This window comes from Pelodiscus sinensis, chromosome 24, assembly GCF_052426305.1.
Source record: "Pelodiscus sinensis isolate ZL-2025 chromosome 24, ASM5242630v1, whole genome shotgun sequence".
NCBI classification, from domain to species: Eukaryota; Metazoa; Chordata; order Testudines; family Trionychidae; genus Pelodiscus; species Pelodiscus sinensis.
In genome coordinates this window covers 15,725,108-15,796,392 of record NC_143075.1, presented here as the reverse complement: position 1 = coordinate 15,796,392, position 71,285 = coordinate 15,725,108, and the positions used below count along the sequence as shown (strand labels likewise).

The window sequence follows — 71,285 nt, the reverse complement described above, 5'->3', positions numbered from 1 at the left end:
ATACTTCACTTCTTGGAGATCCAAAACTGGTATTAACTTTCAAAGATAATTTTAGATGCATAAAAGTACACAGGTGCCAGGGAACTTTACCTTTGAAATAATGCTTATCCACGCAGGGATTCTGCTAGGAGTTAAACATTAGCCACTAAAATAATGCTGAAAACATTAAATGCAGCTTAGAGAACAGTTGGTGCTATGCCTGTTTGCTGCACATGAAAAAAATGAGCCGTGCGCAGTTCTTAAGAACGCTGTGTTTCACTGCACTCCCACAGAAAATACATTATTAGCATTCTACAGTAGCAGTCCTACATGCTGCATGTCTGAATCTTGAGTAGACTTCTGCAGATAGGTAGGGTCTAAATGCAATGGAAATGTTGCTTTGTTGCATGTTGAACTCTGAATCCTTCCTGCACCTCTGCAGTCCACATCTCCTCAACCAGAGAGGGGGATGGATGCTTTGGTGGCTAATAGATTTCCATAGAGTACCAGCCCCTGTGCCGGAGGGGAGCAGCAGTCCTTATCTGATACTTTCCCTAATATCTGCAAGATGACTACTCTGCTTGAAAAACCCTTACCTAGACTATATGCTGGGGCCAATGATTCCTTGTCTCAGAGCTCTGTGAAGCTGCAGTGGTTTTTTCCCAGACCAGAGCCCTTGCACTCAAGCTTGATTCTTTTCATACTTTGATCCTGTTATAATATTATTGTGAACTGTTGAGTCAAATCTGGCTCTAGCATAAACTGAATTAAAACTGGAGCTGAACTTTCCTTCTGTTTCTGCCTTTGAAAATACTCGGAAGCCCTTGCTTATTGAAATGAACATTTCCTTCGCCTTTTGTCATTCTCTGCGTTCAAAACCTTCCCAGGCTGGTGCTGTGGGATGCAGGAAGTGGGACACCCACCATCTTGCACATCTTAAAAGGCTTTTTTACTTCGCAAACTTTGGCACTGTCTCTCTGACATTTCGGAGTCAGCATTGAGGGGTCTGAGGCTACGTCTACACTATAGCCTTTTGTCCGCAGAGAGAATGCAAATGAAGCACTCATTAGCATTTGTTGCGCTGTCATTTGCATATCTCTGCCAGTGCTTTTTGCGGAAGAGGTTTTTGTGCAAAAACAAGCGGTGTCCACAGGGCCATTTTGGGCAAATCTCTCTTTTTTTTGTAAGATCCCTTATGCCTCAAAAAAGGAGGCATACAGGATCTTGCACAAAAGGGTTTTTTTGCACAAAATAGTCCCATCTCCACTGTTTGTTTTTGCGCAAAAACCTCTTCTGCAAAAAGAATAGGCAGATATGCAAATGACAGCGCGACAAATGCTAATGAGCACTTTATTTGCATTGTCTCTGCCAACAAAAGGCTGTAGTGTAGACATAGCCTGAAAGACACAAATGTTCTCAGCTCGGCAGATGGGCTGGAATTAAAGCAGTTTAGTTTCAGCTGTTGAAAAAGAAAGCAAAAGCTGTTTACCTCTCTCATTACTTGTCTGCAGGCCCCACAGGGCACGATAAAGTCCTCTTCAGAGTTGCTATTGAAGGAGAATAGGATGCAAAAGTCAGGTTTAGCCCATTAACAGGCCGTCTTAATGTATCAGATAAATAATAACAAACAGTTCTTCCTAAGTAGCACTTTGATTGCACTTTCCATCCATAAATCCCAACGGCTACGTCTACGCTGGCCCCTTTTCCGGAAGGGGCATGTAAATTTCATGAGTCGTAGTAGGGAAATGCGCGGGGGATTTAAATATCCCCCGTGGCATTTAAATAAAAATGTCCGCCGCTTTTTTCCAGCTTTTAAAAAAGCCGGAAAAGAGCGTCTACACTGGCCCCGATCCTCCGGAAAAAGCGCCCTTTTCCGGAGGCTCTTATTCCTACATCTTATTCAAAGTAGGAATAAGAGCCTCCGGAAAAGGGCGCTTTTTCCGGAGGATCGGGGCCAGTGTAGACGCTCTTTTCCGGCTTTTTTAAAAGCCGGAAAAAAGCGGCGGACATTTTTATTTAAATGCCGCGGGGGATATTTAAATCCCCCGCGCATTTCCCTACTACGACTCATGAAATTTACATGCCCCTTCCGGAAAAGGGGCCAGTGTAGACGTAGCCAACATGTTTTGCAAAGGAGGCTCAAGATCATTGTCCCCATTTAATAGATGAGGAAACTGAGAAAAGGAGAGGTGATGTGACTTGCCCATGGTCTCCCAGCAAGGTAGCTGTGACTGATATTGCAGCCCCGTACAATATATTTGGGAATCCAGGTTGTATTAAATCTATGAATGGTTTATGTATGATTGTCTTCTATTCTATGGGGAAGGGCCATCACAGCACCTACAGGAACTATGGGGGTGATGAAGGTGAATCACTCTCTAGATAGAGATTCTTTCACATCAGTGAGGTAGCACCTCCTGGAGTGGTTTGCACAAGCTGGGTTTTCCAGAGACAAGAAAAGGGTTTTTAGTATCAAGGGATGAGCTTGAACTAACACGTCTGATGGTGCTTGCTTTCTGATCTGATCCAATAAGTATACAGGACCAAAGGGGGCCCCACCCAGGTGGAAGGGTTGGAAATACATGGGCCTACTAGGTTCAAATGGGATTTAGGTGTAACTCCTGTTATATTTGATGCACGTTTAAATCTGTTTTTTTTTATTATGATTTCTCTGTGGTTCTTTTACCCTAAGAAAGAGAGGGCTCACACTAAGCCATTCTCTCTAGCACTCAAATCCTTCCTTCCACTCAGACTGCACTGGTCCCTTTTGCATTGCACTGGGAGCTCATACTGAGTTGCTTGTCTATCATCACACCTTTCCAAGAGGCAATCCCCCATTCTGTCACTATGGCCTGCATTCCTTGCTCCTAGATGTAAAAACTGGCATCTGGTTGTATTAAAATGCAGTTTTCACACTACAGTTTTCACACCACTTTGCGTAAGGTGTCCTCCAGGGGCTAATCATTTGCTCTCACTTACAATCCTGGTGTTGGTGTAACACACACCCCTTCTGGGTGTAGGGTAGTGTCCCATCTAGTGGCACTTAGACCACTTACAGAGAGAATAATGACACTGAGGCTGTAGAGCAGATAAAGATCAGCTGGCGTTTAGCTCAAGCACTAAGCTCCAGAGATCCTAGGTTTGATTCCACCTGTTGCGGTACATTGGGTTCTGGAGAATTGCTTTGTTTTGGGATCACCCTGCAAATAGATACTATTACAGTCTAGAATCCCTGTGCCTTTCTCTCCAGTATGGGAAAAGGACCATAGAATCCCTGTTGTGGTGAGTGTTCTAACCTTTCCCACCTCCCCAGGTGCCCCATCTAATCTCCACTACACACCACCACACAGGAGCTGAACCCTACACTGCACAGAGTTCAGATCCAGGGGACAGTACAAGCCTGGGAAAATCCATTCCAGGCCTTTACTTACTAGGCCTACAGTAAAGCCCGACAGATTTATGAGTTTGGAAGGGTAAGGGCAGGAATATTGATGCCACATGCAGCAACTCTGTCCCTGGCCACAATCCTGTCATGTCTTCCAAAAGCCCATAGAGGGGACAGTTGTGTTTCTTTTCTTCTCATCCTCTTCTGCATACATTGAGGCTGTGTCTACACTGGCAAGTTTTTCTGGAAAATCAGCCACTTTTCCGGAAAAACTTGCCAGCTGTCTACACTGGCCACTTGAATTTCCGGAAAAGCACTGACGATCTAATGTAAAATCATCAGTGCTTTTCCAGAAAAACTATGCTGCTCCCGTTCGGGCAAAAGTCTTTTTCCAAAAGACTTTTGCCTGAAAGGGCCAGTGTAGACAGCATAGTTCTGTTTTCCGCAAAAAAGCCCCAATCGCGAAAATGGCGATCGGGGCTTTTTTGCAGAAAAGCGCGTCTACATTGGCAAGGACGCTTTTCCGCAAAAAGTGCTTTTCCGGAAAAGCGTCCTGCCAATCTAGACGCGCTTTTCCGAAAATGCTTTTAACGTAAAACTTTTCCGTTAAAAGCATTTTCGGAAATTCATGCCAGTGTAGACGTAGCCTGACTGTTCTGTGCTGTTTTCATCCCTTACTGGGAGAGCCCCATAGGGACAGAACTGACCTATTAATTTGGACTTTACTAGGATTCTGGCACCTGGGTGTCTATTCCAACTACTTGAAAAGAATAAAGATCAAGGAAGACATGAGAATCATTTTGATGGCAGGGGACATAAGACGGTATTACTAGGAGTAATGGGATGAAGTAAAATAATGGTGCATTTCAAATGAATATCAGGATTAGCTTTCAAACCATGAAGTCTGTTAGGATGTGGAATACCCTCCTGAGGAAGGTGTTGGAAAACATTTAAAAACTCACCTGCACAACGCACTTAGGAATAACCTTGTAGCTAACAGCTCTGTATGGGATTAACTACATAACCATATAGGTTTTGCTCATTTGTAGTGTTGATAAGAGTGTATGTAGACAAGGGATCTGCTCTTAGCAAGCATCAGGTTAATACTAATATAGAAACCTTCTCATTATCCCTGAGAAATATTCATGAACATTTGAAAGAAGAGAAGAAAACAAAGAGGATGCCTGGTAGTTGTTAAAATTCAAGGCTACAATTTCTCTCTTCATTGTTCCTTTTCATGGATCTGGCCCCTTTGTTCTGAATAAAATTAATTCCTTGGCTCTGGTTATTGACATGGATTATTCCTAAATAGTGTAATTTGCTATCTCTTCTGCTTTTAGTCCATTAAGACAAAAGTGTTCTCAACAACTCTTCACTCGCTCTGTGTCAAACAAATAATTAAGAGCTTGTAGACACATCACAGAACAGAAGCTTACAATACGGACCAACTAAGTAGCAGCTTTCAGTTTTAGGTGACGGAGTTAGAAGTTTCTACAAGATTTCCAGCATGGTTCCATTCAATCGTTAGTTAAAGGCCCACAGCTGATTTTTGCATCTCCCTTGGTTGCTAATTTAGGCCCTGGATTTGTGCAATGGGGACCCCTATACTCTGCTGAGTTCTGTGAGGTCCTTTACAGATCCATTTGCAGGATCAGGGTCCCTCAAACAGTCCTACTCATTTCTGTGAGACTGACAGATTGTGACTTTCTCACAGCACCTCCAGCAGCTCTCCCTGGGAATCAGCTCTCCAGCCCGAGGGCACCTTTTGCTGACCCTCAGTTACTTTTGTTCCAGACCCGCTCCCTTTCCTCCCAGCACTACCCTACAGCAGTGCCTCTGCACTCTGGGGTCCTCTCCCCCCAGGGAACCCCAAATCCCATCTTGCCTCAGTGACCCACTGCCAGTCGTCATGTAGACCAGGGTTTCCCAGCCTATGGGTTGGGACCCAAATATGGGTCGCCATTACATTTCAAAAGGGTCGCCAAGTGTCTCCTCAAGTGGCTCTGTCCCCCCCCCCCTCCGTTTTTTAATTGCCTTGGGTCACCAAGTCTTCCTGAATTGTCAAAATGGGTCCCCATCTGGAAAAGTTTGGGAACCGCTGCTCTAGTCCTTATCTCAGGGGCAAACAGCCATCTGAATGGCCACTCATCTTTGGCAAGGGAGTAGACCTGCTGCCTTCTGCTACCCTAGCACCCTCAGACCTTGAGAGGTAGGCCTCAGCCTGGGAGTTCACCTGGCCGGAGCTCCCCAGCTTTGCCTGCCTTTCCCCAGCCCTGCTCTGCCTCAGGAAGAGTGTGCTTTTCCCCCCACATCTACAGGAGCCCTATTTATACAGTCCCAGCTGGGTCCTAATTATCTACAGCTCCACTTGTGGCTGCCTACCACTTAGCCTCCCTACACTGGCCAGTATGGGACAGAGGTACTATTTGCGTGAGTAAAGTCTGGTAGGCTCTGAGCTCATTATTAAAAGCATTTGTAATGTAGTTGAATGATAACCTCACAAAGCAAAACCCTCTAATCACTTTTTAAACCCAGTCTTCAAAATCCATGCTGCAAAAATGAGGTGAAAGGGAGAGCTCCTTTGGAAAGGATGGCAATCACTTCTTGCCACCACTCAGAGCTGTACATACGTGCCTGTCTGTGTGTTTAAAGTGCAGGAAGTAGAGAATTAGAGGAACAAAAACGTTGCACAGTTTTCCTGTCCAAGCCGGTTTTGAAATGATTCGAAGGGCTATGATTCAGAGCTGTTACTTACCTGGCAATGGCCATGGCTCTGAAATTCACATACCCCTCTGATACGGCTTTCTGAATGGCGGTGCGTTCAGCACATATCCCCAAGGGGTAGCAGGCATTCTCTACATTGCAGCCTAAAGGAAATACAATGCGCATTGTTACTTTTCAAACTTCTCTGGCAATAAACACAGCCTCGCCTACTGTGATAATGCCCTTCACCCAGGAGTGCTAAACCAAGACATGTTCAGGATTCACTGCACCCAGGCCTGGGGTGGAGCATGCACAGCACCACTACAGAGCAATGTGAGAGGAAGGGGAGAATACGGTGTTCATTTAAAACCAGAGGTGGGATTTAGGGAGGCAGAATGTAATTATTCACACTGGAAAATTGCTAGACCCCTCTGGGCTGAACCACCTAGTCATGCCCTTTGTGCACAGCTAGGAGAGCAGGATATATCTGTATATCCATGCAAACACAGAGTTAAGGAATATGGTGCTGTGACAAAGCGGGGGTTTTATTCACCTTGTTATGTTGTATGTGAGTTCTACTGCCCTATAGAACCCCATGTGTGTGCCTCAGTTTCCTGGGCACTGCACCAATACTTAACTGGTGATGGGAATTTCGGGTCTGATAGCCTCCCACCCATACACAATGGCTAGCACCCTAGTTACCTTTTGTAACCTGAGCCTGGAAGGGGATGAGACCAGGTGACACTTTTTGCATAGGGTGGGGGAGGGGGAAACAAAGGTGGGAGGAGGAGCCTGGCTGGGGGACTGTGACCAGGCTGTTGGGAGTGGGGCAGTCGGGGCTGGCTTGGGGTGCAGGAAGGGAGCCAGGGTCCTAGCTCTGGAGGCCCACTTCCCAATATGGATACTACAGACTGTTTCTGGTTATTGTGCTGACAAGTCTTCTATGCTGTGTCCCTGCCACCTAGTAAAACCTTTTGTTCTACCTGCCGGCTGAAAGTCACGTCTGGCTGCAGATGGTGGGTGCAGGGCCTGGTGACTCTCCCATACTTTGGTGCCAGGTGCCACTGAAGGGCCCTCAAGAATATTTAGCAGAACTTTTGGGTTTTGTAGGACCAGTAATTCTCTTTGTAGCACACTGCAAACGGCTTCTTTTGTGCAGCTTTCTACATTAGCTCTTAACATGTGTGTGTGTGACATACATGAATATTAAAAATAAGTAATAATTGATGACATGGGACCTTTTAAAGCTATTGGCTAAATACAGCATGGGTGTTAGCTGGCACAATTCCACTGAAGTCAGTGGAGTCATGCTCTTTAAGTCAGCAGAGAATTTTGACCTTTTAAGTGGACATTTTACATTTCATTCAGAAGACAGGCCTTCCAGTATTGGGTTTACTGCTACCACCACAATAGGGGGCTGGTATAGGATGGACCCAACAGGAAGAATTCCACCCACTGAATCCCTAGCACCACTTTTAATAGCGCCTAGGATTGTGGAGGCTGCAGAGGTAACCCGTGGGAAAGATTTGATAAACCAATTAAGTACAGAGAACAGCTCCCTCCCTCTCTTCGTGCAATCAGCAGAATCCTCCATTCTGTGGCATCCAATGTGTTTAGATTACCAGAATATCAACATTAAAGTGCACTTCAGTAGCTTTGGCCAGCCTTTGTCTTTCTTCAGCATTTAATTGCCTCCTTCGATAAGTAGTTGTTATGGGGTTACAGGGCCATGGTATTTTATACAGGCTTTGTTATTTTTAATACTGTGTGGCCCTGAGGCAGCAAAGCACTTAAGCGCATGCTTCATTTTAAGAAAGCAAAAGGAGTTTAGTATGTGCATAAATGTTTGCATGATCTTGAGCGTTTGATTTTCATAAGTGATGGGCAACCATTACTTTTGCAAATCTATCGATATCCGCAGGCATCTGCATCTGGGTATCCACAGCTCATTTTTGTAGATGTGGATACCAATTTTGTATCGAGAACCCTGCAAATGTGTGGACAACTGCTTTATATCCTCGGGTATCTGCATCCGTGGATGTGGCTGCAAATATCCGCAGATCATTTCTGCAGATACGGATACTGATTTTGTGTCTGCACAGGGCTCTACCCACAGCCCAGCAGATACTCTGCATCTTTGAAATGTAGGCTGTAAATGAATAATGGAGGTTTGCAGATGAAATGCTGGAAAGGATACTAAAGGCACAATATCCGGACTCCAAGGCCAGCATATTTTTCCAATGGATAATTCTTTGCAAACATGTATTTTTCATTAGTCACCTGACTCTAACCACAAACCTTTAGACAAGGAGTTTGGGGTTGGTCTGTCGCACAGTCCTGCCAGCCCCTGTCAGAAAAGCAGAGTGAGATCTCAGTCTTTTCTCCCCTCTCTTTCATTCCCAGGGGAGTGATGTGAAGATGTGGGAGGTCTCTAATGTCTTCTCTTTATCATCCCTTTCCTTCAATAGGCCCCAGTTTCTGATTGCACAGGGACCTCGGAAGAACACCTAAGGGCCAGCCCCATCCAAGGCAAGACCTGGCATGTCTCTCAGCCCCATAGAGCACTGTCTCTTTTATCATTCTGAGAAAGAGATGCTCCCAAGTTAATTATTCTAAGAGGAAATCCCCATCCTGCCAGGATGTTGCTAGACTCTCCTCTGGCACAGAGGAAACCTAGCCCAGGCTTAGTCAGCATCAGAGAAGAGCTGCGACTCCAGCAGACTCTCCCAGCCTTGCTTGTTTTGCAGCAAAGATTTGAACGCGGTCCAGGAGATCAGACAGCAGCCTCTTGTTGCTCGGCAAGGGGGAGTAATATGCCATGGGCAGGCAGAGCAGAATGGCAGAGTCAGTGCATTCTCTCCTGATGTCACAGATAGGCAGGACTGCCAACCCCAACCTTTCAAGACTCACTGTGTGGAGAAAGTGAAGAAAGAAGAGTTGGTTCTTCCTTCCCAAAACAGTAGTACTAGGGGTCACCAACTGAAATTAATAGGTAGCAGGTTCAAAAAAAGGAAATATTTTTTCACACGCTGCACAGCCAACCTGTGGAACTCCTCGCCAGAGGATGCTCTGAAGGCCAAGACCGTAACATGGTTTATAAAAGAGCTAGATAAATTCATGGAGAATAGGTCTATCAATGGCTATTGGCCAGGATGGGCAGGGATGGGGTCCCAGCCTTTTTTTGTCAGAGGGTGGGAATGGACAACAGGGGATAGATCACTTAGAATCATAGAATCACAGGGCTGGAAGAGACCTCAGGAAGTCATTGAGTCCAGTCCCTTGCCCAAAGCAGGACCAATCCTAACTAACTCATCCCAGCCAGGGCTTTGTCAAGTCTATACTTAAAAACCTCTAGGGATGGAGATTCCACCACCTCCCTAAGGAACCCATTCCACTGCTCCACTACCCTCCCAGTGAAATAGTTTTTCCTATTATCCAACCTAGACCTCCCCCCCTGTAGCTTGAGACCATTGCTCCTTGTTCTGTCATCCATCTATTGAGAACAGCCTCTCTCCATCCTCTTTGGAACCTCCCTTCAGGTAGTTGAAGGCTGCTAACAAATCCCCCCTCACTCTTCTCTTCTGCAGACTAAATAAGCCCAAATCCCTCAGCCTCTCCTCATAGGTCACGTGCTCCAGCCCCCTAATCATTTTGGTTGCCCTCCGCTGGACCCTCTCCAATGCATCCACATCCTTTCTGTACTGGGGGGCCCAGAACTGGACACAATACTCCAGATGTGGCCTCACCAATGCCGAATAAAGGGGAATAATCACTTCTCTAGATCTGCTGGCAATGCTCCTCCTAATGCACCCTAATATTCCATTCACCTTCTTGTCTACAAGGGCACACTGTTGACTCATAGCTAGTTTCTCATCCACTGTAATCCCCAGCTCTTTTTCCGCCAAACTGCTACTTAGCCAGTTGGTCCCCAGCCTGTAACAATGCTTAGGATTCTTCTGTCCCAAGTTCAGGACTCTGCACTTGTTCTTGTTGAACCTCATCAGATTTCTTTTGGCCCAATCCTCTAATCTGTCTAGGTCACTCTGGACTCTACCCCTGCCCTCCTACATATCTACCTTTCCCCCTAAATTGGTGTCATCTGCAAACTTGCTGAGGGTGCAATCCATCCCCTCGTTCAGGCCATTAATAAAGATGTTGAACAAAACCGGCCCTAGAAGCGATCCTTGGGGCGCTCCACTTGAAACCGACCGCCAACCTGACATCAAGCCGTTGGGCCAGACAATCTAGCCAGCTTTCTATCCACCTGACAGTCCATTTATCCAATCCATACTTCCCTCACTTGCTGGCAAGAACATTGTGGGAGACCATCTCAAGAACTTTGCTGAAGTCAAGGTACATCACATCCACTGACTTCCCCGTGTCGACAGAGCCAGTTACCTCATCATGGAAGCTATTCAGATTGGCCAGGCATGACTTGCCCTTGGTGAATCCATGTGGACTATTCCTGATCACTTTCCCCTCTTCCAAGTGCCTGATGATTCCCTGTTTCTGTTCATTCTCTCTGGGGCATGTGGCATTGGCCATTGGCAGAGGACAGGATATTGGGCTCGATGGGCCTTTCATCTGACCCAGCCTGGCCGTTCTTATTATCACCGAGGTTGTGAGGAATCACCAGGCCCTGCACTCGCATCCACAGTCAGAGGAGACTCAGAAAGCAGGTAGAACAGAATGTTCCTTAGTTGACAGGGACGCAGCGCAGAACAGACTTGTCAGCATAGTAACCAGAAGCCGTCAGTACATTCCATCTTGGGGAGAGGGGACCCAGAGCCAAAAGCCCTGACCCTCCCCCTGCACCCCACACCAGCTGAGACTAACTCACATACTCAGCAACCAGCCCTACCTCTGGCCATTGTTCTACTTCCCAGGCAAAAGGTGTCACTTGGTCACACCCCCATCCCACGCTGAGATTACAGAAAGCATCAGCCCGTGTGTGTGGGGGGAAGACTATCACACTGATATTCCCATCACTATCTAGGTATTGGCGCAGTGCCCAGGGAAACTGAGGCACACGCACATCAGGTTACTTCAGAACAACAGAAATCACATGCAACATAACAAGGGGGCTAAAATCCCCACAATCTCCATTTTGTCACACTTAAGTTCTTATTATTTGCACTGCAGTAGCACTTTGGAACCCTGGTGACAGGCTAGGATCCTACCGTGCTAAGTGCTGTACAAACACTGGATGAAAAGATGGTTCTTTCCTGAAAGCTTATTCTCCATAGGACATCAAGCAGGCAGATACAGGTAGATGGTGGAGTACCAGGAAACACAGACAAAAACCATGAGTCCGGGGCCCCCCATCTGGCTTGAAAACCATGAGATTCTAGCGCTAGCAGATGTGGGGGGTTGGGGAGGGGGTATTCTTTGCTTTCTGTGGTTTTGAGCCTTTTTCAATAACGTTTGTCTGCAGCCATGAAGGCCAGAAACGTAACTTTTAAAAAACAAAATCCGAGGTGCTCACATCTCGAGGATTTGGGGCTGTTGGAAACATCCTGAGACTTGTGATAGAATCCCCAGGACTGGCTACAGTAATGTGCTATCATTTTCATCGCTCATGGCCCCAGGCAGGGGCACAAACAAGATGGGAGCAAGGAGTTTCCTGGTTTAGTTTCTTTTGCCAGTCCAGGGCTGGCAGAGGACGGGGAGGCAGGCAGCCATCGACAGAAACCGGAACCAGAGGCACATTCCGCATTGTGATCCACCTTGGAAAGGATGGTTCAAATCCGAGCCCCTTATAGCCCAGCAAGGCCGATGCCACATCTCAAGGAGGCAAAGGATGACGACACGAAGAATACAGGGCAAAGTTTGCTCCACAGCATTTGTTTATGGCACAAACTCTAAAAGTTGCTATCAAGCAGTCTCCTTCTTCTCAAGGAACCCTGACTCCAAAGCCTCTGCTTCTTCAAGGACACTCCCCTGGGTGGGTGTGACATGCCTCTGCCTGTACAGAAATGGCTGAATCCCTTTGAGGGCACAGCCAGGGCACAGCTCTTCAGGAGCTGAGGTATGGGGCGCACGCTCCTTACTTACCCGAGAAGATCTTCCCATCACAAGTCAGTAGCGCTGCTCCCACGGGGAAGTGACTATACGGACAGTAGGCAGATTTCTTAGCTTCCTTGCAGATGTGCATGAGGAGTTCAATTTGCTCAGGTCCCACGGGGGAGGCTGAAGAATTGGTATCATTTGGATGATTCTCCTGTAAACAGTCGTATTGCACCTGGGCCATGGTTACACTCATGGGTCTCTGCGGGACGTCTCCTCTTTGCAACTGCAGCCAGGAGAAAAACAGCGGTGAGCAAGAGGAAGCACCAATCTCCACTCCTAAAGAGAGAGAGAGAGAGAGAGAGTGCGTATGTGTGACAGACTGACTCACGGTGTATGGGTGGATGTGTCTGTACGTGTGACGGACAGGACTCTGAGTAGCAATGTGTGGAGGGTTTTGTGTTTGTCTTCCTCCTGACTGGGTGTTGCAATTTTGTTCTCTTACTCTCATCCTCCGTCAGTGATTTTCCTGTGTTACGTATCCCTCTAGCTCGGAAGTCTAACAGTCAGTTCAGCTCCCACTTAGTGCTAATGTGTATAGCCAGATCCAGCTGCATTCTCCCTCTCAGTGTCTCTAGGCCAGGGTGGATTCATGGGCGGCCTGTGAGGAGCGCCCTTACGTTTTCACGAGTATCTCTGCACTCGTGCGCACGGTTTCCATGAGAAGTGTGCAGAGCAGTTTGGTGCACCTGATTTCCCTCAGTGCTCAGCAATGGAGCTGTCCTTCTCCACCCCGGGACTGTCTCCCGCTGTGGGAGCAAGGGGACTAAGGAGGAGCATGTACCTTTGGTAGCACTCTCTGTTTCAGCTGCTTGGAAAGGAGCGTTCAGGGAAGGAGCCGTCCCATGACAGTGCAGCAACAAAGAAGCAACGGGCTCTAGCTTGGAGGGCTCTGTAATCATCCTCACAGCGACAGGCTTCCCTCACGATTGGCTAAAGCCCGCACTGCCCTGACCGCCTGGCTCTGATTGGCTCTGCATTAGCAAAAGCAGCTTCCACCCTCTGTGGTCTGAGTGCTGCTCTGTTCCTGCTGATCCTCCAAGTGCCTTTCGGCTAGTGGAACCGCTGGAGAGCTGTCAGCGAGCACCACCCACTTTCTGCCCCGCACTGCAGCCCTCCCTGGCCTCTCACTATGCCGGGCTGGGGCATTCTGCCAGCAGGTGAATTGGCACGGGGAAGATATGGGAGGGGGAAGAGGGAGGAAAGTCCACCAGGAAATAGGCGGTCAGTGATAAACCCGACCTGATGGTAAGAGATAGGTAGGCCAGGGATGCTGGAGCAGTTTTTATAGAGGGGGTGCAAAGAGCGATTGAACCAAACTGTAAATCCTGTATATAATAGAAACCTCTTCAAGCCTGAGGGTGTGGCAGCTCCCTTTGCTCCAGCACCGATGCAGGCTTGGAAGGGTTATATTTTTTTATCAGCAAATATAAGTAAGCATCAATTTCACTAGTAAAAGAGATGTAGCCGTGTTAGTCTGGTCTTGCTGAAACAAAAGACAGGACTATCCCTTTAGTATATATGGTCATGCCAATTTTCTTCCACAATTTGATCTGAGGAAGTGGGTCTGGCCCACGAAAACTCATTACCTAATAAACCATCTTGTTAGTCTTTAAAGTGCTGCATAGTCCTGTCTTTTGTTTAATCAATTTCATTGTAATCACACAAACCAATGAAATAACATTTCTGCCAATTATCATCTAAAATGCCCATTCCAATTCATCTGATGAAGTGGGTTTTGCCCATGAAAGCTCATGAGTCTTTACAATTTGGTTAGTCTCTTCGGTGCCCCCCGGCCACTTGTTTTTAAAGTTACAGACTAACACTGTGGCCCCGCTGAGATTTTTCTAAAATGTATAGAAATGTAAAATGTATAGAAAAAAACGCTGCTTGAGAACTCATTAGAGTTTCATTTCAGATTATTTACTTCATATATTTTGACATAGGAAATTGTCAGATTACATCCAACAGTTATTAAAGCTTTCACTTTTTGAATCTCCGTGTCTACTGTCATGAAATAATTGCCTGATGCCCCTAACATCTGATGCCCCCCATAATTTCCCACAACTGTGAAAATTTAAATGGAAAAAGTGTTTAAAATAATCAATATTATCCATCCAAATGAGCTTCTAGGAATGATCAACTGTGTATTCGCAACTAGTAATTCATCCTCCCTGCCAAAAATAGTCCTTAGGAGAGAAAGATTCTTAGGAGTTGCTAGCCAGACTTGGGGGGGCCAAGTACCAGTTGGAATTTAGTGGAGCTCCAGCCAATAAAAGTAGCTGGTTTTGCCAAAAAACTATGCCCATAAGCTGGTAGTTACTTTGACTCCAGTGCTCAGCCAGGCATGTCCTGCAAGACACTATGGGTTAAATATTTCTGTCACCTTAAATGACTCCTTCCTACGAACCATATTTTGCAACAAGCCTGACCTTGGGTTCTTCTCCCTCCACCGAAAAACTCTGAAAATTCAGTGAGTGTATGGAGCAAGCACAGGGGACTCATGGCAGCACTCGGGAGGTGCACTGCCCTTCTATGCCCCCACCAACATTTTAATGGCTAAATAGGGTGCCCCCACATGCCCCTCTGGGTGGCCCTCCCTGCACCTCCCTCTTCCACAAGCATCAGTCGCCTATGGGGGCAAGAGCACTCCCCGGACCCAGGGGAGCCAACAGCCACGCTGGGCTCCTGGGTGAGGTGTGTTTGGGGGGGGATTCCATGCTGCTGGAAGGGGCGGGAGCTCAGCCAGAAGGGGCAGAGCCAGGAGCAGCAAACATGCCATAGTAGCTCCCATCCCAGCCCTTAGAGCCGCCTGGAGAACAGCACACCCTCCGCTCCAGCCCTTAGAGCCACCTGGAGACAGCACACCCTCCGCTCCAGCCCTTAGAGCCACCTGGAGACAGCACACCCTCCGCTCCAGCCCTTAGAGCCACCTGGAGCATGAGGCATTTAAAGGGCCTAGGCACTGGGTACCACTGCTGCTGTCACAGTAGCACCGGCAGAAGCCAGGAGCCTTGGGCCCTTTAGAATTGCTGGGTCCCAGGTCAGATGCTGCCTTTAGCCCCCTGCCTTCCCCTCCATCAGTGGGCCTGCCCAGGCCACTGTGAACAAGCATGGTGGCATTCGCCATCCCAGTGTGCACTCTACTCTGATGTAAGTGTCTAGACAAGGTGCATAGAGGGGCAGGGGCTGAGCAGGAGTTTGGATGTTTGGGAGGCAGCATGGGAAGGTCAGGCTATAGGCCTGGGTTGAGCCTGAGGCTGGGGAATGTTGTTTACTATGTGGAAGATACCTTGCTGACTGCCACTGTTTTCTTGCTGACTCATTCTGCCAGCTTCCCCTGTGCAGGCAACGAAAACTCTCTCATTAGACTATCTCTGAGGTAGGCCCTCCTGGTGGCTTGTGGGCAAAGTTAAATAGCTAAATAACTAACAAAGGGGCTACGGTACTGACCATGCCATTCCAGCGGCTATTTATTCAGTTACACATTCCTGCCTTCCTCCCCATTAAAGCTACGGACCGTGCGGTTTCATGATTAGAAGAAGTGCCTTGGTTTTCTCTGAAAGGTTACGTAGAAAGCAGTCACCCTGCTCTGTTCCGGCTTGGCAGTGAGTTGGATGGTGACTTTTAACAAAAGCATTCTGCACAGCTCAACACAGGAAAGGCAAGTGAGCTTCACAATGCAGCTTTACTGCAACAGTTACTGCTGCTATTATTATCCCTCCATTTCATGAAGGCAAGGGAAGGCGTTGTCTTCCCAAAACTGCCTGCACTGCCCGGCTTCCCAGGTGGGCTGGGGCTGTAGTGCAGCAGCCTGGCTCTGGCCACCGGGAAGGGCTGGAATCGCCATGCGATAGCTCCGGCCTCTGAGTGGCCAGACAGGAGCGGGGTTCAAGGCTGGGGTTGGGCAGGGCTTGGCTAGGGGAGGAGATTGTTGAAGGGATGGGGTCTGAATTTTCAACCAGCCCTATAAGAGACATTCTTAGAAATGTGCCATTTAAACAGACAGGCGAGAGAAAAGATGGGGTGGGAGGGGAAAACCCCAGAGATCAGAAAGTGGACCTGACTTACTCAGGATCACGCAGGAAAACAGAAGCAGCATGAGAATTAGCAGCCTGACTCCCAGTTCAGTGTTGTACCCAGGGGAAAACATTGCCTCTTTGGAGGCAGAGAGGCAAGAATGAAAAGAAATGTTCAGTGAAAGTATCGGTTTTCCTAGGGTTTTTTAAAAAAATGTCATGAGAAATTGAAAATTTCCTAGCCAAACACTGAACAATTTCTGTGTGTTTTCTTAAATTAAAAGTCAACATTTGCCATGGAAAACTTTAATTAAAGCATTTTTTTCTGGTTGGATGGGCTGCTTTGTAATTAAAGCGTCCCTTTTGGGTTTAAAAGCTATTTTAGAAGCCAATGGCTCAGGATCGTGGTACATGGAGAGCGCATAAAAATAGACATGCAGGCACATACGAGCCTCAGAGATGCTGTATGGGGGAGAATGTAGGGGGCACCATCTGTTTCCGCTGGTGCCTGGCACATACATGTCAGAGCCATCATTGGGAAGGAGAGAAACTGAACACCAGGCTCTAAAGCAAGGGCGTTTGCACATGTATGTTCACATTGTCAGCTCAGATGCTTGTCTCTCACCCACAGCAGCTGGTCCAATGGAAGATATTAGTTCACCCACTTTGTCTCTACAGCTCAGTCCTGCAGCCAATCTCCCATTGAATCAGATCATACAGGACCGGACCCTGACAGAAACTCACTCTCACCTGATCCCTCCAGCATTCTTTCAGATCCGCTCAGGCCAGGGGGAGTTGATTCCTTTGTCACATGCTCTTCTACGGCAGTGGAGCCCTGTGCGTGACATCTTGGTCCTTTACCATGAAAAAGTATGCACTTGGACTCTGGAGAAAGCTCTTACTGAGGCCCAGTTCCTGTAATAATTCACCAGCAGGATCAAGAGCATTATGGGTAATCCAGGTGACAGGTAAAATGAACAGGTATGTCAGATGAGACTCGAGCCGACAATTTCCCTCTCCCCCACAAGAGAGCCCCTCCTGGACTGCCCTTGGAATGTTCTAATAAACCCAAGCCAACTTCAGCCCTCCTCTGCCTTGGCCCTTCATGCCTCTTAAAAGCCCTTTTGCTGTTCTTCCACTGAACAGCAAAAACCCAGGGCTCTATTCGAAGTCCAGATTGTGCCCTTTTATCAGGGCTTGCCATTGGAGCCTGCTTCACACCCAGCAACAGCTTGACATCTCCCATGGTTGCTTGCCAACCTTCTCTACTCAGGCTGAGATCCCAGGGTTGGTCTCTTGACTTTCTCTCATCCCTGCAGCCTATTTCTGCTTACAACATCCTCAGTTTATAATCCTTTGCCAACCCCTCCTCTTCTGAACTTCACTCTCAGGCTACGGCTACACTGCAGAGGTTTTGCGCAAAAATGGCTGGTTTTTTTCGCAAAAACTCGCAGAGCGTCCACCCCTCAAGTGCGTTTTTGCACAAGAAAATTGACAGTGAATCGACAGAACGGCGGGGGTTTTGCGGTGTAGGTATTCCTCTTTCTACGAGGAATAAGTCTCTTTGCACAAGAGCTTTTGTGCAAAAAGGTGTGTGTGGATGGGAAACTGGGGGCTTTTGTGCAGAAACAGCCTACTGAAAGAAGCATAGGTGCTCTGGTGGCCATTCTATTAATGGCAATCAGAGCTTTCTTGCGGGAGAGCGTCCATGCAATCTGGACACTCTCTTGTGCAAAGAGATCTGTTCCGCAAAAACGGTTCTTGCACAAGAAGCCTGCAGAGTAGATGTAGCCTCAATTAAGCCTGCCTCTCTCAGCATATCAACTGGCTTCTCAGGCCCCACATTAACCATTCTGGAGCCCGTGTGGGGCACATGCCCATCACAGTGTGGTATGATTGCTGTTGCCATACTCAGCAGGGAGCTGTGTCCCCTCTTGCCTTGACTAGCACACATCTCTTGCATCTGACGAAGTGGGTCTTTGCCCACGAAAGCTTATGCTCCTACACTTCAGTTAGTCTATAGGGTGCCACAGGACTCCTCGTCGCTTTTGCAGATTCAGACTAACACGGCTACCCCTCTGATACTTGACATCTCTTGCAAGCATTCAGTTAACCTGCAATTGCCCATGGCTGGAGAACATAGCTGTCACCCATTGCTGGTTACAAATGTAAGCAAGATCGGAAGGCATGGTTCCCTTCCAGACAGTTGGAAGGGTGTGTCTATGTAAATACAGTCTGCTCCTGCTTTGTTTAGATTATTCAGCAGATGGAGTGGGTGTTTGCTCACTGTAATCAACTTAATGAATGACCCAATACCAGCTATGTTTGTATTAAATGCAGGGATAGCTGAAATATGGTTACCAATGTTTGTGATTTTGTGAGAATACAGAAAAATAGGCTCTATTGTGATATATTGTTCCAAAGGAAAGGGCTCACAGTTAGCAAAAAGAACCTTGCTAAGTAGGGGTTTGACTCTGAGCACTCTAAGTCCTGGTCTGCATTAGGACTTTATTTTGAAATAACCCCCTGCAGGTGGAATTAGTAAGTGGCGTGTCCACGCTACCAAGCCTGTTATTTCAAAATAACGGGCTGCTTATTTTGGAATCTGTACTCCTGCTTTCCTCAGGGAATAATGCTAATTTCCAAATAGTTATTTTGAAATAATGGTAGTGCGGATGCTCCGGTGCCGCTATTTCAAAATAACTACCCAGAGTAATTCAAACTAAGTACAACCCAGGGCTTCCTGGGGCTCTAAGTTGAAGTAGGGCATCCACATTAATGGAGCCTGTCTCGGACTAATTTTGAGGCTTCCCTGTAGTGAGGACACGCTATTTCGATTTTGCTGTGTTGGGAGTTATTAAATTGATTTTAGTTATTTTGAAATAGTTTCCTAAAAGTGTAGAAATGTCCTAAAAGTGTAGAGGGGAGTAAGGGAAGGTCATTTTGGTCTGAAAGTGGCATGCACTCTCTTGCCTGCACTGGTTTGATCTGTCCCTCCCTTCAAAGAACAGAGCTAAATAGGAGGCATCATTTAAAGTCTCTTTTCTTATGTGAATTGAGTTGGAGTTGTGTTTCTTCTATCCTGCTTGTATATAGAATCATAGGACTGGAAGGGACCTTGAGAGGTCATCGAGTCCAGCCCTCCGCCCTCAAGGCAGGACCAAGCTCCGTCTACACCATCCCTGACAGATGTCTATCTAACCTGTTCTTAAATATCTCCAGAGAGGGAGATTCCACCACCTCCCTTGGCAATTTATTCCAATATTTGACCACCCTGACAGTTAGGAATTTTTTCCTAATGTCCAATCTAAACCTCCCTTGCTGCACTTTAAGCCCATTACTCCTTGTCCTGTCCTCAGAAACCAAGAGGAACAAATTTTCTCCTTCCTCCTTGTGACACCCTTTTAGATATGGGGAAGCACTGCCTCTCAGAGGAGCCATGGGGTGGTGTGTGAATTTCTCAGGCTACTGGGTCAGACCTCAAGCCAGTTCTGTGTTGGACGGATGGAAATGAGCCCCTTAGATATTGAACTTCACTCTGGCTGCTGCTGCTAGCTCCACCTGGCAGAAGGGTTACATATACCCTTTTCCACGCTTCAATGAGTCTAAAGCTATGACTGGTTAACTTCACAGCCATTGGTAGCATTCACCTTTATAGCTGGGGGGACATTCCTATCTCACCTCATCAAATTTCATGTTTCCGGGGCTTTGCTGATTGGCTGAGGGTCAGGAAAGATTTCTTCTCCTCTCGCCTCAGCATTGCACCACTGGCTAAATGCATTGTGGGAAAGTTTCCAGCTCACTTCCTTCTGGAAAAAGTAGATACTGGGTGGGCCAATGGCAGGATCTGTTAAGCCAGATCTATCGTGTGTTGCTGTTGCCAGTGGGACATTTCTTCTTATTCTGGCTCCCTGTGAGGAATGGCACTGTGCAAAGCAGGCCCACCCATGGAGGAGGGAAAGGGGGTTGCTCTGGGGCACAGTGATTCAAAGGGGCCCAGAGCTCCCAGCTGCTGGAGCACCGCTCTGCACTGCTCTGAGGGAGAGGGGTGTCCAGTGCCACAATATGGGTGACGCAGAGGGCTCCTGCCCCCACTCCACCCCTCCCACCCAAGGCCTCTGAGGTGCAGGGCCATCCCCCCAATTTGTCCCAGGGCCCACAGTGGCTGTCGGCCCTGTTGGTCTGAAGAGGAACACAAAGTATGTTCTGAGGAAAACACGTCTCAAGATGCTTTTACTCGTATTGGAATGGAACCTGCTGTCCTTCCTGCAAGTGCTGCTGCTGTGTTTTGTCTCATGCTGGGGCAATGCAGTGCCTCTGCTCACAGAAATGGTCTGCTACATGTTCCCAGGGTCACACGTTGCTCCACAAGATCCTTCTGGCATGCATGAGAGAAAGGGAAGAAGGAAGCACAGGAAAAGAAAGGAAGACAAGAACAGAAATAGCTTCCAAAGAGAGAGGGACTCATTCTAATTTTGCAGTTCCAGGCAGATCCACTAAATATTTTAATATTGCAAGATCTCCAGCATGAAGTTATCCTAGCAGATCATCTGTGAGTTCTTACAAATGCTAAGGACCAAGCCCTCAGCTGCTGTAAATCTGCACAGGCAACTGAGTTACACCGCCCAAGGAATTAGTTGTCCAAGTGTGAATTATCCGAGGTGTTGTTCTTAAATAAATAACATGTGCAATTTATTTCATGATTTCTCGGCTGGGCAGAGAAAGAACAGACAGGATTCTGTGCTTAGCGTTCTCAGGGGGCATAGTCAGATCTCTTTTCAAGGCTGTGTATATGGCCTGATACTGCAAAGTGTAGCGCATGTCCTGGGACAGCCTGAGTATCCCTGTCTGGATACTGAAGCTGCTCAGCATTTCCCCGGATTAAGTCCTCTTTTAAAAACAGAAAGCTGATTTATAGCTGAAATTCAAGTCATGTTTTATCACCAACTTTCTTAGCCGATAAGGGCTGGAATTGGCTCAGGGAGAAAACTGTGAAAACCTTCTCTCCCCCATTTCAGTCATGTCAGGAGAGATTATAGGGGAATATTAACACCCTCGACCTTCACGATGTACTCCCATCTGTTCCATGCCTTGGTGTGCTTGAGGCTGCTGCTGCACATTGCCACAGCAGATTCTAAACTCCAACGATGGAGCCTCTCCATGTTCTTATGGAGAAAGAAAGAAAGATGTTTAAAAGGTGGTTTACAAAACTGGAGCCTAACCTCAAGGTTGCACCTGCTAGATTTTAATCTGGCTCATTTTGGTGCAATAACCAAGGTCCCATTCCAAGGGTTGGAACTGCAAATCAGGTAACCATTGAAGGTCCTGTCTGGAATTCACACACTGAGACTCAAAATCCAGGATCACAAAAATACTGCCCAGCCTGGAAATCATGACATAAATTGCACATTTTTTAAATTAAGAACTAGAAGATTTACCCAGAGTTGCTTGGATCCTTAACTCAAATAAGTTTTGTTTTTCTTCATTTGAATCATTGCTCGGTGGGGGGGAAGCAGAGTTGGGGATGAGAGGTTCAATATGCAGGTTTCCCCTGGGAAAAAGGGCAACCCCAGCCCTCTCCCACTGCAACAGCTTGGGGCTAGGTAAGAAGTGCCTCTCCATGGCTCCTGCAGCTGCAGCGGGCACAACTGGGGGAGGAATGCCTGTCCCCCACCTAGGGGACAGACAGACAGAGACACACAAACAGACAAACTCTCTGAAACACACAGTAAATAGTTGTCCCTTTCTCCACATCTGCTCGTTCCTAGCCCAGTGGGGTTATAGCTGTCCCAGTCCCCATCTGTTGACCCTTGCTGCCCCCCTGTGGTCATTCTACAGTATAACTCTCTCCTGCCAGACCCTTCCCTTTCCATTTTATGAGAAACAATCAAATTCCACGCACATCCCGTTATCCTGGCACAGCCAAACCCTGACCTTGCTTTAAACTATGATAAGCTGTGTACTAAATTTGGTGGTCCTAGCTCTTACCATTTAGGAGGAGTTCTTTAACATACCAACCCACAGATGGACAGACAGACAGATGCATATTTCTAAAATATATAGTAAGAAGATGACACCTGCAGATAATTCATACTCAGACAACTAAAGCCTCTGGAGGTGTAACTCAATTACCTATGCAGATTTACAGCAGCTGAGGACTTGGCCCTTAGCATCTGTGAGAACTCACAGATGATCTGTTAGGGTGCGTCTACACTGCACCTTAGCTCGAAATAAGATACGCAATTTGAGCTACACAAATTGCATATCTTATTTTGATCTTATTTCAAAATAACCCGCTATTCTGAAATGTCCCTTACTCCTTGTTGAATGAAGTTTACAGGGATGTTGGAATAACGAGCTCGAAATAAAAGGCTTCCTGTGAAGACTTAGGATAGCTATTTCGGGATACTCTAGTATGCTGAAATAGCCTCACAGTGTAGACGTAGCCTTAGTGTAACTTCATCCTGGAGATCTTGCATAAACAGAAAATATTTAGTGGATCTGACTGGAGCTGTAAAATACTAGGCACAGTGAGAACAAGTCCCTCCCCCTTTGGAAACTGTTTTGAGCTAAGTGTCTATCATCACCAATTCAAAATGGACACAGATTTAATGTAAAACCAGTGCTTGGAAATTAGATTTTCATATTTGATTTAAGTCTCCTATGTTAGAAAATGCGGCGAGGAGTCCTGTGGCACCTTATAGACTAACCGAAGTGTTGGAGCATAAGCTTTCGTGGGCAAAGACCCACTTCGTCAGATGCATCTGACGAAGTGGGTCTTTGCCCACGAAAGCTTATGCTCCAACACTTCGGTTAGTCTATAAGATGCCACAGGACTCCTTGCCACTTTTGCAGATTCAGACTAACACGGCTACCCCTCTGATATGTTAGAAAATATATGGATCTACTTTCTTGTAATTTTTCATGTGTTAATACATGAATCACAAGGTATAGAATACTAGAATGCCACTGTACTTAATGATTTTTAGTTAATACAAATGGCTGAATGATTTAATTCCACTTATTGCAGATGGAAGGCAGTGTTATCTAGTGGTCAAAGCACAGTGGGGAGATAAGATTTCTAGATTCTATTCTTGGCTCTGCCAGTGACATCATAGGCCTGGTCCACACTAGGATTTTATTTCAAAATAACCCACCTTTGGTTGAATTTATAAGCGGAGCATCCACACTACCAAACCTATTATTTCGAAATATTGGACTGCTTAATTCGAAATCTGTACTCCGGCTTTTCATCAGAACTAATGCTAATTTTGAAATAGTTATTTCAAAATAATGGTATCGTGGATGCTTTGGTGCTGCTATTTCGAAATAACTACTCCCTAGAGTAATTTGAACTAATTACTCCCCAGTACTTCCTGGAGTTCTAAGTCTAGGTAGCACACCCACATTAACGGAGCCTGCCTCAGACTAATTTCAATTCTTCCCCGTAGTGGGGCACGCGATTTCAAATTTGTTAAATTAGGAGTTACTAAGTCGAATTTAGTAATTTCAAAATAGTTTCCTAGTGTGGACGTGGCCACGGTGAGATCCTGGGCAAGTCTCTCAGCCTTGCTCCTCATTCATCTGTGAAATGAAGTTAATAAGTCAAAATTGGTTGAAAGAATTGTAAGCTCCAGGGGGCAGAGTCTGTCTTTTGTGCTGTGTTTTCACAGTGCCTAGTAGTGGGGATTCAGGAGTGGGGTGCACTCTAGAGGCTAGCGAATAAATAAATTACGAACAACTTTCCCCTTCACACAGGCGTGTTGTGAAGGGCACTGGGCTCTTTGGAGTCACTGACCAGTGTTATTGTTGAGAGCAGTGTTTCTCCACAGCCGTCCGTGGATCCACGCTACACCTTATGTATAGTTTAGGAAGGCAGCAGACACTGGTGTCAAAAAGGTTGCAAACCACTGATCTCGAGGAATGCATGAGGAATTAAACTGTGGGAACTCCACTGAACCACTAGATGGCAAACTCACGTAACTTTGAAGGGACGGGGTTTCGGAATCCAATATTTTGATCTCTAGATGAAAGCGAAGCTAGGGAATTTGAATCTAGCATGAGGCCTGGGGCTATGCTACGTCTAGAATTTGTATTAACTATTTGAGGTACATGGAGCACCAGCTGGAGGAGGCTAGGACCCTCTCAGTCCTGCCTCTTTTGGATGAGGCTCTGCCTCTTCTGCCCCTCAGCCACAGACAGCCCAGAGCCCCCCACCGCAGTCACCAGCCTCTGCCCTAGGCTAGTCCCCCAGCCCTGAAGAAGCCACAGGCCCCCAGTCCTGAAGTGCCCCAGCATGCATGGCCTCAGTGTCAGCCCAAGCTGGGGTCAGTGCACAGAGGAATTGGGAAGAGTGGGCCAAAGCAGGAAGCAGGAGAGAGTCTGGGGCACAGGGACGGTGAGGCCACACCTGTTTCTTTGGGAAGGCAAAGCCTTCCCTAGCCTATAATACATGCTGCCCATGCTGAGGTCCAAATGTTGGACACCTGCTTGCTAAAACGTGCTGTAGAAGCCTCCAAAGGACAGGACACAAACATGGAATGAAGAAAGCTGCTTTGGGGAAGGGCTGTTTTGTTTAACGTGTTGTTTCCTTAATCTCCTAGCCAAGCGTCATACGTGACAACTAAAATCAGGCAGCCAAGATCTGGGTGGCAGATGGATCAGTATGCTAAGGACTGACCCAGCACAGGGTGGAGCAGACGTCAGAGTGCCCTTGTGGGTGGTAGGCAGATAAAGAGAAAGATCAAATGGAAATGTCAGTGACTTGCACCAAGACCCTGAAGGAGAAGAGTGCACAGGGGCATCCGAAGCAATTTGCTTGCGTCGCTCTTTAATTATGACACTTTGTCTTCCCTTTATCTTAATGCAGGAGCCTAATTAACTTGTTAATTAAGAGACTGTGTTTTCCAGCTGCTGGAGACTGTCCCACTCCCTTGATGTAATTGATAGCTGAGGCCACAATGGTCCAGTTTGCTTTCCTTCTACATTTCTGCTTTATTCCTTGCAGGGAGAAGATTCCTACTGAATTGTCTGCAAGAGACTCATTAGCTTTCCGGACTAACCTGGGTCTGATTGAACCCCCAGGATCCCAACACTCTCAGACTTTGTTTCTCACTTCAATCAGAATTTGCATCCGGAGTTGTCATAATGGGCTGGATGCAAACCTCTCGTCTAAGTGGACCAGTCCCAGGTGGCACTAGACACCCACTGCTGGATCCCAATGAGAAGCATGGGCCCATAGTCATTTTCAGGCTGTAATTGTGTGCACAGGCAGCAGTGTCCACTAACAGTTGCTAAATCATATGACCTCACCCAGACTGTCTCTTTAAGACCCTTCCTTTTGCAGATCGGGTTCTTTTCTGACCTCCTTGGTCTCCTTCGCTGCCGGAGTGCACAAGGCGGCTGAACTGAGCACACAGTAAAGACACAGGGCAGGGCATGGGGAGGCTGCCTTTATGGCTCCAGGACTGTCTCCGGGCTGGGGAGACAATTAACAAAGCAATGTTCTGTCCCCAGCCAGAGAGACTCAGCTCCATGACACCGGGTGACTCAGCAAACAGCCCTCAGGCTCAGGCTGAGGGATGCCTGGACACAGCACAGTACGGGCCCTGTGTACAGGTGGTGGCTGGGGAAGGCACACAAGAAACAGGCTACTTCCCTCACTGACCCAGTCCTTGAAAGATGAGACAGCCCAGGTGCGCTCATGTGGCTGAGGGAGGGGGCCTGCCGTGAATCCCAGGTACACCCTGTTGTCTCTGAGCAACCTGCATCGCTGCACAGAAGGAAGTTGTTCCTACACTGCTGGGAGGCTGCTTTGTGTTTCAAAACCATTATAGAGGCCTGCCACTGCTTAGAAGTGCCCATCTTTGGAAGGGGAGTCTCTCTCTCTGAGGGCCTACAGACTCATCTCCATGCTCCTCCCTAGGTGCCCACATCTTCTCCCCTAACATGTTCATGACTCTTCCTCTCCACACATTTCATAGACTCATAGAACACTAGAACTGGAAGGGACCTCGAGAGGTCATCAAGTCCAGTCCCCTGTCCTCACAGCAGGACCAAGCACCGTCTAGATCAGTGTTTCCCAATTTTATTTGGTCATGGAACCCTTTTAAACTTGAAATAATTTTGTGGAATCCCTAATAACAGTCTTATATATGGAATTGAAAAAGTAGACCACAAATAAGTAAGGATAATAATAAACAAATGCTAAACAAGGTCATGAAATGCCGATAAATCTATCATAGACAATTTATATTTGTCATGGTTACATTTTTAAATACAAGAAATCACATGACTATATTGAAGTAAAGTATTCGCGAGAGCACCACCTGCACACTCCTATACAGGCACCTGGTTTGACAGCTGAAGCTTCGACTTTGTCCGACGCGGCGCTAGTATAATCACCCAGTATTCAGTCACCCATGTGATCCACACTCCCTGAGAGTGAGTACGGGGATTTACGGTGGTATTTAACAGGCGACTGCACCATTGATTGACTGCGCGCGCAGCGCTGAGTCGTGACATCAGCGTCCCCACTCTCTGGCTAAGCTGGCATTCCACAGGGACACGTATCGTGGCAAACACAAATGAAAATGGGTTTCAATAAAATTCATAAATGTTTAGATATTAATTATTATTTTTTAAAATCATAAAATGTTCCTGTAATGGAATTTTCTCATGGAACCCTTATTTTCACTTCGTGGAACCCTGAGGCTCCGCGGAACACCACTTGGGAAACACTGATCTAGATCATCCCTGATAGATGCCTGTCTAACCTGCTTTTAAATATCTCCAATGATGGAGATTCTACAACCTCCCTGGGTCATTCATTCCAGTGTTTAACCACCCTGGCAGCTAGGAAGATTTTCCTCATGTCCAGCCTAAACCTCCCTTGCTGCAACTTAAGGCCATTTCTTCTCTTCAGCTCTGAACGCCCCCTCCCTGAGGGTTCTCTGGGGCAGGCTTCACCGTTTGTGGCCACCAAGCAAAAGTGGCACATACCTCTCCAGCTGTGGCCACATTCCCTAGAAATTCTCCACTTCGGGGCTGCATCCTTTCCCAGCAGCAGGCGTTCTGTGTGGTGAGCTTCCTCGCCAGCAATAGCTTTGTTCTGAAAATGCCAGATTGACACATGCGCCTCGGCCAACGCCTGCTGATTTGCAAGTTGGGTGTTAAAAAAAGAAAACTCCCCGGGTGCCCGGCAGTCAGGATCGAAATGTAAGTTGGACATGAAAGCATCTGCCAGCGCTGGACGGAACGACGTGCCGTTTCACGGTAGAACTTACCCTTTGCCCATGCTGTGCCACGGACACCCGTCCTGTTGCCATAGCCACTGATGCTCGGATTGTGCCATTCGTTCGTATTTTTCTCCCTTCTCCTGCCTGTGGCTCAGCTGGGAGGTGCAGCAGGGCAGAGTGGGGATTCAATGTATTACAGTATCAGCGGATGAGGGAAGGGTGCTAGTGGACTCTGGGCTTGGCTTGGAGATGGGCTTGTCCTTTTAGGGAGCTTACAGGGGAATTCAGGGCCTGCCAGCTGACTGCTGCATGTTTTAAAAGCAGGGATGGCCTGGGGATTGCTGTGTGCCATGCTAGAAGGGTACTCTCCGTGCCAGGGAGAGTGTAACCCACTGGTCAGCGTGTGCTATGTGTCTCCCTCAGAGCCTGATCCACAGAGGAATCTCTTCGGCTCTAAACTAGCTAGCCTGGCTCTCTAGTTCATGCCTTTAGCTTCAGCTGTCCCCAGCTGAGTTCCCAGTGTCTGCAAAGATGGCACCCATCGCACACAAAGCGAGAGCCCTCTGCGTGGCTAGAGTGCTTGGTAGGTGACTGTGACGGGCCGGCCCTCACCTCACCTGAGCACCCCGTGTCTGGCCGAGTGCGTTTGCCTACAATGCTACTTTAAAAGCCCCTTTTGACTACATGAAAGAGTGTGACTTGGCCAGAGGGCTGAGTGAGTAATCACAAACCCCTTCTGGGGTACATCTCTAACAGGGGCCCATCCCCGGTCCCCTCTGTATAGTGTCTCACTGAGTCCCATCTCTCAGTCTGTTTCCTCACTCGGTAGGTAGGAGAGTGGTGCTCCCAGGGCTTCCCCTCCTGGAGACCGTGTCCTGAACAGCTCCCCACTCTGAGCAGGTTCTGGTTCTGGTTCTGCCTGACAGCCCTCTTGAACTTCTCTCTTCAGGTCTGGACTGCAACTGAGTTGCCTCTGTTTCTGCAGCTCCTTTTGTAGTCTGCCCGGGTCCCTGATTCGCTGGTTCCTCCAGAGCCTCTCTAGCCTCGTGGAAGACTTCTCTATGGCCCTTTTGGCCTTAGGGCCTAGCCCCATTACAGTGACCCTCTTTGTTCTCCTCAGAGATGCCTGCACAACTGGCCGTGAACTCCCTCTCGTCCAGGGAAATGCAAAAGCAACTCACTCTGTGCATTTAGAGCTCACTGCCTCCTCCTGACTGGCAGCGTACACTGGAGAATGGAGTGTCTTGGTGTCAGCTCCAGGGGACTGGACTCACCTCAGGCTAGGCCTAAGTCACTGTGAAGACTCCATTGCCTCCTGACTGATAGGGAAGAGCCTCCACTTCCCTCAAGTCCTCACTGAGCTCACTCACCAGGTGTCCTTGTGGGGTCAGAATTTACAAACAAGGAACAGAAAGGTCCACTTCTCCTTTGGCCCAATTTCTGCTCAGGTCACTCGCTGCCCTCTGCCTCCTGGAATGAGCCATGAACGAACCTCCAGCTCCGTTTGGCAGTTCAGAGAAAGATGTCACCACGGGGACATTTCATCGGGCATCTCCTAATCCCTTGGGCTAACAGCTTGTGCTGGGAAACTCCTGGGAATGGATCTCTCTCTTTTGTGAGATTCCCAACATTGGCAGATATCATCTGCTTTACTCCAAGGCTGTGTCTACATTGGCACCCTTTTCCGGAAAAAGGATGCTAATGAGACAACTCGGAATTGCAAATGCCGCGGGGGATTTAAATATCCCCTGTGGCATTTGCATGAACATGGCTGCCGCTTTTTTCCAGCTCGGGGCTTTTTCCGGAGAAAAGCGCCAGTCTAGATGGGATCTTTTGGAAAATGAAGCCTTTTCCGGAAGATCTCTTATTCCTGCTTTTAAGAGGAATAAGGGATCTTCCGGAAAAGGCTTTATTTTCCGAAAGATCCCGTCTAGACTGGCGCTTTTCTCCGGCAAAGCCCCGAGCTGGAAAAAAGCGGCAGCCATGTTCATGCAAATGCCACAGGGGATATTTAAATAGCAAGCACAGAGAGGGGGCCAGTAACTCACGCTCAGCAGTGTGTGAGGGGCACAGCCTGTGAGAGGGGGTCTGCTGCCGAGAGAATTATTCCATCTCTCTCCTAGCCAATCAATGCCAGTATGAATCAGAAAAACGAGCGGTTATTTCCTGGCCTCTTGTATCGATTGCCCCAGCTGTAATGAGGGGCCTCTGAATAACCCAGCGTTCTCCTGCTAACTGATATCCCCACGTTTATTTAGCCAAGGAGAGAATTTATTGATCGTGCAGCGTAGAGGTTTTTTTTAAAAAAAATGTAGCACCATAAAAAAGCTTTTTCTAAATGAAACGGGGGCCAGAGACACACAGAGGGAGGAGGGCCCGGGGGCTGCTTGTCAGGAGTTCTTAGCATTTCAATCCAACTCCCGGTGAGGGGAATGTTAAAGCACATGTGTGCTCAAGGTGGAAATCGGAGCATATTCCTTCTTGGGTTTGATGCCCATTGCCTTGGAGCTACAGAGATAGAAAGCTGATGTATTCTCACAGGCTTGCCTCCGAGTCCCCCTCCCTATTCCTAAGGGATAATAGGCCCCTCTGGATCAGTGCTTTGCTGTCTTGGTAATGCGTGTGGGGTTTTGCTTTCCATTTTAGCCTAGCTCCTGCTGTCCTCTCTCCCTTTTGCAAGTTAAGTGGCTGCCGTTGCAAAGGCTGAGTCTCTGAGTCCATCTTTCCATTAAGGGGTTGGAGAACGGAGTGGAGAGGACGCTTATAAAGTTTGCAAATGACACTAAGTGGCAAGGGGCTATAGTCCCTTTGGAGGGCAGGGTTCCAATTCAAAGTGACCTTGGAAAATCGCTCTGAAACCGGCAAGATGAAATTAAGATAAGTACGAAGTAGGTATGTAAAATTCCCTTTAATTGGTTAACCAGTTAAACGTTTAACTGGTTAATCAATTAAAGGGGGGAATGGGCGAGGTGGTCATTCCAGCCCAGCAGGAGCTACTTGCAGACAGGAGCTACTCTGGACAGTCCCTACTGTTTAACTGGAGCCGATTACCCAGTTAACCTTTCGGATCCCTACTACAAACTACGTCTCTGAGGAAGGAAAAATCTAACACCCAGCTACAAAATGGGGAATCACTGGCTAAGTGAATGTACTGCTGAATAGGACCTAGGGTTACAGTGGATCAAAAATGGAAGGAGTCAACAATACAATGCAGTTGAGAACAAGGCAAATATCACTGTGGGGTGTAAAGCAGCAGTGTCTTATAAGAAGAGGCTGAGGAATTTGGGTTTATTTAGTTTACAGAAGAGTGAGGATCAGGGTCAGCCCGAGCCATTCGTGTGCCCAGGCCCTAGGAGTGTGGCCCCGCCCCCGGGCACATGGCGCATGCATGGCCCCGCCCCTGGGCATGTGGCACATGCGCAGCACCACCCCCAGGCACCCGGCGCATGTGTGGTGTTGCCCCGGGCATGCAGAGCATGCTTGGTGCCATCCCTGCCCAGCCCCACGCGGCGCCCCCTAGAATGGGGGCACCCCGGGCGGTAGCCTGGTCAGCCCGTAGCTTGGGCTGGCTCTGGGGGGGGATTTGATAGCAGCCTTCAACTTCCAGAAGAGGGGGTTCCAAAGAGGGTGGAGAGAGGCTGTTCTCAGTGGTGACAGATAACAGAATGAAGAGCAATGGTTGCAAGTTGCAGTGGGGGAGGTCTAGGTTGGATATTAAGAAAAACTATTTCCCTAGGAGGGTGGGGAAGCACTGGGATGGGTTCCTTAGGGAAGGGGTGGAATCTCCATCCCTAGAGGTTTTTAAGGCCCGGCTTGACAAAGCCCTGGCTGGGATGATTTAGTTGGGGTTTGTCCTGCTTTGGGCCATGGGTTGGACTCAATGACCCTAGGATGCTATGATTCTGTGATTCTAAGTCATACGAAAGACATAGGAGGCATTCGTCCTGCTTTACTCAGCCCTGGTGAGGCCTGAGCTAGTGCAGTGTCCAGTTTTTGGGCTCCACACTAGGGAAGATGTAGGCAAACTGAGGAGAGTCCAAAGAAGAGCAACACAACTGATCTGACCTATGACTTACACACTCGGCATCTTGAGAAAAGTCTTGAGTCTTGAGAAAAGTGGAGTCTTGAGAAAAGACCAGATAACAGCCTTCAACTATGTGAAGGGCTGTTATGAAGAAGATGGTGATTAACTGTTCTCCATGTCCACAGAAGATAAGACAAAGAGTTACAGGCTTTATTTGCAGCCAGAAAGATTTAGGTTAAACATTAGGAAAAGCTTTCTAATGGCACGTGCAGTTACATTGTGGAATCAGCTTCCAAAGTAGGAGGCAGAATCTCCATCCGTGGAGGTTAAGAACAGATTGGACAGACACCTGCCACTGATGGGCCAGGCTTCCTTGTCTTGCCTCAGTGCAGGGGGCTTAACTGGATGACTTTTTGAGGTCCCTTCCAACCCTACTTTTTATGGTTTGGATTCTCTGAGACTATAGGATGGCCTGAGTACAGTAAACCACCCCTTACCCCAAACTCACAGGTAGAGTCCTATGGTGGAGTTCAATTTAGGAATTATACTCCTATACTCTCCCCTAATCCAGCAGCCTGACTGGTAAAAAATAACCCCCAATGCCAGTCTATATTCCTCAGGGCAGTCCCCCACTGGCCCCGTGCTCCCTGCAGGGTTTCAAAGCAGCATCGCTGCATGGAGCTGGGGTCATTGGAGGGGGGGGAATCCCCCACTGACCCTGGGCTCCATGCAGTGCTGCCACTGTGAAACGTCACAGGCAGCCCAGAGGCAGGCTCCAAGCGGCGTTTCAAAGCAGCAGTACCGCACCGAGCCCGGGATCAGCAGGGGAGTCCCCCACACTGATTCCAGGCTCCACGTGGAGCTGCCGCTTTGTAATGCTGCGTGTAGCCTGGTGACTCCCCAACTGGCCCCTGATGCACACGCTGTTTCAAAGTGGCAGCGCCATGTGGAGCCCAGGGTCTGGCCCCAAGCTCCACGCAGCACTGCCACTTTGAAGCACCCCCTCTTACCCCCCTTGCTGCCTTTTTCTGATAGAGTATGTCTAGACTACATGGCTCCATCGACAGAGCTATGTAGATTAGGTTTCTAGACATAGGGAAATGAACCGGCAATTTAAATAATCGCCACTTCATTTACATCAAAATGGCTTATGCCCTGTGCCAGTCAGCTGTTTGGCACCACAGTGCGGTTGTCTGGACGCTCTGCAGTTGACAAGGGAAGCCCTTGTTGACCACCCCGTTATGCCTTGTGGAATGAGGTTTACCGGGGCGGTCAACAAGGGCTTCCCTTGTCGACCGTGGAGTGTCCAGACTACCGCTCTGTGCCGCCAAACAGCTGATCGGCACAGCGCGGCAGCCATTTTGATGTAAATGAAGCAGCGATTATTTAAATTGCCGCTTTATTTCTCTTTTTCAAGTACACTAATCTACATGGCTCCGTCGATGGAGCCATGTAGTCTAGACGTTCCCATAGAGACAGCAAGGGGGGGTGGAATGACTAATCGATTGGTGTGTTGACTATCCGATAAGCATTTGCTTATCAGACAGTCAACTGCTCAACTAGTCATTCACATCCCTACTCTCCACAGAGCATTACCGAGATCAGAAGAGTGCCATAAGACACTTTCACTCACTCACTTGACTTGCGCTCTTTGCATTGGGTCATGCCCCAAGATCCAACATGATGCTTGTGTATTCCTGTGTCGCTGCACGTGTGTGTGCAAGGAATCAGTCTGTCTAGTGACCTCTAAGACACACCTAATGACAACAGAAAACAGCCTGTCTATTCAAAAATTAATCAGACTGTTTTCAAACATCGCAAAATCAGAGCCCTTTGGCAGACATTTCCTTAGTTCAAAGTAAGCCCCAGGGGAGCTGGCCAGTCTAAATACAGACAGTTCAGTCCCACGCCTTCTGGGGAAGTGACTGTCTCACGCCACCATAAGATAATACCTGGGAGAGAGGGAGGGGTTGGCCTATGGGAGATACAGAACCTGCTGCAGATGGGGGAGAGGCTATAAAAGGAAAACGGGCCAATAACAGGAAACCTGGAAATGGCAGAGGTACTTAATGACTTCTTTCTTTCGGTTTTCATCAAGAAGATTGATAATGACAGGATGCCTAGCATAGTGAGTGGTAGTGGAAATGGGGTAGGTTTGGAAGTTCAAATAAAAAAAGAATAAGTTAAAAATTACTTAGAAAAGTTAGATGTCTGCAAGTCACCAGGATCTGATTAAATGCATCCTAAAATTCTCAAGGAGTTGATAGAGGAGGTACCAGAGCCTTTAGCTATCATCTTTGAAAAGCCATGGAAGTCAGGAGACATTCCAGAAGACTGGAAAAGGGCAAATCTAGTGCCCATCTATTAAAAAGGGAAATAAGAACAACCCAGGAAACTACAGATCTGTCAGTTTAACTTCTGTGCCAGGAAAGATAATGGAGCAAGTAATTAAGGAATTCATCTGCAAACATCAGGAAGATAATAAGGTGATAGGTAACAGCCAGCATGGATCTGTAAAGAACAAATCATGTCACACCAATCTGATAGCTTTCTTTGATAAGATAACAAGTCTTGTGGATAAGGGAGAAGTGGTGGACAGGGTATACCTAGACTTTAATAAAGCATTTGATACAATCTCACCTGATCTTCTTACCAATAAACTAGGGAAATACTAACTATTTGGGGCTACTATAATGGGGGTGCATAACTGGCTGGATAACTGTTCTCAGAGACCAGTTATTAATGGTTCAGAGTCAGGGTGGAAGGGCATAACAAGTGGGGTTCTGCAGGGTTCTGTTTTGGAAGTGGTTCTGTTCAACATATTCAGCAACGATTTAGATATTGGCATAGAGCAGGGGTTCTCAAACTTTGCGATATCACGACCCCCTAAAATGTTAAATGAATTTGTGATCCCCCCACACCCACCCTCACTGCCCTGGGTTGCTTCCTCCCCCATTCTCACCAGACTCCTTGCCCTCCTGGGGTTCCTTCAAGGCGTTTGCGGTCCTCAACGCCCTTCCCCTCTGCAGGCTCCTTTACCCCGTCTCTTTCTCCTCTGTGCCTCTTTTCCGCTCCGCATCCCTTTGGTTTTTTGTTTTGTTTTTTTCCCCCTCTCTCTCTCTCTCTCCTCCTCCTCTGACCCCAACGTGCCCTTATTTACCTCCGGGTTCTCTGCCCTGGCCCAATCCCCCAGCCTGCTGCCTGAGGGACCTCGCCCTCTCCCAGCGGGGCAACCGTGCCCCAGACAGCGTCCGATCCTGCACCAGCCTCACTCTCCCGCTGCCTTGCCTCCTCCTGCAGCTGAGCCGCGCTCCTGGAGTCCCGCGGTCCTGGCCACACTGCACGGCTTGCCGGCGGCTGCCTTCCGCCGCCCTGCCGCTCTTCACGGCCCAGGGGAGAGGGGTCACAAATGAAAATCTGAATCCAGCTGAGACCCCCCTTCTAAGTTGCTCGTGACCCCCCTGGGGGTCGTGACCCACAGTTTGAGAAATGCTGGCATTGAAAGTATACTCATTGGCTACATCTACACTGGCATGATTTTCCAGAAATGCTTTTAACGGAAAAGTTTTCCATTAAAAGCATTTTTGGAAAAGCACGTCTAGATTGGCAGGATGCTTTTCCGCAAAAACACTTTTTGCGGAAAAGCATCCATGGCCAATCTAGACGCACTTTTCTGCAAAAAAGCCCCGATCGCCATTTTTGCGATCGGGGCTTTTTTGCGGAAAACAAATCTCTGCTGTCTACACTGGCCCTTTGCGCAAAAGTTTTTTGGAAAAAGACTTTTGCCCGAACGGGAGCAACATGAGATCGTCAGTGTTCTTGTGGAAATTCAAGCAGCCAGTGTAGACAGCTGGCAAGTTTTTCCGGAAAAGCAGCTGCTTTTCCGGAAAAAGTGGCCAGTCTAGACACATCCATTAAGTTTGCAGATAATACCAAGCTGGGAGGGATTGCAAGTGCTTTGGAGGACAATTATTTGGATCATAATTCAAAATGATCTGGACAAACTGGAGAAATGGTCTGAGGTAAACAGGATGAAGATTAATAAGGACAAATGCAAAGTACCACACTTAGGAAGGAACAAGAATGGGAAGTGACTGTCTACTCAGAAAGGGATCTAGGGTCATAGTGGACCACAAGTTAAATATGAGTCAACAGTCTGACACTGTTGCTAAAAAAGCAAACCTGCTTCTGGGATGCATTACCAGAAGTGTTGTGAGTAAGACATGAGAAATAATTCTGCTCCACTCAGCACTGATTAGGCCTCAGTTGGAGTATTGCGTCCAGTTCTGGGCACCACATTTCAAGAAAGATATGGCGAAATTGGAGAAGGTCCAGAGAAGAGCAACAAAAATCATTAAAGGTTTAGAAAACATGACCTATGAGGGAAGACTGAAAGAGCTGGGCTTGTTTAATTTAGAAAAGAGCAGACTGAGAGGGGACATGATAGCAGTTTTCAAGTATCTAAAAGGGTGTCACAAGGAGGAGGGAGAAAAATTGTTCTCCTTGGCCTCTGATGACAGGACAAGAAGCAATGGGCTTACATTGCAGCAAGGTAGGTTTACGCTGGACATTAGGAAAAACTTCCGAACTGTCAGGGTGGTTAAACACTGGAATAAATTGCCTAAGTAGATTGTGGAATTTCCATCACTGGAGATATTTAAGAATAGATTGGACAGACATCTGTCAGGGATAATCTAGATGATGCTTGGTCCTGCCATGAGGGCAGGGGACTAGACTCGATGTCCGCTCAGGGTCCCTTCCAGTCCTAGTGTTCTATGATTCTATGGAGACCTGTGGGGACTGTAGAAGTGAAGTTATACTAAACAGGGCTGCAGACAGGGAGTTGGGGGGGACAAAGGGGACAAAGGGCTGGTGATTTTAAAGGGCCTGGTGCTCTGGCTGCTGCTGCTACTATAGAAGGAGTGGCACCTGGAGCCCTAGGCCCTTTAAATCTCCACCGGAGTACTGCATGGCCACTCTAGGCAGCTCTAAGGGTGGGGAGGGGGTTGCTGTATTCTGGTAGTGTGGTGTGTTTGCTGCTCCACCCCTTCTGGGAGTGCAGAGATAGGGGCCTTCCATCTTGCCCAGGGGCCCAGTGTGTCTGTCAACTCCCCTGATGCCGAGGTGGGACAAGACAGGTTTTTAGTTCCTAGAAATCCCCGAGGGGTGCCAGTGGAAAGGGAGAGCTGTTCTTTTGTGTGTGATGCAGCCTGGTTCTATAATTGCAGAGGTTGCCAATTTATTTTAATACAGGTTGCACCTCCCAAAACTGGGACTCTCTTATTTGACAACATCCGGGCTCTGGATGTTCCTGAATGAGAGCGCCCCAGGGCAGGAAGGCCAGTAGCTGATAGCCCCATGCATGGTGAGGCTGGTGGTAAAAGGGCTGGTGTCATGACAGCCTGATCGGGGCTGAGTGCCAGCCTGGCAGCAGGGACAGAACTGCAGCAATCTGGCTGGCAGTAAAGCTGGGCTGCGGCAGCCCAGCAGGGAAAGCCTGTCTGGGGCCATGGCTGCAGAGCTGGGGCCGCGGCAACCCAGCTGGGGTCAGGGCAGGCCAGCAGGCTGATTAGGGCTGCGTGCCTGCCTGCGGTGGAGATGTGCCACAGCAGCAGGACAGGGCTGAGTGGTGACGTGCTGGCAGTGGGGCTGGAGCAGCAGTTCTGGGAGTGGGACTGAAGGAGCCAGCAGCGGGCAGGGGTGATAGGCTGAGGGGGCTGGTGGCTGGGAAACGTCCCCAATTCCCTCATCTGGGACAGCTCAGGTCCTGAGGGTGCTGGAATAGGGAGGTCCAACTCTTAGGGTTCTAGTCCCAGTAATTTACTATGGTCCTAGTTCTGTTCAGACTGAACAACAGAATTACAACTGACAAGCTCAATATCTTGTAGGAACCTGGGGTGCATGGAAAGGCATCTCACACTGAGGGCTAAGCAAAGCCTTAGCCACTTGTATTAACACAACCTGTAAAGACAAGAATGCTCCAAACCACGTAAACAAATGTCAGTAACATCTTTGGTATCATCCCTTGCATGTGCTCATACATTCACACCCTTCCTTGGGGATCTGGTGGCAAGAGGCAAAAGGACCATCCCTGTCCCTGCCATGCCAGATGAGCCCGATGGTCCAGGCCCCAATGCCCAAAGGCCAATGGTAGACGATGACAATGAAGAGCTGGAGGGTCAAAGAGGAAAGCTCACTACCCCATTGGCCTGGTGGCCCGGCCTAGTCCAGGGCCTGAATACTATCATGAAAACTCATTCAGATACTAGGCTCCACATCCATATCTAACTTTTCACTCTCATAACATTGGGGTGTTTTTATCCTATAGGTTAACATATGAATGCCTTAGCACACGTAGCAGCTAGTGCTAAAGCAAGTTTGTGGATAAACATCTGCCCATGATTTCACCCCAAAACATCCAAGTCTAGTATCAGTTCAATAGTCCCACAGTTGCCTAATCTTGTTATGTACCAAGTCCTGTCTTAAGCTATTGCCTGTTCCCTGAATCTAGGGCCACTTTGGGGCTATTTTATTTAAGCGGAGGGTCACAGGCTTTTGTTTCACTTATGCTAGGGTTACCACATTTGAACTTTCAAAAAAAGAGGACACTCCTGAGAGGGAGTGTACCTGTATCAGTATCCACCAATTCACATTGTATCAATGTGATATATCACATTAATACAATGTGAGTGGTAGATACTGATACAGGTGATATATCACATTAATACAACGTGAGTGGTAGATACTGATACAGGTGATATATCACATTAATACAACGTGAGTGGTAGATACTGATACAGGTGATATATCACATTAATACAACGTGAGTGGTAGATACTGATACAGGTACACTCCCTCTCAAGAGTGTCCTCTTTTTTTAAAGTTAAAATATGGTAACTCTAACTTACGCTAACCTGCTTAAGCCAGTATCTCACAGGATACAGGCTCTTCCTTGCACTACTGCTAAGGAAAATAAAAGGCCACAGTAGCTCCGTGGGTTACAGGAAGCTTGGGTAAGGGCTTGGTGTATATTATCTTAACCCCTGTGTTTGTTTGCCTGGTGTTAATAAGTCACCATCCACCCGCTGAAAGGAATCCGCTCCTTTTATTTCCCCAAAAGCTGCAGAGGCATCATTACCCCCATGCAATTGTTGTTGAAAAAAAACAACCTAAAATGTTCTCACTGAATATTTCTCCCAGCTGGAGCCAACACATATCCAAGATACCCTCCAATTATATGGGGGCGAGGGGCCAGACAAAAATCTAGATACTGCAGCAGAAGCCAAGTTAAATACGCCACTTTGCCCTGCACACTTTTACCCAGGCAATCACAGGTAGCTTGTATGTATGTATGTATGTATGTATTTATTCATTTATTACCATAGGGAGCTGCCTCATGCAAGCTCTTTCCCTTCTGTGGGGCTTCATGGAGGAAACTGAAGGCAGAAGTTTGCTCACAGATGGGATGTGTCTAGACTACAGGGTTTTTTTGAAAAAAGTGGCCTTTTTAAAAAAAAAACTGCCCCTGCATCTAGACTGCTGCCACGTTCTTTTGAAAGTAAATCGAAAGAATGCAGCAGTTTTTTCGACCGCGGAAAACCTCATTTTATGAGGAATAACGCCTTTTTTTCGAAAGTGCTCTTTTGAAAAAAGGCACTAGGTAATGCAAACTGGGCTTTTTCGAAAGAGAGCATCCAGACTGCCTGGGTGCTCTCTTTTGAAAAGGTGGCTTGCTTTTTCGTAAGTACTGGCTGTAGTCTAGACACTCTTTTTCAAAAGTATTGGTTGTAGTCTAGACGCTTTATCTTTCGAAAAAGCCTCTTTCGAAAGAGGCTTGCAGTCTAGATGTAGCCATGGTGTCTCAATGGACTAGCGCCTACCAGCTAGAATGATTGTCTCACCTGTGGAGATAAACCCAAAACAACATAGAGGGACTAACAGGACCCCAAAATTCATAGCAACCTCTCTTACAACACCACAAGAACAGGTTTCTCCTTACTGGTACCATGTTCCATCTGAAAGGCCCCCAGCATGTTCTATCTGAAAGGCCTTCCTGGCACATCTAGCAGCCTCATTCCCCATAGCCTACACCCTATATGGTCATTTTCACCAGTGTAAAGTGGGGGTCACACAGTACCAGAAACACACTCTCTTCCACTTGTGTAGATGGCAACACCATAAGCTGCAGGGCAATGACAAATCCAGCCCTGAGTTTGCAACAGTTTCCCAAATCAAGTCTGTTCGACCCTATTTCAGGCTGCGTGAGAAGCATTTTGCCCAGCACGGATGAGCAGTTTGTCCACAGGGCTTCTGGGCAGCTCCGACAACTCAGAACAGTGGATCTCCACTTTAATTTGCAGCGGCACATGAAGGGAAGTGGGACATGAAGACCCATCAGGAAATGCCTTTCCCTGTCTGCCAAGGGATGGCTTGTTGGAATCAGGGTCACTTCACTGCCAGGAAACACAAGAAGCTACATTCAAGGTTTGTGACCGGTAAAGGCGATGGCCCTTTCAGCTGGATGCCGAGGGGAGGAAGATGAGAACACAAGGTTAACTCTAGTCAATCAGACACCAGTGTCCTGAAGTGCCCCCATGAATAATTGATTGTTCTCTTTGGGATTCAGGTTGTCATGGAAACTGAAAGAAGAACCAGGATATCTAGGTATGAAGTGAAGTTTCTTTGGGTCTCTCTCTCTCCCTTCAGGAGTTAAGAGCTGGAGCTACCTTTGGCAGGTGCTTATAAGATCTTACATTGACTCCGAGATGAATTATCTCGCATTGAGCCTTCTGCTGCTCCTGCAGTTATTTTCTTTGATCGGTAAGTATTTCATATATATAATCTAGCTTTAGATGGCCTTTCATGTCTGGGGATCCGAATAAGTCTTTAGATTGCTGAATGTGCATCATGTGACATAGAGATGTCTCTTCAGAACCCATTTTACAGTTTACATCTCTTCATATCCAGAAATGCACCCTGCTTTTTTCCCCCCTAAGATATCTCCTATTTGGTTCCTAGGTTTCCTTTTTAGCTGATTTCCATTCAACAGTCTGTATAGGTGTTTCTTTTTAAAACCGAACAAATCGCGTTATTTGTTTAAATCATCACATTGACAGGAAACCTGGAAATTTAATTGTGTGTGTTATCTGTCTATATAGATCCACCCAGGGTCAATTAGAGCTGGTGTGTCTTCAATAGACCAACCTTTCAGATTAAATTGGCCCGCAGTCAACATTCAATAATATTTGCACCTTGACAAGTTTACTAAGTCTCCAGGGAAACAGACATTGGACTGATTCCAGCATGGATCATTTGCAGATAATGAGAGGAGAATGAGGTCTAGTGGTTAAAGCAGTAAATCTGATGTCCTAGATTATATTCCTAGCTCTGCCATGGGATTACCATTTCAAGGACTGGTGTAAAACGGTGTAAAAGAGGGATAATATTTTAAGGGCATTGTGAGGCTTAATTGATTATTGTAATTTGTTTGGAGATTCCCTGAAAAAAGCTGTGTAAAGTAAAGAAGGAGGTGTGGCGGGTTTACGGGTGCGAGCTCCTCGCGCCCCCTCCTTTCGGCTTCCCACCTGGCTGAGGGGGCGGGGCTCCGCGAACCCACCGCCTTAGATCACTCTCCTCGTCCCGTACCCGGGGTTCGTTTGCGGAGTCTGATTAGGGTGCGATCACCACTCGGCCTCTGATGGCTGAGGGGGTTTGGTGGACCCTTAGTCCGGGCCCCCTCCTCCAGCCGCAGAGAGGGGGGGGCCGTAGCGTGGCCGTGGGGTTGGACCGGGGGGAGTTCCTCCTACGGTCCTATCCACACTAGTCTCAGTTCTTGAGTGTCGCGGGGAGGATGGGAACTGGGGGACCCGGGCCCTTCCTCACCACCGGGTCCCAGCCCGAGGCCCTAAGTGGAGCTTGGCGCCTAGACGTCGCCCTCCATGGCGGACAGGGCGGCAGCCCTCAACTCATCCGCCCACGGGCGCCAAAAGGGTCCTGCCTCGGGCTCCTTCCACTCCCTGCTGACATGCCCTGGTGACGGGGCAGGTCGGGGGTCACTCACCGCGCCGAAGTCTCCAGGTCCGTCCCAGCGCGAGTCGCCAACTGCCGGAGCCATCCTTCTTGGTTGCCCTGGGGGCCAGGAAGTTGACACCCCTGGAAGCCAGGGCGGCCACCTCCTCATCCCCCTCCCCCCAGTTGCCCGGCCGCCACCTTTATCGGCGCCGGGGAGTGACGTCCGGGTGATAAGCCCCGCCCGTGCGGCGCCGCCACCCCCGCGCTTGCCCTGGCGTGTGCCCGCGCCTCGCTCGGGAGCGTAAGCCGGGGCAGCTGGGCCGGCCGCTTCTGCCCGGTCCGCGCCCTCCCCCGCTTCCGGCAGGGTGCCCCTGTTTGGGCTCCCCGGTGCCCTGGCTCCGGGGCCACGGCGTCGGTCCGTGCGCCGCTTGTGGCGGCCGTTTTCCCAGGCGGGAGGGGGAGTCCCTTCCCCGCCACCAGTGCGGACCTCACCGGGTTCGTCACAGGAGGAAATACACCCAAAGTGTTTATCGTTAAGTATCTGTTCAGTAAAACTATCAGCAAGGAAAGTTTGCTTCCTAATTTAGACCACATTTAAGCAAAATTGTTCTAGATGATGAGGCCACCTCCAGGGAGACCTTTGGGGAAAATGGTGTAATTTGACAGGAGTATTTACACAAAACAAACACACTTCAACATTCTTTGTAAGTAGTGCTGTAAAAGCACGTACAGTCGTATCAGATGTCCTGGAAAGGGACTGCACCACTGGGAGAAATACAGGGGAATGTCACAGCTGAGAGGTTTCTTGGAAGGAATTTTAGGATGGTACGAAACTGAACCTGAGGCCAAAATCTCAGGTTTTGCCTGTGTTTTTATCCAGGACAAATTTGTATGGACTTCAATAAAGTAAGGAATAAAAGTCTGATCTCGGCATGAGCTAATGAGTGTGGTGGAGGTCCAGGTTGGATATTTAGGAAAAACTATTTCAATAGGAGCATGGTGACACACTGGAATGGGTTACGTAGGGAAGTGGTGGAATCTCCATCCCTAGAAATTTTAAGTCCCAGCTGGACAAAGCCCTGGCTAGGATGATTTAGTTGGGGTTGGTCCTGCTTTTAGGATCTCCTGAGATCTCTTTCAACCCTAGGATTCTATGACTTCTGACAGCCTTCACCTCCCATTGACTTTATTGGGAGTTGTGGGTATTCAGCACTTCCCAGGAGCATTCAGCACTAAGTGTAAACCAAATAGAGACCGTAGAATCTTGCCCTGAATCACACCATGCAATGGGTTCTCACCAGTCTCTAACTGCGTAGTTGCCTGGACTCTCACATAAGTGACCAGCTCGCATCCTAAATCAAAGGAAGGTTAAAATAATGATATTTATTGCTCTGTAGCCAAGTCTCAGTGTTCTTTGACAACAGGCCAAGTAAAAGTGAGTCAGGACATTTGTCATCATTTTGGAAAGAAGGGGTTCAGACGTGACGTGTCATGTGCTTTATGAAAATATGCCTCGAATATGCCTGAGCTTTATGCCAGACGGCTGATGTAAGGCATCAATGGGAATTTATGATTTACTGAATATGGTTATCTCATTCGGATGCATGGATCATGTTTATGTCTGAAGTTAGGATTAGTGGCCTGTGTATCCGTATTTCACATTTGATGCTTTGGGTCACTCTTGCTGCTGACTCGTCAGGGAATGCAATGAAAAAGCCAGATATGGCTTTGATGGCCCAGCAGCTAGTACAATGGATTGCGAATAGGCGTGGTCTTCCTGTGGCCGACCCACATGACTTCTGGCTCATGGATGATGGAGCCAGGTGACCTGCATCTTGGATTGCTGAACTGTTCTGCATGGGTGAGGGAATCAAACAAAGGATTCCCGCTTTATGGGAATTCTGTATGAGGCGGGTGAGTAAAACAATCATGGTCTTCAGCTTGCTTTACCTCTGCCTCTCCTCCCAAAGAGATACTTGAAAATAGGGGTGACTGATGTATGGGGAACATGGGGGCCAGGGGCGGATATAGGGCAGAGCGAGTGGGGCGGCCGCCCCGGGCCCCGCGCTTCAAGAAGCCCCGTGCATGCACCGTGTCAAAGGGTGGGCCCCGCGAAATTCTGCTGCCCTGGGCCCGCAAAACCCTCATCTGCCCCTGATGGGGGCACATATATGTGATCCCCCCCAAACCCAGGAAAGAGCCAGGACAACCCTCCTCCATCCCAGGCCCCACCTCTCCCTGCTCCTGCTCTACACTTGATCCACCCCTGCCCCAGCTCTTCTGTGGACCAGCGCCCCCTAGCAATGACTAATACGGCCAGGGACCAGCACTGATAGCGAGGATCTGCCCTTCCCCCAGCACTCACCAGCAGTGGAGGGAGAGCAGAGCAATGTGGCCCTAGCTAACTCTGCTCCTCTGGCCATGTTGCTCTTCTTCCCGCTGCTGAGTGTGGGGGTGGTCCCGCCCCTCCCCCAAGCGATGTGCTAGGAGAGCAGAGTGAGCGGGGGCCATGCTGCTCTGCTTTCCAATGCTGCAGAGGGGGAGGGGCAGACCCCTGCTGCAGGCACCAGCCCTCCCGCTGTCCCCTGGGACACCTAGAGGCTCTAGTCCCACCAGCCGCTGGCCAGCCACTTGCCCCTTCTGCCCATGGCGTTTAGGGGGCATGTGCCCCCTTGTGTGTCACCTCCTTCTTGAAAACACCTGGAAACAAAAGCATTGTAACTGAGGAGGGGGGAACCGCTGGTCCCAGGCTAAGAGCTACCTGGCCTATGAAGGTCTCTTCCTAGAACAATAAGTAGGGTGAGAAATTATGATTTGTAGTCAGTGTTTAGTGACACTAACTCAGATTGCCTTCTTTGTGTCATTTTCTTCGCAATCAGCTTTGTTCTGTTTGCCACCTCTTTGACCACTTAAAATGCACTTTTTCATAGTTAGAATATAACCCAGTTTATGTGAATTCTAACTTGAGGGGAGGGGGGAGGGCTGTGCATACCTTCCTCCATGTTGAGGAAGGAAGCGAATTTCATATAATTTGGGAGTTGTACCCTAGGGAGGGAAGGGTCTCGGGGTAAAATAGTTATGAAATGGCAGATTCTTGATACCACCTGCTGAGCCAGTGTGTCCTGGAGTCCCAGCCTGGCCCACACAAAGTAAACCAGCTTCTTTGGGGTGGTCATTTCTCAGACAGTCTCTCTGGTAGACACCGCACTGAGCTGACCAAGCACCGTGACTTGTCCCTCCATCACTTTCACGTGGCAGGCACTATGCTAACCTACCAGATCACATTGGCTTGGTCGTGGTCACAGTTCAGCATCCAGCCTGTGTTGGTCCTGTTACCTCGACAGAGGTCTCTATTGTCATTGCTCATGATTGTCCCTCCCGTTCAAAAGAGAGTCCCAACTGCAATGGGACAACTGAGTCCACTGGCCTGGTCAGTGTCTCGAGGACTTGGATTCATCTGTAGGTCACCAGTGTTCTAGCCCTGCACAGTGGCTACCGGAAAATAGCTAACCCAATGAAGCATGGGCGGCGGATGAACCTAGGGCTGGGGGAAGCTAGCCCCCAGCCTGCCCCTTCTGCACAAGGCCCCGCCCCAGCCTTCCCTGGCCCCAGCTGGAGCACAGGGAGGAGGGCTGGTGGCATGTGGTTCCAGCCTGGCACAGCGGAGGGATGAAGGGGGAGCAGCGCATGGCCCCAGCCTTCCCCGGCTCTGGCTAGAGCACTGGTGAGCAGGAAGGGGGGAAGGTTGTGCTCAGCCTGGGGGAGTCACACTGAGCTGGCAGTTTGGGGTATCGTTGCCTTCCCCTGCCTCTTATACCCACCACCCACGGAGTGATGCGCAAGTGCCGGTAACTTTCACAACAGCACCTTGCCTATTGATGTATAAAGCCAGTACAGTTTGCAGGGGCTCTGTCTGCAAACTCGGCAAATCGAAGCCCTTCTGCCATTACCTGTTCTTGAAAGGAAGCCGTCGAACAGCTTCTAAGTAGAGGAACAGAGCAGACTTGTTAACAGGAAGCCTTGCTCTGTGCCAGGAGGTTCACCCTTTAACTAGACGCAACTGGATCGTCTGTCTTGGAGGTGACTAGATTAGCGCTCAGGCTCTCTCCGTTCAGCACCGATCCCTCTGTTTGCCCAAGAGCAGACCTGAGTGTGTGACGGACTCAGCCCCGAGCCTGTTTCCTCACATAACCAGTTAGCAGCCCCTGGCTGAGAGGGCCCAGGCCTGGAGAGCAGGGGGAGCGCAAAATCACCAAGGACGTGCGTTAGTGGCGCTTCGCTGGAGCCTGGGGTTGGGAAAGCAAATCAGATCAGAGCTGGGGAGCCAAGGTGGGATAGATGCCTGGTTCCTACCTGCACTCAGCCTCCGGCAGGTGAGTATGATCAGCCCCTCACTCCAGCGAGCACAGAACTGGATTCAGATGGATTAACCCCCCTGTTAAACACAGTGAAGCTGTGTAGTTAGCATTGCTCCATCGCCTCTGGAGAAAGCAAGGCCTGTTGCTGCGTGAATAATAGATGGACTCTCATCTTGCTAATGGCAGGGAGAGGATGATAATAGAGTGGCAGCTCAGTTAGAATCCCTCCTGCGGGATCTATCCATCCTTGTGGTGCCGATGTCTGACACCTAATGGCAGCTATCTGAGCCTATGCGGGGGAGCTGGCACCTTGTTGGTGATTTAAAATGCCTCTTTGGTGTGTAGCTTCTTCTATAGTCCCATTTCTCTCTCCCTGGGTGGCCCTAATGGGGCTGGAGCTGTCACAGCGACTCATGGACTCATGATTGAAATACAAAGGTCCTGGAAGGTTATTTGGGGTAGAGGTCCTATTGCATTAAAAGGAGGCCGGCCAGTGGCATGCACTGAATGACACTTTGGTCAGTCCAGCTGCAAGCGGTGATACTGGGAGTTGTGGAGAGGCAGAGTGCCCCAGTGTCTTTGGGGTGAGAGGAGCCACTGGGCTCGCTGGGGTTGCCAGCTGTCTTCTCCTGACAGTTTTGCCTTTGCTCTGCAGATGGTCAGAACAGCCTCCAGCGCATCATTGGGGGTAACATCGTGGCGCCTCATTCCTCCAAGTACCTGGTGTCCCTCAAGAGGAAGACAGGCTTCCATTTCTGTGGCGGGTCACTGGTCAGCCGAAGCTGGGTCCTGACGGCAGCTCACTGCAAAACGGAGTAAGGAATGCCAGAGAATCCAGCGCCACTTAACATCGGCGTCCAGAGCACACAGGCAGACGTCTGGGAATCAGACAAGAGACCTGCCTCGGGGGTGCTGGACTTGTGGCAAACATCACAGCTCCAGAGAGTCCTGCCTATAGTTATACACATGTTCCCACCTCAGTTTTCAAAGTTGGTGGCCTATGTTCCCATTGCAGTGTCTAGACAAGGAACCTGGCACCTAAGGGCATGTCTTCACTCGCCGTGCTGGAGATCGATGTTCTCGCATTCGATTTAGCAGGTCTAGTATCGACCCGTAAATCGAATGCTGAGGGCAGCGCCGGCTGGTGCCTGGACTCCTCGCCGTCGTGGAGTAAGAGAAGCTGATGGGAGGGTTTGCTGCCATCGGCCTCCCACTGTGGGGACACCACTGCGCCCTGCTTAGGGCAAACCAACTCCAGCTACGTATTCTACATAGCTGGAGTTGCGTGCCTTAAGCCAACCTTCCAGATCTAGTGTAGACCAGACCTAAGTTTAAGTGCTCAGGCTGAGAACTGGGTCCTTGGTCTGGCACATATCCATGTACAGGCCCCCCAGCCTCACATGCCTGTACCTGCTACACCCACACACGGGTGAGCTGTAATGAGGGATGACTTTTCAAAGGCAGGAAGGTTTGCATCTTCTCTTACCTATCCTAGCCTCTTGGGTCTCACTGACCAGGACCAGAAACTTTTTCAGGTTGTCTCACTAAGGCCGTGATTCAGCAAGGTATTTTGAGTATGTGCTTATGTTCCATTCATGTCAATTCCCAGCTCTGCTCCAGACTCCCCGTGTGATCCTGAGCAAGTCCTCATCTACCTGGCGTCTCAGACCCCCATTATATCTGAAACATATGCTTGAAGTGAAGCCTGTATTTGAACTGCTTTGCTAAATAGGGATGGGACTGTGAATCAGGGCCCTAGAATCATCAGGATTTCCTGACTGTTTAAGACATAGGAACAGCCTTCTTTGGGGGGCAGAGAGGCAGAATCCAGTGCCACTTAACATCAGCGTCCAGAGCACGCAGGCAGATGTCTGGGAATCAGACAAGAGACTGGTTGGGCAGAGAGGGGTTGGCGTTTCTTCTGGGGGAGCCATTACAGCATATGAAAGCAAGAAAGCATATCATATGAAAACAACAAAAATCAGCTCACCAGCATTTTTCCATTTTCATTATAGGTGCAGCCAAAGTTTGGGGCACAAAATCAGTTTTTCTTTCGGCCCACCCAGCTCGCTTGTTCCTTGCCACCGACATTTCACAGTGCTGATGCATTAGCCTCTCTGTGGCTAACCACTGGACTGGGGTTCTCTAGTGATCACAGCAGAGGCCTGGGTTCCCATCTCTCCCACTTGAATCATTGTCATTATATCTTTACATCTCTCACTTCCTTTCCTGGTTTACTCATCTGCAAAATGGAAATGATGCAATTTCTTACCCACAGTGCCGCCCACCCACACACTCACGTGTACCTCCAAGCAGTCATATATCCAAATCTACGCACTAGGCAAGCCCATAGCATCTCCCGCACGTGTATCTCCATCACTTCCATGTTGACACCAAGAGAGTTAAAACGAAGGTGCACAAGATCTCACATGGGAAGTGCAGGGAGGGCTGCATTTTTAAATGTTTTGAGTCCTTTGAGGAACTGCCTTTTAAATCATCCCTAGTTGGTGATATTTTTCCCCGCAGTGAAGCCGGGTGACCATGCCCTTTGCTTGTCTCCCGATAGAATTAACCAGATGATGATTGTCGCGGGGGAATATTCTCTCTCCACCTTTGAAGGCACAGAGCAGATCTTCCGGCCCTTGCGGATGGTGGTTCATCCGGACTACAGCTCCACTTCCAAAAACGCAGACATCATGCTGATTAAGGTAACAAGCTTTCCCCAGGCCAAAGTGAGCAGGTGGCTGGAGAGGGAGGTGATGACTACAGATTGTTTTGGCTGTTCACAGCAGCGGAGTGCTCCATTGTGCATGCACGTTCAAGCCATGGAACAGGGCTGGTGGAAATGTGCAGACGGTCAAGGAGAAGAGGAACAAACTCCTAATAACAACAAATATCTAGCTCTTGTGCACACCTGGCACCTGTAGATCTCAAAGCACTTTACACAAGGAGAGAGGCATTACTGCTCCTGTTTTACAGATGGGGAAACTGAGGCACGGTGCAATGTGACTCACCCAAAGTCACTCTGCAGGCCGGTGGCAGAGGGAGGAAGAGAGCCCATGCTGGAGTGCAAGTCCTGTGTCCCCATCCGCACTGCTGCTGACATAAATGTAGGCTCTGATTGTGGGAGGCGCTGAGTGTCTTCATCTCCCTTCTCTCAAACCTGGAAAACATGCAAACTAACCAATCCCTGCCAAGTGGTCTTCTCAAAACAGTGTTGGCAAAGTTACTAGCAACTGGAAATAGGAGGTTGGAATCCTGCAGCCCTTTTGGAGATGCTGTCCTACCCCAACGTAACAATCCCAGTGGCCTAGACTGTTCTGCCCCTATGCACCACGAGTATTTCCTTCTTCCTCCTCAGCACAACTAGGGCTACAGCTCCCTGTGAGGCAGAGGGCCTGGAGTTCTAAAAGAAATGCAGTGCATGATGGGAGGGCCTGGAGTTCTAAAAGAAATGCAATGCATGATGGGATGCGGTTCGTAACTAGTAATCGGGACACAGATGACTGCTCTTTCCAACTCCTGCACTTATGGGGCCATCTACCTCCAAGCCCACTGGAGAGGGGACATTTTGTTCACAGGAGGGGTGTGCATGCTTCTCTGGGATTGTTGCTCTCTGATGCTTTTTCACCCAGAAAGCCAATAGGCCCTAGGGAAGATTAGGCCTCAGGAGAACTGGGCTCTGGTCATAGCTCTTCTTGGGCAGGTCACATCCCTGCTCTGTGCCTCAATTTCCCCATTTGTAAAGTGACACTTCTATGCAAGTGCTAGGTATAAATAAGTTACTGACTATGTTCCCTGTAAGCTGAATGCTTGGGCGGCCGTCCAGGAGAGATTCAAATGATGCACAGCTGATTAACATAGCATCTACAGTGCCCACAGCTGGCAGCATGTGTTTCTGCTGGTGGTGCACATCTGCACATGCTTTGGTGCAGATAACAAAAATTATTCCACACATGGATGGAAAAAAACGGAGGGAAGATTGGTTACTGATCATTGTACATTTCAGCTCTCATGGGGTCTCTTTCACTCTGGGGGCCTATTTACATATTTAACTTAGTGATGAGTCCCAGCCTCTGGTATCTAGGCACTGATTCATTGCCTATGTTGGAGCTATACTCCCTGAGTACCGGGCTCTCCGTCATTGTCAGTCCCCTACCTCTCCTTGGTAAGGAATTGATCAGGCTGAGTGGTAAGGCATCCCCAAAGGGCATGGAGTGGCTTGTACACAGTATCAGGGTCAACCTGCCCTTCCATCCCTGCAAAGAAAAAACATCTAAAAGGTTTCTGCAGAGTATCTTCATGAGTAGGAGCCCAGTTAGCCCCAAAGCCTCTCGGCTTGTGCCATAGGTTTAAACAGTGATGCAAGCTGGTGCACACTGAATTTGCACGTGCAGTTGCTGCAACACATTTTAGCCACTGGAGCAGAATATAATCATTCCCGCTTCTAGTTCTGTGCCCCCACACCATGCCGACACGTTCATGGGAGTGAGTGAATGGACACACGTCACTGTTGCATAGACACATGGCACTTCCTGATCCTGTGTGTGCTTTTCACTTGTGTTTTGTTTTTGGAACCAGATCTTGACAATCTCACTGAGCAATGAGGGGAAGCGTTTGCTCCGACGAGGGAGTTGGACCGGTGTTAATGAATCATTTAAAGGCAGGGACAAAATGACTGAATACGCTGCAACAGCTGTTGTATTAAAAAAAACCGCGTTGACAAATGTAGGTCGGTCCATAGGGTGAAAGGCAAAAAAAGAAATCAAAGAGCTGCGGGAATCCAAGCCCAGCCACTGAAAGAAATCCTACAAAATTCCCACTCAGAGCACAAATTCACTGTATCTAGACTTCTAGGCAAATGCTAGGTGCCTCCTGACCAAAAAGGTTTCTCTGATGACTTTTCCCACACAGCAATCCCTTATTGAAAGAGCATTGGCTGTTCAAAATATTCTGCAAGTCAAAGAACCCTAGTACCCAACATAACAGAGACTCATTAAGATTGCATGTCCTTTTCTAATCGAGCAGCTTCAAAAGGAAGCTCCAAGCCAGGGAAGGAAACCAAAGGGGAACTAAATGAAATTCCCAGGATGTATTGCCTTTAAGAAAGGAATGTCTCAGGCTAAGCCGGTATCACTTCCACTTAAACGGCATTCAGACTTGCAAACAGGCTTGCAAAGTGCATTGTGTGTTAATAAGAATGGACTCAAGTTTAAATAACAATTAAAGGCTCCAATTTGTTAAGACTCCCCCCAAGGGAACGTACTGGAGCCTTTTGACTGAAGTAGCAGCAGCTCCAAGGCTGCTGGGATACAATGCCGAGGTTCAGTTCTCTCCGAAGGGCCCCTAGTAGCCTGGCTCTTATTCCCCTAAAATTAAATACTTCCAAAGCATTAGTGTGAACCATTCAGAGAGACAGAAAACCCAGATGGCAGGCTCTTGCCACGAGCAACAGGGAGGGCGTGCAAATGAATATAGCCCTTTGCTTGTGTTCCTGCAGTTGCGTGGCCCTGCTGCAGACAGCGTGTGTGCATGCTAGAGGTGTACAATCCCGTTTAATTAGTTAACCGGATAAATGTTAAGTTTAACCGGTTAACTGATTAAACAGGGGTGGATGGGAGGGGGGAAGGGAAGCTGTTCCAGCCCAGCTGCTCCACCCCACAGGGCTGCTGGTTCACGGGCTGGGAGTCGGGAGGCTCTGGGGCAGTCCCCCCCATCCCTTCGTCCCCACGAGGCTGCTGGGAGTCAGCAGCCCTCCACCCATGGTGGATCTCGGGTGGAGGACTGCTTCCCGGGTAATGGGTAACTGCTACCCATCAGCATCACCCATTAAGGGGGATGTTTACCAGGTAACTGGTTAACTGGCTACCCATTCACATCCCTAGTGCTTGCACACACAGTAGTATATCATACCCAAAGCACTAGAAACGACAGTACTGTCACCACAGAATAGCAAAGGACACTCTACCAGTGTTTCCTATAGGTTGAGCACTTAGGCAGCCCCCCAGGAAAGATTCCGGTGCCACCCAGCTGATTAGCAGTGTCGACAGTGCCCACAGGCAGCAGCATGGGTTTCAACGTTGACTGGTGGTGCACACAAAATTGATCCCACCCATGTGTGGAAAAAGTTAGAGGGAACACTGCTGTGTGCTCAACAGACAGCCCGGGGGGAGGGGGCACGACTTAGAATTGACTTTGAAAGGGCTTTAGGGGTTATAGTGGACAAGAAACGCGACATGAGCTCACTCTGTGATACTGTGGCAAATAGGCCAATGCCATCCTTGGATGTATAACTCTGGGGGTCCTGAGTACAAGGTGGGAGGAGAATTTGCATTTCTAGATGCCAATGGTGGCACCAGAACTGGAATATGGGATCCAGTTCTGGTGTCCATCTCTGAAAAAGAATGTTGAAAAAATTGGACAGAGTGTAGCAAAGGCGCCACAAAAATGATTTGGGGGCTGAAAAAAAAAAACCCCACCTTACAGTGAAAGACCTAAAGGGATCAGTCTGTTTATTACTGTATCAAAATTCAAGCGGGGGTTTGATTACAGTATATAAGTACCTTCATGGGGAGAAAATACCAATATTCAAATGATTTTTAATCCAGGAAAGAAAGGCATAAAAATAACTACTGATGACCTGAGGCTGAAGCCAGAGAAATTAAAATTAAAATTAAGGCCCATATTGTTAACACTGGGGAAGATGAATCATTGGAACAAACTGCCAAGGGAGGTAATGGATTCTCCATCCATCTTCTGATGTCTCCAGATCACAAGCTTGCTGGCTTTCTGGAAGATGCTTTAGCCAAAGGCTCAATGCACACAGTCCTACACCCTCAGTCACCTGTTCCTGCCTGTTTCTTCACAGTCAGTAATGACTCTCCCCTTGGTGTCTCCGAACAGCTGAACAGGCCGCTGGTGCATAACGCTTTTGTTTCCATTGTGCCACTTCCCCAGCAAGGAGCGGCCGTGAAGGAGGGCCGCTTCTGCCAAGTCTCTGGCTGGGGTTACACCACTCCCATGGGCGGGAGGACTTCAGACACTCTCCGCAGCGTGCACCTTCCGATCATCTCTGCCGGGAAGTGTAACAGCACAGCTTCCTACGCGGGATACATCACCAAGAACATGATCTGCGCTGGGTTCAACACAGGGGGCAAAGATGCCTGCCAGGTACAGCTGCCCTCCTTAATTCTGCAGAGGAAGCTGCATGTTCCAACCTCTCCTCTGGGGACAGCTAGTGTGTCCTGCTAGTGAGCCAGTAGTTAGGCACTCACTGGCAGTTGGGTCTTTAGATTGCCTGGGTCCCATTAAAAAGAATCCATCCATCCTGTGATGTGTCACTGCCCCCCGCCACTCCCACCCCCATCGGGGGGATGCAACTCAGTATACTAGGGTTCCACTGAGCCCTGCTCTGTTCCACCAGCCTGAATGTCCTCACCCTGTCCTGTTGAGCCAGGCGCTTGAATCTCCTCTTGTTACCCGCACAAATTTCTCTATCCCTTCCACACTGTAGGGAAACACACCTTTACCCAGTTCCTAGGGCTCAAGGTGCAACCCTCTTCATTTACACACCCACCCTTACCCAATTCCTAGGGCTCAGGGCGCATCTTCCTGCGGGTTTTACAAGATCTTCAGCCACTGAAAGAGCCTCACACTGTAATGTCCTTATCCTCTATTTATTGACAATTCCCAAACAAGCAGAATACACATACAAAGCACACAGTGTCATGCTCATCAATCCGGGTGCAGGCAGACTTCCCCTGTTGGCCAGGCAATATCAGTCTCTCTGGTCTTAGGCTGTCTCGTAGGTGAGTTCTTCTTTTCCAGGTTTTCCCCTTTTTCTTGGTGTTTCTGGTCTTCTTCCAGCCTTTTCTTCTTTCCTTCTGCTTCTGTTACTTCCCATCTTCTTCCTCCTGGTCTCCTTCTTGGACCCCAGTTTATATAATGAAACCTGAGTCCTGCTTAGCTATACCTTAACCAATTATTTTAGTATAATTTTACTAACCAATCAGAACAAAATTATCTAACCAATCATACCCCACCACCTTAATTGACTTACACCTAGCAAAATTCATTATACAGCAGACAGAAACAGTTACAAACCAGACAGAGATCACAAATCAAACAATAGGAAAGTGTAATGAGTGACAATGATCATAGAATGAGGATTCCCAACATTCTCTATTGATAAGCAGTTTCTTGCCAGACAGAATGGTGTGACTTAAGTTTTCTTTACCCATCTTGAGATCTGTTTCTTTATCTGGTGACAGTGGGAGCAGGGGGCGGGGGCTATCAGGACAAAGTCCTCTCCTCACAGCCTGGTATAACACTTTTTTAATACAATTTAGATGGAATGTATGTGACTCCAGGCCTTACAACTAATGTCTGCTGCTCTTCAGTCTGGCAGCAGAGCAAGGCTTTGGTTCAGGCCTAGCACAGGCCATTCACCTCCTCCTTCAATGTGGAGGAAGGTGTGCACAGCTTTCTACCCTGCTCCCAGTTAGGAGTTCCACAAACAAGGTTTTAGAGAAAATAAAACAAGTTTATTAACTACAAAAGATAGATTTTAATTGAATTTAAGGAAGCATGGAGTAAAGCAGATCACCAAGAAAATAAAACAGACACACAAACCACACTTAATACACTAAAGAAACTGGCTACAAGTAGTAATTTCTCACCCTAAATGTTATTTTAAGCTTTTCTTTTACTGGCCAGACACCTTTTCCAGCCTGAGTCCAGTCCTTTCTTCCCCTGCTCAGCCCTAGGACAGCAGTTATCTTGGGCAGGAATTCCATGAAGAAAAGAAGGGATCCTGATTATCTCACTCCCCAGCCTTAAATAGGATTTAAAAATTAGGGGGGGGGGAATCCTTTGTTTCCCAGTTTGCTCCCTACTCCCTATTAGTGGGAAAATACTAGCAGTCCAAGATGAAGTCCAGTGCCAAGTGACATGATCACATGACCTTGCAATGTCAAAACAGTCCTGAGTCAAGGTTGTTAGCAGCCTCCCAGAAAGCTTCTCAGGAAGGTGGGAGATTAGTATCTTCTAGAGACCTATTGTTCTTCCCAGAGGCACTGACTCCAGAGATGCTCTGGGGCTGGAGCACCCATGGGGAAAGTTAGCGGGTGCTCAGCACCTATTGGCAGCCATGCTCAATCTTCTATCCCCTCCCCGCAGTGCCTCTTCTCCACTGGCAGTTCTGCTGACTAACTCCTCCCCCTCCCTCCCAGTGCTTTCTGCCCACCAGAAAACATCTGTTTTGCAGTGTCCAGGATGCTCCAGGAGGGCAGGGGCATCAAGGATAGTAAAGGGGGGGGGAGGGAGGGCTTGGGGGAAGAGGTGGAATGGGGGTGGATGTGAGGGGTGAGCAACCCCTGGCTAGAGGAGACGTCAGTGTTTATGGTTCTTGCCTAATGATTCATTGGCATTTCCCAGTTGCAAACACATTTGTAATGGATACTCAGTCGATATTTCTAACTTTAGATACAGAAATGATACATGCTCTCCAATAGGATAATCACATTCTGCAAATCATAACCTTTCCAATGATATCTCACATGATCCACCTTGCATAATACATCTTAGCAATGCCATGTTCATATTGTAAGCATATCACTATGGGTATGTCTACACTAGCCCCCTAGTTCGAACTAGGGAGGCTAATGTAGGCATTCGAAGTTGCAAATCAAGCCTGGGATTTAAATATCCCGCGCTTGATTTGCATCTTCCCGGCCGATCACCATTTTTGAAATTTACAAGTCCGGACTAACTGCCTGCGTCTACACTCGGCAAGGACCCGGTAGTTTGAATTAATGCCCTAGTTCAAACTACCTGTTAAACCTCATTCCAGGAGAAATAACAGGCAGATCGAACTAGGGCTTTAATTCGAACTACTAGGTCACTGCTGCATGTAGACAGGGGCAGTTAGTCCGGACTTGTACATTTCAAAAAAAAAAAAATGGCGACCGGCCAGAAAGATGCAAATCCAGCACGGGATATTTAAATCCCGGGCTTGATTTGCAACTTCGAATGCCTACATTAGCCTACCTAGTTTGATCTAGGGGGCTAGTGTAGACATACTCTATGAAAAATATGGGGCATAGTGCCACATGTCCTTTAAAAAGTACCTATCCCCTCCTCCACATATGGCAGGAAAGTCATACTTTTAGAGAGACAAACTTGGAAGATACAAGCCAAGACCATCAACAGTGACTAGTCAATTTGAGGGGACTCAAATTTTGGGTGCCCAGTTCACCTTTAAAAGAGCCTGGTTTCCTGAGGTTTCTGGGGAAAAAAACCAACAGGCTCTTCTCAGGAGATCACGTCAGGCACCCAAAACTGCTAGTCCTTTCTGAAAATCTTAACCACCATTACTGCAGCATCATGGGAGGCGATCTGGAGAAAAATGCATGACCAGGAACGCAGTAGAAAGCGGCCCTCAGGTCTGCCTTTGTTCTTAAGTTCCCATAGAGTTAAAGCCTTGATCATACACCTCCCAACGGAGGATGACTCACGCTCGGAATTGAAGCACAGAGGGTGGGTGGAGAAGGTGGATCTATTTTTATAGCAAAAAAACCAAAATGGCAAGCCAGAAATGATCTAGTTTTTTTCTCTTCCTGGGTAAGATAATAGCAATGCAGGACAATGGGGCTGACGGCATCCCTTCCAATGTACATTACAGTGGTCTCCTCTTTTTTAATTATCGTTTTTCTGGTAGGACCGAATCAGCATATTAACTTTGTGGCATGATCTCATGATGCCGGGTCATTGCATGATGATGCAGCACAACATATAGGAAGGTGCAGAATGTCCCCATGGTCTAGACTAAATCTCTCTGGGATTCCAGCTTCCTCTCTCTGGCTATGTTTACACTGCAGGCTTTTTAATCTCTCTTCCTTGGGGTTTGGAACAGGCCCCATACCCCAATCATTTTTGTTGCCCTTTTCTGAACCTTTTTCAATGCCACTGTCTTTTTTTGAGATGAGGCAACCACATCTGTACACATTATTCAAGATGTGGGCGTACCATGGTTTTATATAGCGACAATAAGATAGTCTCTATCCCTTCTGTAATGATTCCTAACATTGTTTGCTTTTTTCACTGCCACTGCACACTGAGTGAATGTTTTCAGAGAACTATCCACAATGACTCCAAGGTCTCTGTCTTGAGTAGTTATAGCTAAATTAGTCCATAGTATTGTATGTATAGATGGGATTATTTTTTCCAATGTACATTACTTTACCTTTATCAACATTAAATTTCATTTGCCATTTTGTTGCCCAATCACTTAGCTTTGTGAGATCTTTGTGAAACTCTTCACAGTCTGCTATGGTCTTAATTATCCTGAGCAATTTAGTATCAGCTGAAATTTCTGTCACCTCACTGTTTACCCCCTTCTCCAGATCATTTATAAATAGGCTGAATAGACAGGCGAGGTGTTTATGACTATGATGGACAGGTCACCTCAAGACTATTTATTTTGTCTGCTTCTTTTCTAGGGGGATTCTGGCGGGCCACTGGTGTGTGAGGGCCGAGTATTCGGTATTGTGTCCTGGGGGAACAGCTGTGCTAGTCCCAGGTACCCAGGTGTTTACACAGCCGTTGCCAACTTTCAGAAATGGATTTACAAAACCATCTTTAGGCGCAAATAGCAGCAGCGCTTGGTCCTCTCAGCATGCCTCCTTACGCTGCCCATTCCCGGCTTTGAGCAAATAAACTTGTGATGAAAAAGAAACAGAAGCTCCTTCAAATGTAGCTCTCCTGGGACCCTCTAAAAATCACCCTGGGGGTGGGTTTTTAAAAGCATTCTTATGCAGGGAGTATACATGCCTCTCAAATTCGGCGTCAGGTGCATGGATTTCTGCCTTTGATGGAAATATAAAAACTCCGCAGGTTTAGGCAATCGCTATGCCCAATCATTGTGAAGACACGTGGGGGCTGACAGTTACTTAAAAACCCAGAAGGAATCTCAGGCAAGGGATTAATAGACCCAATTTTAACGTCATTAAGAGCCACCAGAGAGGTGGAAAGAAAAAGAAAAGCAATGTGCAGTAAATGCCACTGAATAGATCAAGCATCAAGCAGGGGGAAGGACACATCTCTAGGCACAAAATGTTCCTGTTACCAAAATAAGCTCAAAGTCACTTCCCTTTTCAATATTAGCTATGTGATTTGCTGTCCTCACCAGCTGGCTATGCCCAAAACTTGGCCACGATTAATTACTAGTGTTGCATTTCTCCCCTGTAGGATGGCATTACGAAGACCTGGCTGAGGTACTGAATGACTAAAGCTGCTGCATGGAGGGTTTTTAGCTTTGAACCTTTGTGCCAGAACATCATTTGGGGCCTAATCCAAAGCCCACTGGAATCAAAGGGAGTCTTTCAATGGGCTTTTGCTCAGATGCCAGCTCAGAAAGTTCTGCAGTCAAACACACACCCGCTGTCCAGCCGTTCCCCAGGGCCAAAGCTCTTTCCCCATTATCCCTGCAGGACTCTAGATAGCTGAAGTCACCTCAGCAGATTAATCTCATTAAAGTTTTTCAGCAAGGGCTGGACTCTGCAGTGCATGCACCCCACTGGGCCAGACTGGGCCCCCTCGAATCCCCCCCAAGACACCCAGAGTGTCACCCCATAAGTCAGCGAGGCTTGTGGTGGTGGAAATGGGAAGAACCTGGCCCAGAACACACCAGTCAAATGCAGTCTTAGGGTATATCTTCACTGCACAAGTAACCCAGGTTCCACCTGGGTGTTGGCCCAAAGCACTTTATTGTCCATACAGAAAAGCCTTTTACCTAGTTTTTGAGGTTCTTTCATCCCAGATTAGCTGACCCAGGGAGGAAGGGTTTGTGTGACAGGTTCGGCCATAGAGATCTCCTTGAGACTGTCTCTTGATATGCTGAAAATACCACTGAGCCCACTTACATATGCTCTGGGGTGCCCCATCAGTGTACACATTTGGTCACTCGCTTCCGCACTGTATGTTGCACCATGGTGAGGAACAGGCAGAAACAGATGGGGTTCCGTCTAACGGATCCTGACAAATGAGATTTTCTTTCCTCCTCTGCCCTTTTAAAGGGAATGGTGAGTCCCTGTGTCCTCCACCTCCGCCCAAGTCCGACTGAGTCATGGAACTATTTTTATTTGTCAATAACGTGTCAGAATCAAGATGCTAAAATTCACCAGGTTGACAAGGTTGATGGATTTCCTCCTCTGTCTACCTAACTTGTCCTTCTTGAGGCCACAGAGAGGGGGATCTTGTGAAGGGATGTGAAATGAGAATGCCTCACAAAGGCAGCAAGGATAACTCCATCCACACCTGTCTCATCAACCTTCTCCTTCCCGTAACAGAGACAAGGGCTCAGCCAGCTCTCTGCTGGTAAATTCTGCCTCCTTTTGTCAGGAGGAAAATGGATGGGAAACAGAGAGCAGAAAGGAACAAATTAATGAATGATGTACGAGCTCCTTAGAGCTGCAGATCAAGAGGTAATTCAGCTACCAGTGGGAACATATGCCACATCCTGACCTCCTAACCTCCTTCAGAACAGATGTACTGAACACATCAGCTCTTGTATTCCCTTCCTCTTTTATTATGCTCATTAAAAGGGAGCCTCTCTCCTCAACCTAGAGATGCTGATGTGGAAGGTAAGCACCTGTCTCCTTATCTTTACACCTGCTGTCCAATTTATCAGAGATGTTTTCTGGATGGCTCTGAAAGTGCAGAATAGTCGATAGCCAACTTAGCGCCTCTGGGAAAGCTGAAAAAAATAGACATTCCACAGGTATGCAGAGAGTTGGGAAGGGTCAGCTGGATTTCTAAGCGCTGTTCGGAAGACATGCGTCCGCTGTTCTAGAAGGTCTTTGGAACATGTAATTGCAATACTTGAAGTGAACAGCATGCTGCCTGCCTTATCAATCTGGTAGCACCTATATATCATTTAAGATACCTAAAGAATCCCCAGGCATTTTGCACATTGAAACTATGTGGTGGGCAACCTGCAGTCTGTGGGCTGCATGCAGCCCACTGGGGCTCCATCTGTGGCCCACAGACCCCCCCCCCCCGGCTGTCTCTTTCCCCCCCAAACTCCTCTCAGACACCTGGGGCACCAGAGTCTCACATTTTCTGTTCCTCCCTCTCCCTTCCAGCACCTTTGGAGGAGCCAATTCGAGGTGCATCCCTGCTCCTCCCCCACCTTCCCAGAGTTGTAATGTCACAAATCAGCTGTTCACAGCATTCCATGTTTTCTGGATGGCTCTGAAAGTGCAGAATAGTCAATAGCCAACTTAGTGCCTCTGGGAAAGCTGATGGGGAGGAGTGGGGACGAAGCACAAATCAGATGATTTGCATGCTCCGAAAGTGCTGGGAGGGAGGGGGAGACGCAGGTAAGTGCGGGGCTCTGGTGCCCTGGTGTGAGAGGGGTGTGGAGGGCCAGATGGGGCAGGGTATGGGGCCACAGGTGGAACCCCACTGGGCCATGGGCTGCTACAGCCCACTGAGGTGAAGGAGGGCCACTCATGTGACCCATCCACCATTCCTGGTTGCCCATCCCTGCCTTAGAGCTCAAAGATCTGTTTTATGAAGCCACCTCTGATGGGAAACACAACAGCTGCTTAATAGCACACAGTATCAAAGTCAAGAAGCAAAGCAAATTGAAGCTGTAGGGGGAAGTAAAGAGGCAGAATGCAATTGCCCAAGATGGAATTTGGCCAGGACATGGGGGAGAACCTAGATGAATGAGAACTCTGTGGCTACGTCTGCACTGCAGGCTTTTTGAGCATGAACTGTTTTGCGCAAGAGTACTTGCACAAAAGGTCTTGCACAAGAGTGTGTGCACACTGCTACGTGCTTTTGCACAAGAGATGTGCTTTTATCCATAGGTCATTTTAACCATAGGGCTTTCTTGCGCAAGAAATTCATGTTGCCTGTCTTCACTACATCGATGGAGCCATGTAGATTAGGCTGATCGGCAGAGGGAAATGAAGCCGTGATTTAAATAATCGCGGCTTCATTTAAATTTAAATGGCTGCCGTGCTGAGCCAACAAACAGCTGATCAGCTGTTTGTCGGCTCAGCGTGCTAGTCTGGACTCTTCTGCGCTGACCTGAAAGCCCTTTATCAACCTCCCCGTTATGCCTCATAGGATGAAGTTTACCGGGGAGGTCGATAAAAGGGTTTCATGTCGACAGGGGAGCGTCTAGACTGCCCCGATCTGCCGACAAACAGCTGATCGGCAAAGCGGGTCAGCCATTTACATTTAAATGAAGCCGTGATTATTTAAATCACGGTTTCATTTCCCTTTGCCAAACAAACAGATCTACATGGCTCCCTTGACGGAGCTATGTAGTCTAGACGTACCCTTAGACTGCATTCCCACTGTTCGTTTTTTGAATCGGTTTCATAAGACATTTAATGAACAGCTTGATCTCCCGGAAGTAATCAATACGAAGAAAAATCCCTTTCCCATTAATTGGAGCCCAGGCACAACTACCCAGTCATGCCAGACTGTAAATGACCCCTCCTTCCAGGCACATTTTGTATCATTCACTAGTAATTTATTTCTCCAATTGGGATAATGAAATTCCACCGCCACCCAAACATAAGTGAATTTTATCCAAACATCCCAAACTTAAGAAAAATGTAAATGAGGCCTGCCCCATTCAGTCTTTTCCCCTTGCTCACCAACAGGTGGCAACAAAGAGCTCCCTCCACCTGGAGTTTTCAGGAAACTCTTTCCAGGGCAGACTCTTTTCCTAGAAGAGGGACTTCTCTCTGGTTTCCAAATTTTCAGCTTCTGTGCCCCTCCCCCCCTTCCCTGGGCCACAGGAGGGAGAATGGCTGAGGAGCTGGGACTTGACCTTTCAAGGGAGCTCACGTTTCTTTGGGGTGGCTGGTGGCATTTTAGGCCACCCGCTATGCGTGGCTAGTGATGTAGGCAAGGGAAGGCATTGCCTTCCAAAATTGCCTACACTATCCAGCTGCCCGGGAGAGGCTGGGGACACGTGGCATGGTGCAGCAGCCTGGCTCCCCTGTGGCTGGGGTCATGAGGCACGGCTGTCTGGTTCCCGGGCAGCCGGGGAAGGTTGGGGTCACACTGCACAGAGGGATGGGAAAACTAGGGCAACAAAAAATGACGTGTTGTTTCTAAAACCACAGGGAGCCAATGCCACTGTCCAGTTTGGGACAGTCCCTACGTAAAAGAATAAACGGACAAATCAGATTACAGGAATGGTAATATACAAAAACCTTTAGGAGAACACTTCAGTCTCCCTGGACACACAGTAGCAGACTTAAAGGTAGCCATCCTGCAACAAAAAAACTTCAAGAACAGACTTCAAAGAGAAACTGCTGAGCTACAGTTAATCTGCAAATTTGACGTCGTCACCTTATGATTAAACAAAGACTGTGAATGGCTAGCCAACCTCACCAGCAGTTTCTCCTCACTTGGTGTTCACACCTCCACATCAGCTGCTAGAAGTGGGCCTCATCTTCCCTGACTGAATTGACCTTGTTATCTCTAGCCTTACTCTTGATTGGTACTCTTTTCTTATGCCTATATATCTATACATGCCTCTGGAAATTTCCACTACATGCATCTGATGAAGTGGGTCTTTGCCCACGAAAGCTCATGCTCCAATACATCTGTTAGTCTATAAGGGTATGTCTACATTACCCCGCTAGTTCGAACTAGCGGGGTAATGTATGCATACCGCACTTGCTAATGAAGCCCGGGATTTGAATTTCCCGGGCTTCATTAGCATAAGCGGGGAGCCGCCATTTTTAAATCCCCGCTGCTTCGAACCCCGTGTAGCGCGGCTACACGGGGCTCGAACTAGGTAGTTCGGACTAGGGTGCCTATTCCGAACTACCGTTACTCCTCGTTTCACCCTAGTCCGAACTACCTAGTTCGAGCCCCGTGTAGCCGCGCTACACGGGGTTCGAAGCAGCGGGGATTTAAAAATGGCGGCTCCCCGCTTATGCTAATGAAGCCCGGGAAATTCAAATCCCGGGCTTCATTAGCAAGTGCGGTATGCATACATTACCCCGCTAGTTCGAACTAGCGGGGTAGTGTAGACATACCCTAAGGTACCACAGGACTCCTCATTGCTTTTGCAGTATCCTGATGTAACCCACACAGCTGCTGGGCACTGTCCCATCTAGTGGCAATGAGAGATTAAGGAGTCTGCTCTACAGCCTTAGCTCATGCACTAAGCTCCAGAGGTTCCAGGTTCAATTCCACCTAGTGGCATTACACTGACTCCCAGCTACTACTATAACCACTGACAAATCACCTCCCTGTCAGTGCTGATGTCAGCATTGCTCTGGAAACAGTGACGTAGCTAGTAATTCTGAAACCTGTATAGCCATGGCGGTGATCTGCTGCATGCAATACACCAATGATATCTCCCATCATTGGTACGGGGGCTGGGGAGCTACCACACCACTTGGCTTGAAAAGTTTCCATCATATACAGCTTTGGGGCTTACAGTCTGTTTTTAATGGCTTTCGGCATGGCTTCCACTGTACAAATTGTTCCAGCACCCCGCTGCAGGACTGCATTCACATAATGGTACCCTAATTTACACACCGTAAGGGTCTTATAGGACACCAATTCATAAGCAAACAATGGAAATCTGGTCTACATTCCTATAAGGTCAGTACCTGAGTTATGAACGGTTGATTTACGATCATTCGCATTTACAACCAAACCTCCCAGTAAGCGGTCATAAAAGCAGCCCCCGAGTTACGAACATGACCCACGCTTATGAACAGCGCGTTCGCAATGTAACTCAATGGGGTCCAATTTACAGGGGCAGATGACCGTTTTGCGGGGCCCCGGGCAGCATAATTCCGCGGGGCCCCCCCTTTGCCACGGTGCATGCGCAGTGACGCCATGCGCATGTGCGGTGGCACCACGGCGCATGCGTGGGGCTTTTTGAAGCGCAAGCCCAGGACGGCTGCCCCGTTCGCCCTGCCCTATATCCGTCCTTGCCGATTTACGAACATTTCGAGTTCCGGCCAAGTGTTTGGTCCGTAACCCATTTGTAACTTGGGGACTGGCTGTATATAATAGGGTGAAAAATCTGGGTATCGACTTGGGGGCCTGTAACAAGCATTCAAGTTCCCAGATTGCAGCATAGGGGGATAAATATTTCAAATTCAGACTCCCAATCTCCTCACTAAAGCAGGTGCAAGTCGACGGGGGAACCTCACAGCACGTTCTGACAAAATGTCAGAAAGCTTGGCAGTCGCTGTATCTTCTGTTCCTCTCAGGAAATTAAAAGCCATCTGCTAGATGAACACATAATTTAACAGGAGGAGTTGGGTGGCCACTGGACCTTACTACACTGTTCTTTGGAGTCACTGACAACAGAACTGCATTTGTCAATGTTTCTAAAATCTTCCTGCAACCTCATCTGGAGTTTTCATCCACATTCAATGATTAAGGGCTGGTCTACATGGGAAAGTTTCAACAATCAAATTAACGTGTGGATGCTCTAACTCCAGTAGTAGAGCCAAGTATTTTTTCTGCCCCAGTCTACACTAGGACTTTATTTCAAAATAACCCCCCTGTCAGGGGGTATGCCCCTGACGGAGGCTGCGGCCCCCTTCTCCTGGCCCATGTCTCAGTCCGGCCCTATACTGCACCCCAAAGGTCCTTGTCCCTCTATTAGGGGATATACAGTATCCAAAGTCCCAACACAAGTCCAGGCCCCTCTATCAGGGGATATACGTTATTAGAGGCCAACTCCCTCCGAGAAGCCTCTCCTGCCTCCACGGCCGGGGGGGGGGGGGGGGGGGGGGCGGGAGGGAGGGAGGAGGGCTGAGTGGTAGGGGGTCCCGGGCCCTCCCTCTCCACCGGGTCCCAGCCCAGGGCCCTTTAGGCAGGGTCTGTGGCTCCTGCCGGCTCGGCGGGGAATCCAGCCGATACACACCGAGCCAAACTTTGTATCCTTTGCCCTGGGCTGTTTCCTACCGCGCCCCGGTTCCCCTGGGGCCCCTTCGCCTCCGAGGCCGTACCTGCCGGGGTGGTGGGCGTGCTCCGGCCTCCCGGGGTCGGTGGCTGCTGCCTCGGTGTCAGGGTCCAGCACAGGCAGTGACTCTGGTCCCAGTGGCTGCAGAAACCCTGGCCCTCACCCTGCGGTCTCCCTGACTGCAGGGCTCCCTCTGCTTTTATAGCCGGCCTCTGCTGGGAGCATGCCCAGCAGGGTTGAAGGGGCGGGGCTTTCTCTACCAGCTGGGCCTGGGCCACCCTCTGTCCGTCAGTGCGGGGCCTGTCCGCCCCGTCACACCCCCTTAAGTCGAATTTATAAACGGAGCGTTCCCCACGACCAAACCTGTTCTTTTGAAATAATAGGCCACAGAATTTGAAATCTGTACTCCCGCTTTTCATCAGGAATAATGCTAATTCCAAAATAGTTATTTCAAAATAACAGTAGTATGGATGCTCCAGTACCATTATTTTGAACTAATTACTCCCCGGTGCTTCCTGGGGTCCTAAGTCCAAGGTAGCACATCCACATTATGGGGAAGCCTTGAAATTAGTCTGAGGCAGGCTCTGTTAATGTGGACACGCTAGTTCAAATTTGTTAAGTTGCAAGCTTTAAATTGAATTTACTACTTTTGAAATAGTTTCCTAGTGTAGACATGGTCCTAGTGATTTAGTTAACCTCCCTCAGAGCAGCATAAGCTAAACCAAATAATAGTAGAAACAACAACACATTCTCTAACGTGATATATGCCATCCTGTGCCAGCAATGTCCCTCTGCCATGTATATGGGCCAAACCAGACAGTCTCTGTGACAAAGGATAAATGGACACAAATCAGATATCAGGAATGGTAACACACAAACCTGTAGGAGAACATTTTACCTGTCAGGGAACCTCCCTGGACATTCAATAATGGATTTAAAAGTAGCCATTCTTCTAAAAAGGAATTTTATCACTCAATTACAGAGGGAGATGGCTGAACTGGAGTTAATTTACAAATTTGACACTATCAGCTTGGGCTTGAATAAAGATATTAACTGGTTAAACTGCAAAGGCAATTTCCCCTGCCTTCGATATTCACATTTCCACAACAAATGCTATGAATGGGACACATCCATTCTGAGTTAATTAGCTTCATTTACAATGGTCCTACAATTGGCAGATTAGCCGCAGGTAACTGCTTTTACTTTTATATAGATCCTGGATTCTGTAATTTCCACTCCAACTCTCCTGATGAAGTGGGTTTTACCCACAAAAGCTAATATGTTTGTTAGTCTCTAAGGCTATGTCTACGCTACAGCTTTTGCTGGAAGAGGCAATGCAAATGAAGCGCTGATTAGCATTTTATCATGTTTCATTTGCATAATCTATTCCGAGCCGTTTTTGCGCAAAAACAAGCACTGCGGATGTTTCCTTTTCGCACAAGATACAGATTTTGCACAAAAAGGGTTTTTTTGTGAAAAACAGCCACAGCCACACTGCTTGTTTTGGCGCAAAAACCTCTTGAGCAAAAATGGCTCAGAATAGATTATGCAAATGAAGCATGACAAAATGCTAATCAGCACTTCATTTGCATTGCCTCTTCCGGCAAAAGCCATAATGTAGACAAAGCCTAAGGGAATGTCTATACTGCATGGAAATAGCTACCCTAAGTCTACACAAGCTGCCCGTTATTTTGAAATATTTTTCGAAATAACGGGAGCACTATTTCAGCATCCTGGCAATCCTCTTTCCATGAGGGTTAAGGAGATGTCTCGATATAGCACTTTATTTCAGAATTCAATCTAAATAAGATATGCAATTTGTGTAGCGCAAATTGCATATCTTATTTCGAGTTTAGGCTACTGTGTAGACACATCCTAAGATACCACAGAACTGCTCATTGTTTTTAAAGTTACAGACTACCATAGCTACTCCTCTGAGATTTACATAGCATGTTTCATCAGTAGACTCAAAATGCCCTGTAAAGGCATGATCCCCATGTATCTCCATTTTACATATGGGGAAATGGAGGCCCAGAGCAGGGAAGTAACTTGCCCAGGGTCATCAAAGACAACCAGTGGCAGAGTCCCAGCCAGACTGTAACAAAGGCTTAAACTAGGTCGCAGTTTGGACTGAAACTAGTTGACAATCGTTCTCCAGTAAGGAGGAAAATGAGAGGTTCCGTTTAGAAACTCACTGCGTCTATGTCCTTTCGAATGATCATTTCTCTGCATGGCTGCACTACCTCCTCCCAGGGAGGTTACAGCCCTGGCTCCCTGTGTAGCTCAAGTACAGCAACATGACCTGGAATAGAAATGCCATCATTTGCCATTCTCCAGCCTGCAGTGTCAGGTGCCCTCGGGGATTCCACTCTGCCAACATTAGCGTCCTGCTCGCTGCTCTGACATTCACGCAGCGAGGGGCTGCGGGACAGGAGAGGAGCAGTGTTTTGCTCTGGGCACGGAGCCAGGAGAAACAGGTGAGATGAGGACAGAAGCAGCACTTAACTCCTCACTGCTGGGTTTTCACTGGGATAACATACAGTGAAGCACTCAGGAGTGAGGCAGGTGTTTCTGGTGACAATGGAAGTCACACAAAAGCCTCTCTCGGCGGCAGATCAAACAAGAAGCCCTAGACCGGATGCTGTGCCGGATCTCTCTGCAGCAGATCCAGGCAAAGAGTGCTGGGATAGAAGTCACAAACACTAACCTGGCAGAAAGGAGGCTCAAACTCACGGCCTTGCTGGAAAGCTACTGAAGTTCAGAGCTAGGGCCCAGAGAGTTTGGGCGGGGTGGGGAAAGAAGAGTTTCATGGGTTAACAAAAATCACAGAATCTAATACAGACAATAGGGACCAAGGAGGTGGTGTGAGAAACAGCACCTGTAAGGAGGGAGTGTGGCCTAGTTGCTAGTGCAGGGGAAGGGAATCAGCAGTCACTGAGCTGAAGCTAGAACTGATAGAAAATTGTCAGTTTCTGCCTCCACAGCCACTAGAAAATGGTATTTCTCCCCAAAACTAAACATTTGAATTTTGTTCCAGATTTTCCCATATCTTCATGAAAACTCAAACATTTGAACAGAGATGACATGTTTAAAAAAAACTGAAAAAAGTGTGGTTTCTAGAAAAATTGGGTTTGAGTTTTCCAAATTGAGGGGGGAGAGGGGGATAGGGGATACAAATCAACAGGTTTAATGGGAAATTTGCAAAACAAAATGAAACCAAAAATAAACACCCTTTCCCTCTCCTCCCCCCCCTCCCGCCCCGCAAATGTCACATGAAAGCCAACAGGCATTTTTCACCCAGCTCTAATGCTAAACCCAACTCTGCTATCCACTTTAAGGCCAATCACTTACACTTTTCTGCCTCTGGCCTGCAAACTTTGCTGGTGTCTAACCTTACAGCCAGCTTCAGGTTAACCCTGGATTCTCTGGACAGCGCCTGTTCCTGGAACGTCAAAGGAAAGCAGATGGGCCAAAGGACCCATTTGTCCTGCTTGCCTCTGTCCCAAAAGCTGTAGCGATACCAGATACAAAACATCTTCATAATTCTTCTGAGGCAGCACAGGGAGGCATTTGGAGTTAGGGCCACTGGTGCTGGTTTTTCACATGTGCATTTCCCCAGCAGGGACATGTGACCAGCTTCCATCCAGAACAGCAGCTTGTCCGTACTTAAAACATTGGGTCATGCTCTGGAAAGTTTTAAACTACAACAGTTCAAGGAGGTCACTTCCCTGCACTCATCTCACTGATCCTGGACTGTAACAGGGTGCAACTCACCCTCATAGCACCTCCTGCTGGTCACACTGAGAATTAACCCTTCAGCCCTGGAGCACCCCCTGCCTGTTGGTGTCACACCTGCTATTAGCTGTTATTCTCCACCACTTGGTGTTAGGACCCACGTCCCTCCTTGATTGTGGCATCCTCCCCTCTGGGTACTGCCCTGCCACAGTGCTCCCACACTCTGGGGTCCTCCCCCTCAGCCAATCCCCTATGCCCACATTGCCTCAGTGACCCACTGCCAGCCATCATCTAGCCCCTTACCTCAGGGGCAAACTGCAGTCTGGAATGGCCACTCATCATTGGCAAGGGCTGTGCACCTGCTGCCTTCTGCAATCCTGGCTGTGGTCCTTAGTACCCTCAGGCCTTGCGTCAGGCCCTGCAGCCTGGGAATTTGCCTGGCCAGAGTTCCCCAACTCTGCCTGCCTTTCCCCAGCCCTGCTCTGTGTTAGGCAGTCTCTAGCTTCCCGGGCAGGGCAGCACCTCCTACTCCAAGACTGAATCTGGGCCCACCCCCTCCAAGAGCCCTTATTTATAGCCCTAACTGTCTGGCTCTCCCCCAGCTCTCTCCCAGGGCTGGGTTTTAACTCTTAAAGGGCCAGTGTGGGACAGACGCCCAGTCACATGGACCCTGGAAAACTCAAGGCAGTAGCAGTGTGCAAAGGGGTATCCTGCCAGGACAGAGGCTGCTCGAGAAGGAGGCAAGGCAGCAAGTGGTCTGTGTACAAAGATGCCAGTTCGCTGGGGATGGATGTTCTGTCAGTGCTTTTCACTTTCAGCAGTGGATGGGAACAAGAGTCCCAGTGGTAGCTGCAGCACCAGGAAGGGCCAGGCTATGTAATTACCATGTTATTTCTCTCTTCCACATCAAAAAGCTGGTGACATGGGAAATTGCTTCCTTTCTTTTGCTTAAGCTGCCCACAGGCAAAATCCAGAGATAATATGCAAACTCTCAGAACTCTGCCATTTTCCAGGCTGACAGCCAAATGAATGCTTAAAAGAGATGGTTTAATCTTGACTGTCTATATCACACCCCCCCCCCCTCCTTTCCAAAGGAATAATTCAAAATCTCTTGGTTGCTACAAGCAGATAGGATCAATTTTCCCCTTATTCCAGCTGCGGCAGTGATAGTGCATGGACATTTGACTGCTGGCTGCATCAGCGGTCCTATGGTGGTTGGGATCCAAAAGGTTGCTACCCATTTTGATGCCCTGTTGGAGTTCTTGGTAGATTGCCCAGCAGAGAGAGTACTCCAGTACTTTAAACATTGGGCTTTTTAGGAGGGGGCACAGTTTGGTGCCCATGAAATAGATTTCTACATCGATTTCAGCAGGCTGCCCCCAAAATGATTAGCAATGCACCAGAACCACTGCACTAGACAGCCTTGGTCCCGAGATCAAACAGGTCAGGCAAGGTCAGAGGTCAGATGAGTGTAACATATTAATCATCCTTCACCCGCCTTTCTGTAGAACATTTCTATAGTGGGTTTGGTCGCAGAGATCCCCTTGGGACTGTCACTTGATATTCTGAAATACCACTGAACCTGCCTATCTGCCCTTTGGGGTGCCCCATCACTCTGGCCTGCTGAGCCAGAACATCCAGTGTCCTCCAGTGATGGCACAGATTTGGAGTCACTGCCCACAGCAGAGCAACACACACTGAGATCCACTCAGCTCTGGGGGGGCTCAGTCACATGGACTTACTACAGCTCTCAGGTGCACAGCCCCAGTGGGATCAGAACCCCAGAGAAACCCATCACAGAAAAGTTCTGCAGAAAATTTTATACAGAGCAAGCTCATAAAATGTATGCCCCCTTTGGCAATGACAGAGAGATATGCACAGCTGTTTCCTCCTCCACCAGGTAACAATTATTTACACCAGGTTTATTAATAAACAAAAATGATTTTATTAAATATAAAACATCACACTTAAGTGGTCATAAGAAATAGCAGACAGATCAAAGTAAGTTATTGAGTAAATTAAAACAAAACAAGCCAGCTAAGCTTCATGCAATACTTGTTACATGTAAAATTTCACACACACGTTCTTTTAATAAGCTTCTTTCTCAGACTAGGTAGCCTGCTCTGGGTACGTCTACACTACATGGCTCCGTCGATGGAGCCATGTAGATTTGTTTATTGGGCAAAGGGAAATGAAGCGGCGATTTAAATAATCGCGGCTTCATTTAAATGTACATGGCTGCCGCGCTGAGCCGACAAACAGCTGATCAGGTGTTTGTTGGCTCAGCGCACTAGTCTGGACGCTCCCCTGCCGACATCAAAGCCCTTTGTCGGCAGCCCCGGTAAACCTCATCCCACGAGGAATAACGGGGCTGCCGACAAAGGGCTTTGATGTCGGCAGGGGAGCATCCAGACTAGCGCGCTGAGCCGACAAACAGCTGATCAACTGTTTGTCGGTTCAGCGCGGCAGCCATGTAAATTTAAATGAAGTGGCGATTATTTAAATCGCTACTTCATTTCCCTTTGCCTACAACCCTAATCTACATGGCTCCATCGATGGAGCCATGTAGTCTAGACACAGCCTCTGATTCTGATGCACAGCTGCAATACAACCAATGCCTCAGCCCCGGCATCTTTCATCAGTTCCCAGGGAAACATCTCTGATTCTCCTTGAGTTAGTCTTTGCTCAGTCCTTTCACATGGCCAATGTTTTGGGCAGTAGCTTGTGTTGTTTTAGCTATCTTGCTCCATATGGAGTTCAAAGGCTGCTTCTGTTTAGCCAGACTGAAGGGCAGCTTGCGC

General features: G+C 48.2%; 2 protein-coding genes across 3 annotated transcripts in view; one reads left to right on the top strand and one right to left on the bottom strand.

Annotated features, from left to right (window-relative positions):
* CDA (cytidine deaminase) overlaps positions 1 to 14,141 on the bottom strand; it is a 19,800-nt gene extending 5,659 nt beyond the window's left edge. The window contains exons 1-4 of one of the 2 annotated variants that reach the window (XM_014578372.4): positions 12,918 to 14,141; positions 12,122 to 12,412; positions 6,120 to 6,231; positions 1,469 to 1,526 (exon numbers count right to left, since the gene is read on the bottom strand). In XM_014578372.4, the coding sequence (XP_014433858.4) occupies positions 1,469 to 1,526; positions 6,120 to 6,231; positions 12,122 to 12,412; positions 12,918 to 13,035 (579 nt within the window). In that variant the 5' untranslated portion in view covers positions 13,036 to 14,141. The remainder of the gene's footprint in view (positions 1 to 1,468; positions 1,527 to 6,119; positions 6,232 to 12,121; positions 12,413 to 12,917) is intronic. The other variant, XM_006132731.5, reaches the window with a different exon arrangement.
* Positions 14,142 to 43,316: 29,175 nt separating this feature from the next.
* On the top strand, positions 43,317 to 57,450 carry LOC102446786 (trypsin-3-like). The gene is made up of 5 exons (XM_089773022.1): positions 43,317 to 43,338; positions 46,438 to 46,597; positions 48,349 to 48,490; positions 52,686 to 52,952; positions 57,281 to 57,450. Exons 1-5 carry the CDS (start codon positions 43,317 to 43,319, stop codon positions 57,431 to 57,433), a joined length of 744 nt encoding a protein of 247 aa, XP_089629148.1. The 3' UTR covers positions 57,434 to 57,450.
* Positions 57,451 to 71,285: the final 13,835 nt, after the last annotated feature.

Excerpts from the sequence above, each read along its gene's own strand:
- LOC102446786 (XM_089773022.1), top strand. The coding sequence starts at position 43,317 with ATGGGAATTCTGTATGAGGCGG. Across the intron at positions 46,598-48,348 it reads GCAGCTCACTGCAAAACGGA|AATTAACCAGATGATGATTG; the intron begins GTAAGGAATGCC and ends GTCTCCCGATAG. Across the intron at positions 52,953-57,280 it reads GGGGCAAAGATGCCTGCCAG|GGGGATTCTGGCGGGCCACT; the intron begins GTACAGCTGCCC and ends CTTCTTTTCTAG.